Source organism: Vulpes vulpes, chromosome X (assembly GCF_048418805.1).
Source record: "Vulpes vulpes isolate BD-2025 chromosome X, VulVul3, whole genome shotgun sequence".
NCBI lineage: Eukaryota > Metazoa > Chordata > Mammalia > Carnivora > Canidae > Vulpes > Vulpes vulpes.
Window position 1 is genome coordinate 87,791,283 of NC_132796.1, and position 72,089 is coordinate 87,863,371.

At 42.7% G+C, this 72,089-nt stretch overlaps 1 protein-coding gene across 1 annotated transcript; it reads left to right on the forward strand.

Moving 5' to 3' along the window:
- The first annotated feature begins 309 nt into the window (after positions 1–309).
- IL13RA1 (interleukin 13 receptor subunit alpha 1) lies at positions 310–53,732 on the forward strand. Its single transcript, XM_025986773.2, has 11 exons — positions 310–609; positions 6,620–6,759; positions 13,625–13,763; positions 15,529–15,649; positions 24,897–25,084; positions 26,915–27,066; positions 33,285–33,332; positions 33,622–33,754; positions 36,477–36,573; positions 38,185–38,269; positions 51,237–53,732. Exons 1-11 carry the CDS (start codon positions 519–521, stop codon positions 51,327–51,329), a joined length of 1,287 nt encoding a protein of 428 aa, XP_025842558.2. The 5' UTR covers positions 310–518; the 3' UTR covers positions 51,330–53,732.
- The last annotated feature ends 18,357 nt before the right edge of the window (positions 53,733–72,089 follow it).

Consider the following 72,089-nt stretch of genomic DNA (forward strand, 5'->3'; position numbering starts at 1 on the left):
CTTCTCCGCACCGCGCCCCCCGGGGACGTGCGCTGCGAAGAGCAAGGCTGGAGGCAGGGCCTGGGGAACGGGGCTCAGGGCCGACGCCGGGGAGCCGCGCCTCCAGACTCCCGGGCCGAGGCTCCTTCCCGTCCCGGCCCTGCCCGGGGGCGCAGCGGGGTCCAGCCCCGGCGCGTCGGCCCGCCGGCCGGGGCTGGCTCGGGCGCGGAGGGCGGGACCGGCGGGCGCCCGGGCTGGGCCGCGACGTGCTCGAGGAAGTTCAGCGTAGCGGGGGCCGCGGCTCCAGAGGGGCCGGAGCGGCGCGGGGCGCGGGCGGCGCGGCGTGGTGGGGCCGGCGCCCCGCCCCCTGCGCCCGCGCCCGCGGCTCAGGTTACCTGCGGCGGGTGGGCGGGGCGGCCTTTCCGGTCTGCGCCGGCCCCCAGGCTCCAGGGCGGCGGAGCCGGGAAGTGGGAGAGGGAGCGAAGGAGGCGGAGACTGCCAAGCCCGCGGCCCGGCCGGGCTCCGAGGAGAGGGGCTGCATGGAGCGGCCGGCGCGGCTCTGCGGGCTGTGGGCGCTGCTGCTCTGCGCCGCCGCCGGCGGCCGCGGCGGCGGGGTCGCCGCACCCACCGGTGAGTGCTGTCGCGGGCCCGGGCGGCGGCGAGGGCGGGCGCTGGGGGACCACAGCCTCCGGCGCTCGGTTCGAGCTGGGGGCCCCGGGGGCCACCGGGCGTTCCCGGGTCGCGGGCGGCGGCGGAACGGGACGACGACTGGCGCCGCACTTCCCTCCCGTCGTCGGGAAGAGCCGAGGATCCGGGCGCCCGGCGCGGGGCAGAAAGGTGCCCGCGACGTCGGAGGCGGCGGGTCCGGACCCGGGACGGGCCCCGCGGAGGGGATGACAGACGGGGAACCAGCGGGCCGGCGGCCGGGGTTCCCTACCGGGTACCCCGCGGTGGAGTGCCGAGGTGGAGTGGAAGGGCGCTCCTGGAGACCCCGGGCCTCGTAAGGAAAACGACGAGAGGGCCCGGCCTCCTCTGGCGCTCGAGCTATCCGTTGGGAAACCCGGAGCAGCATCCGGGTGGATGCCTTTTTGTTTGCTTTAATAGCCCTTATATTTGGAAATACTGTTCGGTTTACGGGAAAGTTGCCAAGCTACTACCTACGGGGAGTTGGCGTGTGGATACGTACCCCTGGCCCCGAGTGGCAGCTTTTCAGTGATCAACCTGGCAGACTTCTAGCGTGAAATCCATAACAATTTTCTTATGGGCAGCTTCTGGCTTGAGTGGCCTTCTGGCAACGTTTGGGTGACCATAGTAGCTCCGAATTTGAGAGCTTTTATTACCATATTGACACAAACGCCCACAGTTTGCTTATTGCATTTTCACCAGTGTGTGGTGCTTTGAGACCCAGCCTGAAGCGGTGATTAGGAAATCTTGATGCCCTCTGTTGATTCAGTCTACAAAACGAATGCCGTCTGCTCCGTGCCAGGCGGTGTTCTAGGGGCTGAGGATGCGGGGGCGAGCAAGCCCCTGCCCGGCGTAGCCTCTGTGCTATTGGAAGAGGCCGGGGGCGGGGAGTAAAATACCAGATGGCGCCAAGTACGATGAAGAAAAACCAAGGCGAGAAGGGGGTTGCCATTATAAATAGGGTGAAGTGGGAAGCCCTTACTCAAAAGGTGGCATTTAAAGTGGAGGCCTGGGGCAGGTTTGGAGGTTTCAGTTAATAATTATTCAAGCGTCCGCCTTGTGTAGCACTGAGCCAGGCTGTGGAGGTTGACATAGGAACCTCAGGGTGTACAGCATAATCCTTGCTGCACTGCCCCCCACCGTGCACCTCCAGTTCCCGTGGGGAGATCCGATTCCCATAATCATATGAAGCTCAGTCCAGAGAAAAGAGGGGACGTGTTGAGGGTTGCCCAGCTCATTAGGCTCCTGACTTTCACCGTCCAGCCCCAACACCCACCCTCCTACAGACTCCCACACACACCTGAAACAACAGCTGGTCTTCTAGACAATTCCCGGCAACCCCCACCTTAATCAGTTTTGTCTCAGCGGTTCATTGGTAACTTGGTTACTTAGAACACAGAAAATTCTTTACTATTAGAAATACTGATAGAATTGCAAGGAGATATGACCAAGGGGAAAGAAAAGAAACAGGGAACTTAAGTTTTAGAGCTCTGACATTTCCCAGCTGTGGGGCTCTGGTCTAGTCATTTCCCCATCCTCTCGTGGCAGTTTTCTGATCAGTAAATTCTAAGGGCGCTTCCTAAGCTCTAATCTCCGTGTTCATTAAAATGATTAGGTTACCAGCTTAGTTTAGTCTCTTTAGGCTGCTAGTCCACATGGTGGCATGTCTTGATAACCACAACCAGCATACGTTTAGTGTTTAATATACTCTTGTGCCAGGCAGCGTTCTGAGTTTTTCACTTATGTTGTTTCAATGAATCTTTACACAAAACCTATCTTGAAGGTGCTGCTGTGAGTCCCACTTTGTATATGAGGTAGCTGAGGCACAGTGAGGTTAAGAGCCTTGCTCCAAGCCCTGTGGGTGGTAGAGGGGAACAAGGCTTCCAGTCCTGGCGGCCTGCCTCCAGAGGTCTTGCCCTTGAGCCCTCTGTAGAACAAGGGGAGTCCTTGGCTGGGAGAGGAGCTGGGCACCTCCCGGAGTGGCAGGGCAGGATTGGTTGGGACCCATGAACGGAGGTATAGGTCATCTCTTAAGAAGTGGTTGACCGTGTGTTGGAGACTTGCTTTATAATTGCCACAGCACGTGCTCCAAACAACAAGCGCTGGAGGCATCCAAAAGAGGGAAAGCTGTGAGGGCTGGTACTTGCGTGGAAGTGGTAAAAACTTGAGCTAGACCTTCAGGATGCGTGGAATTTGAGTGGGCAGAGAAGTTCTTTCTAGTTGGTGGAGAATAGCAGGAGCAGAGAGCCAGGAGTGAGGGGGAGAGAGTGCTCCTTTGTGAGCAGCGAGCAGCTGGGCTTGGCAGGAGGGTGCGTTGGCAGAGTCAGCCCTGGCAGAAGGGTTCCGTTTGCCCACAAAGGCCCTGAGTGGGGCGCAGCGTGAGGGGAATGACATGGGAGGAGAAGCAAGCGGGGAGACTTGAGTGGGTGACAGGCATCGCTGGAGTGTAAAGCTCCACAGGACTCCAGGATTGAAGATGTCCCCTAGACAGATGTGTTATGAATGCCTCCTGTCCAGGGCCCTGATTTACTGGTGTTGGCCTGCCTCACGGGACCCAGCAGAGTGCATTCGTGTGATTGGGATGATTAAAAGGGATGTTGCAAGAAAAAAACAGACATTGATGACTACTGAGTAGATATAAGGGAAGAAGGTGGTGACTCATATATGACTTTTGTGATTTCCTTAACTCTTCCCAGAATATGCATGCCTCTGCCAGCTCCTGGGATTGGAAAGGAGAGAGCAAAACTATTCCCTAAGCAGCATGCCTTATTAGAAAGAGCATTGACCATGTCAGTTCCTAAGTAGAACGGTATGTTGTGCCAGTTAACCATACAGACTCACTTGAGGTTTGAAGTCAAGTTGGGGGGAGCAACTTGAGTCTCCCTCTCCTTCCCATTTCCTTTTCGGAAGGCAGTGATCAACTTCTAAGAAATGGTTGAAATTAGATGTCTAACTCGTTCTGTCCATAGGCTGTGGACATGTATCCGTTTCATAGATGACCAAAGCAACTGTTTAGAGCTGTTTTGTTTCTTCGAGGAGAATGTAGATAACTAACATTTATATAGCACTTGCTCTGTGCCAGGCACTGTTCTGAGCATTTCATCTGTTAACTCATTTCATCCTCCAAATAACCCTTTTTTGTGGGTTATTATTATTATCCTTGTGTTATATGTAAGAAAACTAGAGCATAGAGAGGTTAAGTAGCTTGCCAGCTAGTAAGTAACAGATCCGGGACAGGAACTGAGGCAGTCTGGCTCCAGCGTTAAGAGTCTGGCTCTTAATCCTACACTATATTGAAATTATATTATGTCTTACATATGAGGAACTGTTAGAGATCTTTAGGAAAAGTACAGTCACCACTTATTTATGTACATATCTCAATGTGTTACATATACACACGTATTCATATACATTTAAAAGTGTGGACATTGTATTTAAAGTTTCAGGACAAGTATGCGTGTGCATGTATGTATTTTAAAGTATAGGACGTAGAAAAATCTCAAGGGAAATGGAAGGAACCATTAGGGGGGAAAAAAGGTGACAGATAGGCACAAGTAGCCTAAAATCCAAACCAATTGGAAGTTTTGACTAAAGGACACTTAAGAACAGATGGAGGAAAAATAAACCCATTCAAGAGATTGGAAATCAGGCAGGTATTGTTCTATCAAAATACTGAGGTTAAAAAATAGATTTTGTGAATTGCCTTGAAAATTGAAGTGTGATTTATGTGAACCGTAAATAGGTAATTTTTTTTATTATCAGGGCTTTAATTTTTGTGTGGGAGTTGGAAGGTAGAGTGTCAACAAGTTTGCTGGAGTGTGTTTGTGGAAAAGTACAGAATAAGGCCGATAAGGCCAAAGTAGGTTATAATCTTTAGGAAGAACAAAGTTTTTATTTTTTATTACTTATTTATTTTAAGATTTTATTTGAGAGACAGACGAGAGAGAACAAGTGTGTGCATGAGCGCGGGGCGGGGGAGAGGGGAAGGGGCAGAGGGCAAGGGATAGGCAGATTCTCTTCTGAGCAGGGAGCCTGGGGATGCATTTCTCCATCCTGGACCCCCGAGATCATGACCTGAGCCGAAGACAGATGCTTAACCGGCTGAGCCACACAGGTGCCCCTTTATTTTTTCTTTTTTTAAAGATTTATTTATTTGTTTTAGAAAGAGGGGGTGTGGGGAGGGACAGAATGAGAGGGAGAGTGAGTCTCAAGCAGATTCTGAGCTGAGCACGAGCCCAACACAGGGCTCAATTTCATTACCCCGAGATCACAACCTGAGCAGAAACCGAGTCCGACACTCAACCGATGAAGCCACTCAGGTGCCCTGGAACAAAGGTTTTACTAGAGCCTGTATAGCTGACAAATGATTAGTCTTTAAAAGTTTCATTGATGTGATGTTAGAAAGGCCTAAATGGAGTAGCTGTACTTGCCAGTAATCACTTTGAATCCTCATGTTGGCACCGTCGCCCCCAGCCATTGGTGCTTCCAGACGCCTAGCTGGGTCTTGATGCAGTGTAGTAGGCGTCTTCTGCTTGCACTGGCCCTGCTCTGGGCTGCTCTCCCCACAGCTGGGCCTTTGGTCAGCCTTGTGGCAACACTAGTGGTAGAAGAGTTGGGAGAGAGGGAATGAATATTGATGGTTCCGGGCCTTTGCAGACTACTATGAATGAAACTGACCTCTGGGGAAATGCCAACTATGTAGTGCCTATGGGGCTCCTGTTTGGGGACAAAAGGAATTTTTTGTTCTGTTAAAGGGGAAGGTAGTGGCATAAGTATTTACAGATTATGTTAGAGGCCCAGTGTACTCCAGAGGGTTGGCATAGAGTCTAAAATACAACTCTCTGGATTGATAAATTTAGACAACAGTGGCCTGTAAGCAATTAATAACTAACAATTAACTTTGCAACTTTGGACAATTTGGCGGGATTGTTCTTTTTAAATAGTTTAATCAGCTTTATTTTCGAATCATCTTCAACTTACAGAAAAGCTTCAAAGATTGGACAGTTTCTGTACACGCCTCATCCAGTTTCTGGCAGATGATTTTGGTAGTCCTGATCTCAGGAGCTGTCAGCAAAGTTTGGGATGATGTTTCCTCCCCCCACCACCCCACTCTCTGTATTTCCCTGTTTTTGCCAGAGGCATTAAAACTCCCTTCCCTGATGATAGAGCTGGGTCCAAAATAAGAGAGTCATTAAATATTTGGTAGACAGAGTGGTGAGTTTTCTCCAAATGAGACATATTTTTAAGATACTGGTTCAGTTTCTCCTCTTTCCTTCCCTCTTCAGATTAGTCAAAGCTACAGTCCCAGCTGTTTAGTGTCAGACCTCAGGGGAACAACAAGGACTATTAAATCTTTCTCAGTACTTCTTTGGAAAAGTTATAAAAAACAGTTACCAGGTCACGTTAGCAAGCACGATTAAAGGTGTGCTGCTTAAACTCACCCACAGAACTGCTGAGATGGAAGTGTCTGCATCGAGTGAGGTGTAGAATCCCAAGCATAGGGAACCCCGATTTCCTGCAGGAGGAAAACGTAAATTTAAGACCATACTCTTCCTGGGTCCAGCATCCACACCGTAGCAAGTAGTTAAAAATGAGGCTTGAAAAAAAAAATGAGGCTTGGGAAAAAAAATGAGGCTTGGAGCCACACTTTCTGGGTTTGTATCCCAGGTCTGCCTTTCATGAGTTATGGGACATGGGGAAATGACTCAGTGTCCTTGACTTCAATCACTTCATCTTTGAGATGAGGCTAATAGACTCTGTCTTGCAAGATGGTTGTGTGGAACCAATGGATTAACATGGAGAGCGCTTAGAACAGTGCCTAGCTCAGTAAATGGTAACTATTGTGAACTCAGTTTTATTATTCTTGGCCTCTAGGACCAGAAGGAATGGAGTCAATGGCCCACTAAAAACACTGACTGATGTCGATAAATGTATTTCTTGTGCTTGGTTTGAGCAGAAACTCAGCCACCTGTGACGAATTTGAGTGTTTCTGTTGAAAACCTCTGCACGGTCATATGGACATGGGATCCTCCCGAGGGAGCCAGCCCGAATTGCACCTTACGGTACTTTAGTCATTTCGACAACAAACAGGATAAGGTAAGTGTTCTGCAACGTACTGCATTGATGAGGTAAAGTGAACACTCTGAGTCAGAGCCGAGAATAAATGGAATTCTGATCTTACTTCAAAGTGGGAATTTTGTTTGGGGCCGTTTCCCAATTACACCTGGAAAATGACTGACAAGACTGTTGAAAGAAACTGAGCATTTGAACATTTGAAAATATTTGCTCATTATCTGATAATCAAATGCAGTGTGATTACTCTGTTAGGAAACACTAGATATCTTTATCTACTAGGCACTCAATAAATAATTATGTTAAATGTGTTCCTGTGTTCCCGCCTGTAGCGTCGTGTGCATGCCATACTGCCAGTTTCTCAGGGAGCTTTCGCATTTCCCGTCTTGCTGGTGACAGGCCCACAGATCAGCCAGACCCAGGCCATGCAAGAGTAAATGGCCATGTGGCAGGAGGAAAAATAAGATGTTGGGGCAGATAGGGTGGACCGGGTTTCCTAATGGCCAGGGAGAAGACAGTGGAACTCGCAGCCTTCCCAGTCAGATGTAGACAACTGGCATCAGTGCCTTTTTGTTAACAAGGTTGGATAATTTCAGATTCTTTATGATAGTCTTATTCAGCGGAGTTTTCTCTCAGGCCTTGTTGGTTTTGTAGCCCCTTCTGGTTGACAGATTCTTCAAAGCATCAGATCACCTGTCCAAAAACGTTTTCTGTCTTTATACCTTCTTTCAGTGGGGGGAGAAGGCAGGGCCATTCGGGGTTGAATTTGCCTGGGATGGTGAGGAGACTGAATAAGAAGTCGTTACTAGTGACAGTGCTGTGGATCAGTGAATCGCGAGATCATCGTGTTCACACAGCTTGGTGGCAGGGAGAGAGTCAGGAGAACTTGGTTCTAGTTTGGCGTACCACTCAGCCGTTTCCGTGGCCTGTGTGAGTTACTTTAACCTCCTGAGCCTCACTTTTCTGCTATGTCAGGTATGGCTTTGCACACTTCCCTGGCTCTCTGGGACATGACACATAATGTATGTGAAAACATAATAAAGTGAGGATGGAAAAGGTTCTTCCTCTTGAGGTAAACTTGCTAAACTGCCGACCTTGCCCATTTTCTGCTGAGGTATTAATCATGGCTTAGGTGTTCACTGATAAGGAATTGAAGCAACTTAGAAGTTTTTGCATTTTGTTTATTTTTTTGTTTTTAAATTTTTTATAAAGATTTATTTATTTATTTGAGAGAGAGAGAAAGAGAGAGAGAGATTGAGAGAGAACAGTGGGGAGGGGCAGAGGAAGACGATAGGGAGAGAGAGAGCCTCAAGCAGACTCCCCACTGAGCATGGAGCCTGACATGGGACTCAATCCCAGGACCCCGAGACCATGACCAGAACTGAAGTTGAGTCGGCCATTTAACCGACTGAGCCACCCAGGCGCCCCAGAAGTATTTGTTTTAAAAGAAGTCCTCTAAACCCGAATAGACATTTTTCCAACTAAGGTGTACAGATGGCCAGCAGACACATGTAAAGATGCTCGACATCACTCATCATCAGGGAAATGCAAATCAAAACCATAGTTAGATCTATCACCTCATATCTGTCAGGATAGCTAGTATCAAAAAGGCAAGAAATACTGGGGGACATGGCTAGCTCAGTCAGTGGAATGTGCAACTCTTGATCTTGGTTGGGGTTGTAAGTTTGAGCCCCACACTGGCTGTAGAGATTACTTAAAAACAATCATTTTTTTAAAAAAAGGACAAATATCAAGTGTTGATGGGGATGTGGAGACAAGGGAACCCTCTTGCACTGTTGGTGGGAATGCAAATTGGTACAGCCACTACAGAAAGCAATATGGAGATTCCTCAAAAAATTAAAAATAGGACTGCCCTATGATCTAGCAATTCTACTTCTGGATATTTACCTGAAGAAAATAAAAACAGTAATTCAAAAAGATACATGCACCCCTGTTTTTATTGCAGCATTATGTACAATAGCCAAGGTATAGAGTCAACAACTCAAGTTTCCATTGATACACACACACACACACACACACACACACACACATGCAAATGTAATATTACTCAGCCATAAAAAAAGGATGAAATGTAGCCATTTGTGACAACATAGATGGGCCAAAGACAAATACCATATGATTTCACTCTTATGGAATCTAAAAAACAAAAGGAACAAAACAGAAACATTCATAGATACAGCGAACAAACTGATGGTTGCAAGGGATGGGGGAATGGGTGAAGCAGGTGAAGGGAATTAAGTTGTACAGACTTGCAGTTTGTCATGGACATGAAAAGTACAGCAAAGGAAATATAGCCAATAATATTATAGTAACTCTGTGTGGTGGCAGATGGTAACTAGGCTTATCATGGGGATCACCAAGTAAGGTATAAAAACGTCAAATCACTAGGTTGTGCACTGGAAACTAATATGTTGTATGTTTACAACTCTACTTCGATTTAAAAAAAGCAAGCAACACACAAAAAAGAGCTGCTCTTCGTTCAGAAGCCTGTAATACTTTCAGGAGTCGAGTTCCCCTTTTCACACTGTTGGCTTCCTCTTGTTTCCTAAGGAGGGGCCATAGGCATTTGGATTCTTGGTGGCAACTTTCCTAGTTCAGCCTTGAGAAGTTATGGGAAAGACCTTTAAGAGCTTTGCCTAAGTATCTCATTGAAACCGAGGAGAGGTCGCCTTTTCTCCTAACAGGTCCACATTCACTAGCCAGCTAAGCACACCCAAGGATCAATCAGGTAGACATGGTGATAGTCTAGCCTAGAAATGGGACTAATTCCACAGTACAGATACAGAAATTCAGACTTGAAAGCAACTTTAGGAGGCAATGGAATTAGAATTAGGTTTCAGCATTTGTCTCTTCCCCTTTCAAGGTGTGTGACCCAAGCAAGTCACTTAACCTCTCTGAGCTTCCATTTCCTTGTTTGTAAAATGCTGGGGGAGGACCTACTTCCTGTGAATGGTGGGTATATGAAAGGAGATGATGTTGGTAATGCACCTGGCACCACATTAATGTTCAATAATCATCATCTTTTATTATCATCATCATCATTATTATTAGGTTGAATCACATGAAATTGTTGCTTCTTTAGGACATATGGTTCAACCTAATATTGCCCTCCATTTTGCCCCTGAAGGAACCATCTGGAGACCATAAAGGTGACCTTTGCTTAAGGCCTGCTCATTTATATTCCAGCCATTTGACAGTGTCGATGGCTGTCCATGCTACATTTGTGATAAACATGGATTATCCCTTCTAATCTATGATGGGAGATTTCCTGTCTAACCTTTTGAGGTTTACAATTCTGAGGCTGACAGTGAACGGCAGAAGTGATTTCCCTTTTCATCCTTTGGACAAAGCATTAACATCATCAGACAAAAACTGGGCCATATATATGCTTTGAAGCATATTGAAATAGTGGTTTTAGGATACTTTGTATATGTTAAGTGGGCTTATGGGACTGTCTAATGGTCCTAACTTGCTAAATGAGATAAACCCTTGAGGTCATTTTCAATCTTCAAATTGGAGGATCATTAACACGAGAGACCGGGATTCATAGATAATTTTTTACAAGTACAAGATTAGTTTTAAGTGGCTGCCCTCCACCATTGTTTTAGCAATATCTACTGGTTTCCCAATCTGGCAGATAGAAGAAGGATCTGGCATCAAGTTTTGTTTTTATTTTTGTTTTTTGGCTTGTTGTTAAAAGAATGTTGATTTATTTGCTTTGGCATCTGATTAAATCTCTTTCATCACCAAGAGATAGCAAGTTTCACTAGGTGAATAAATTAAAAAGCTGTTGTTCCATACAGGCATCCAGGAAGGCAAAAACTGAGGCTGACTCTCTTTTTCTACTGAGAAAGGAATCTGGAATCGGGAAAGATGTGATCCAGCCAAATGAACGTTGGTCCTGAGGGGAGGGACCAATTCAGGACTCTGGCCTTGGTTTTCAATAAATTTTCAAAGAAGCCCAGATTCCCCAAGGGGTGGAGCATAATGTCATACAGCAGCTACCAGCAAAATGAGTCACCACAGCCGAAAGTCACGTGGGAGCCATCAGACATACCTCATCAAGATCTGCTGGGATTTAGTTCCTTGTTTGATAGAGATGTGCTGGGCTGGGTGATTGTTGACAATTGAGGTTTCTACTTTTTTCAAGCCAATTTAATATCATTTGCCTTAAGCTTTGAAAGAGATTTTTTTTTTTATTTGAGAGAAAGCCAGCACAAGCAAGGGGAGTGCCAGAGGGAAAGGAAGAAGCAAGCTCCCCACTGAACAAGGAGCCCGGCATGGGGTTCAATCCCAGGACCCTGGGATCATGACCTGAGCCAAAGGCAGATGCTTAACTGACTGAACCACCCAGACACCCCAGAAAGAGATTTTAAAAATTATTTTATTTCCCCCTACTATATCTTTTCTGATTTATTATTTATATGCCCCCAGTACAAGATTCAGATTACGTACTGAAGTATTTAATTAAAAAAATTTGATTATAAAAAATTTGATTATAATGAAAATCTCTGTGTAATAAAATTCCTCAGCCCTCTCACTGGAACAATATCTAATATAATAAGAGAACTGGGATTTTTCCCATGATGATGCTAATTTATGGCATTTAACCATACATGTCCCCCCCCACACACACACACACCCCTGGTATCTTCAGGGTGCAGAGGCAGCTTCCAAATAAGAATTATCAAGGATCCTTGTATCCATGTGGCTCCTTTAGGAGTATATAGGATTAGAGCTTAGGAAAACCGGGACGTTGGTGAAATTTGCACTTGGGACTTTTGTGCCACCATTACTATGATCGCGGAGCTGGTCTTCACCTTCACAGGCTAAGAACCCTCATCCCCTCAGCACACATTCATTTCTTAAGGGCCAGTTCCTTACTTTGCCATGAGAACTATCACTGTGAAAAAATATCCTAGAAACATCCAGAAAACATCCTTTCTGTTGGCTTAACTGATGTGTTCCATCCTGGTAGGCACCAACTATATAGAAAGGCAAATGATAAGTAGGTTTCTTTTGTTTTTTTTAAGATTTTATTTATTTATTGATGAGAGACACAGAGAGAGAGGCGGAGACATAGGCAGAGGAAGAAGCAGGCTGCCTGCAGGGAGCTGGATGTGGGACTCGATCCCAGGATCCCGGGATCATGACCGGAGCCAAAGGCAGATGCCCAACCACTGAGCCATCCAGGTGCCCTGATAAGTAGGTTTCTTATGAAGGAATTAGATATTAGTTGTGAAAATGTACTTGTCTGAGAGTAGCTGGAGGTCTCACTGGAGGTGGGCATAGCTTTACAGGTGGAACAGAAGTGCTCTGTGCCCATGGGGCCAAACCCCCCCTCCTTTCCTCCCTGCCAGAGGTTTGTGCACATGCCTTTCTTTGTCCTTTCTTAAGGGCTAGTGCCTTTTTCAGAGTGCTGTCTTGTTTGGGCCTGAGAGCTATTTAGTCTCACTAATGTGATTTTTTTCATAACTTTGCTATGATTCATTAATTGTTGGTTTGCTAGCTACCTCTCGGAGAGCATCCTTAAGTCTTGATTTGGGGAGTGTCTGATGGTGGCCCTCATGCTCCTGCTGGCAGCAGGCATGGGAAGTGGCAGAGTAGTTCCTTAGGGTGGCAGACAGAGGGAACTATGACAAATAATTTTCCACTTCAGGGCCATCAGCACGTATATAGAAGGAAATGCTATCTCCAACTTGAGTCAGAAACTATTGCAAAACAGGAAACTCCTTGGAGCTCTGATTAAAAGCAGCTTCGTTCTTAATTATTCCAACTCTGTCAGCTTGGGAAATGTTAATTTCCTAAAGAGCCCTCTAATCTCATGATCCTAAGTCATAATGACCAGGTTTGTGATTTCCATCTGTATGCAGTATATAAGCTGGTTTTCTGTAGTTCCACAGAGCCCATCTACTTTTTTAGAATAAGAGGGCGGTATACTCAGGGCATAAAGCAATGCTTAAGATTTCTGTGTTTGTGTGAAGTAGTCAGAATGGTCAAACAGTACAGAACGAAGTTTAATGAAAAGTCTGTCTTTGGTCCAAGGCCCCCCTTTGCTTCCTGTCCTCAGAGGTGACCAGGATTACTGGATTCTTAAGGCAGTTTTTATCTTGATCTTGATAGTATACTGAGCCTAGTTAGGCAGTGGATTTTTTTTAAAGATATATTTATTTATTTTTTGGGAGAGAGACAATGCACAAGGAGGAGGACAGGCAGTGAGAGAGGGAGAGAGAAACCCAAGCAGACTCCGTGCTGAGCATGGAGCCCAACTCAGGGCTCCATCCCAGGACCCTGAGATCAGGACCTGAGCCGAAACCAAAAGTCAGATGTTTAACCAACTGCACCACCCAGCACCCCTAGGAATTGAATTTTGATAATCTTCCTGTGTTTCCTTTAAAAGTGCTTTTAGACAGTTGATGTGTTAGCATGGTAGGTTTATAGGTAAATGTCATGATGTTTATGCATTTAAAATGTGGGAAATTATCTTTTATCTCTACCAGGGTTTCTCACTAGTGGCACTTAGTGACATTTGGTGCAGGATAATTCTTTGCTGTAAGGGGACGGAAAACTGTCCTGTGTATTGTAGTGTGTTTCACACCATCCTTGGCCTCTGTCTTGGGGCGCCAGTGGCAGCCCCCTCCTAAGTCGTGACAAACACACATGTTCTTAGACAATGTCAAATGGCCTCCCGGGATGGTGGGGGTGGGCAGAGCAAAATCACTGCAGGTTGAGAGTCACCAGTGTATGCCATCTGATAACCTTCCTTTTTTTTTTTTTTTACATATTTGACCATGCTGATGTTTTATTACCTAAGCATATTGCTGTATGTTTGCTAGAGCAATGCCTTTGTACAATTTCCTGACTTTAGAAAATTGCTCCTGAAACTCATCGTTCAAAAGAAGTGCCCCTGAATGAGAGGATTTGTCTGCAAGTGGGGTCCCAGTGCAGCACCAATGAAAGTGACAATCCTAGCATTTTGGTGGAAAAGTGCACCCCGCCGCCTGAAGGTAACTGAAAGAGCACTGTTTGTTGGAATAAATGCACATTATCCATATGTTTATGTTCAGTGTTCATTAATTCATTCAGTTTTCAAATATGTGCTGAATCTGATAAGTTCCAGGCACTTGTATTAGGTGCTGACAGCACAATGGTAAATACGAGGATGTCTCTGCCTTCGAGGTGCTCAGTACTTGAATAACTGTGCCTTATAGTTCTATAACATTGAATAATTTGGAATGTAATATACACACATATATATCCTCCCTTAAATTGAGCCTCATAAGCTTATTTTGTGAAGTGAGCAAGGCATATATTATTACCCTGATCCACTTTATGAGGAAGAAGGGAACTGAGTGAGTTGCTATTGGTCTTCAGATGACGGGTCCAGGGTCTTAAAAATACCCCAAATACTGCCCTCCTCATTCGATAGAAAGATTAGCTTGATATGTGAAACATATTTGGGGAAAGACATTAGAAAAGGAAAATGAGCCTGCTGGCCTAGGAAAAGCTGTCCCGTAGTCAGGTTGGTCATTGGCCCTTAGTTCCCTTCCTGCCCATTACCCAGTTTCTTCTGGCACTTGGGTTGCATGCAGGGAGGAGCTTATCCTGATTAAGAGCAGGGCTACTGGGGCCCAGATGTCCAAGTTTGAGTCTCAGCTCTGCCAAGTAACAGCTGTGTGACTTTCAGCGGATCACTTAGCCCCTACCCACTTCACTCTCCTCATCTGTCAAATGGGGCTGATGACAAGTCCCTGCCTCCCAGGACCTTGACAGGATTATGGAAGTCAGTGTACATGAGGTGCTTAGCATAGGGCCCGGCAAAGAGTAAATGCTGGATATGCATCATCTATAAATATAATACTGCCCCTTATTTGGAGGGTCCCATCTCCCACTTCTGAACCTTAGCACTACATGGCCTGTTGGCCATTCTGTCTACCTGCCTTGCACAGGTCAAAAGTAGATGAAGTCCTATTTGTAAAATAAAATTCGGTATTGCCAGGAGGCTGGGAACATGGTTTAAAACATCTTACCTCCCCTACTCTCTTTTCTTTAGAAGTTTAATAAATAATCTGAAAAAGCGTAAATTGTATTAGGACAATAAAGTGGTTGATGATGCCTCCAGACAGTACCTCTTTGAGAATCCTGAGGGATAGCAAGTTTGCATTTTAAACATAGGCATTTAACTTGATGACATGATGCCTTAAACAAAAGGCTTTATAAAGGTAGAGTTTTCAGATGATAAAGATTGCAGAGCTCCTTAAGTCTTAATGCACAGTAAACAACTACCAAGAGCTATGCTCACTTTTCCCCCAAATTGCTTCAGGAGGAATATTTGTTTAGTCTTTAAAACGAGATGTGTTAGTATCAGTCAGAAGACAGGAAGGTAAATTTTAACTCAATAGACTTGTTTTCCTTTAAAGATGGGTAGATATATGGGTCGTTTGTGTTTTCATGTTCATTTAGGAATTCCATATTCATTGCCTACCATTGAAATATTATTTGACCTTTAAACTCTCTGTAGTTAGGCGTACAGAGTTAGAGTCCCTCAGTGATCATAAAGATATTTTCTTGGTATCTGGAGGTGAGAGAGAAAGTTGTAACAAGTTAGATTTGGGTTTTTTCCATCCTGGGTGCCTTCTGGGTAAAATAGGATGAGAGATTAGGGACTGGCTGTCTGGTAAAACATTCTCACCATCTCCCATGCCCCAGAGGGATTGGCAGGTTTGTATGACAGGGAGAGAAGCATCCTAAACCCTCTGCTGGATATTCTAGGTGATCCTGAGTCGGCTGTGACTGAGCTACAATGTGTTTGGCACAACCTTAGCTACATGAAGTGTACTTGGCTCCCTGGAAGGAATACAAGCCCTGACACCAACTATACTCTCTACTACTGGTGAGTGTGTATGGGATACTTGGGGAGAAGGACTGATTGTGATTATTTGGGGAGTGTTGGTCTCCAGCCTCATTAAAAACTAAAATTGAGAAAAGAACAATCTTGTTTTTTGGGCTTTATTTATCATTATTATTTTTTAATATTTTATTTATTTTAAGAGAGTGTGTACAGTGGGGTAGGGGCAGAGGGAGAGAGAGAATCTCAAGCAGACTCCCTGCTGAGCACAGAGCCCAATGCAGCACTCGATCTCTTGACCCTGAGATCATGACCTGAGCAAAGACCAAGAGTCTGACACTTAACCAACTGAGCCACCTAGGTGCCCCCTATTTATCATGATTTTTATTATTTTTTTATTTTTTAAGATTTTATTTATTTATTCATGAGAGAGAGAGAGAAAGAGAGAGGGAGGGAGAAGGAGAGGCAGAGACACAGGCAGAGGGAGAAACAGGCTCCATGCTGGGAGCTGGATGCAGGACTTGATCCCAGGTCTCCAGGATCACGCCCTGGGCTGAAGGCGGCGCTAAACCGCTGAGCCACCCAGGCTGCCTATCATGATTTTTAAATTAAAGTATAAATTGACATGTGTTATATTAGTTTTAGGTGTATAGCATAGTGATTCAACAATTCTGTACATTACTCAGTACTCGCCACAATAAATGTAGCCACCATCTGTCATCATACAGCATTATTACAGTATTACTGACTATATTCCCTATGCTGTACTTTTCATCCCCCTGCTTTAATTTATTTTATAACTGGAAGTTTGTGCCTTTGAATCCCCTTCATCTATTTCACTCAACCAACCTCACCTCTGGCAACCACCAGTTTGTTCTCTGTACTTAAGAGTCTGTTTTGTTTTGCAGATCCCACATTGAAGTGAAATCATATGGTATTTGTCTTTGTCTGACTTACTTCACTTAGCATAATACCCTCCAGGCCCATCCATGTTGTCGCAAATGGCAAGAGCTCATTTTTTTTTTATGGCTGAGTAGTATTCCCATGTGTATATATACCACAGCTTCTTTATCCCTATTCTTTTTACAAACCCAAGAAAATGGGCACTTTGCTTCAGTGGAAGATGCATCTACTTTTTTAGAAGCCTAGTTTCTAAAAGCATCTTTAAAAAGTAGTGGTAGATCCATATGATGTTGGAAAAATGTACAGGGAGATCTCAGTGTACCCATCATGCAGTTTCTCCCAAAGGTAATAGGATCTATAACTGGAATGCAGTATCAAAACCAGAAAGTTGCTGTGGTTATATCCACCCACCTTATTCAAATTTCATCAGTGTCCCATGCACTCGTGTGTGTGTGTGTGTGTGTGTGTGTGTGTGTGTGATTCTATGTAATTTTATCACATGTGTAAAAACTAGAATAGTTCCATTACCACAAGGATCCCCTGAGTTACTATTTTATACCCATACCCTCCTCCCTTCTGCCCCTTGCTCCTTGCCTTCCTCTTCCCTGAGTCTCTAACCTCTGGCAATTATTCATCTGTCCTCCATCTCTATATTTTTGTCATTTCAAGAATGTTACTAGAATAGACATAGCATGTAATTGGGGCTGACTTTTTTTTTTAAATTCTGCATTATACCCTTGAAGTCCTCCAACTCATGTGTATCAGTAATTCAAAAAAAAATTTACTACATGGTATGGATGTGCCAGTTTAAACATTTATTCATTGAAGGATATCTTGTTTCTAATTTTTTGCAATTACAAATAAAGCTGCTGTAAATACTCCTATTCAGGTTTTTATGTAAGCATAACTTTTCCTGTTTCTGGAATAAATGCTCAAGTTGCTGGGTCATATGGTAATTGCATATTTTGTGTTATAAAAAACTGCCAAACTATTTTCTAGAGTGGCTATATCATTTTATATTCCCACCAGCAATGTATGAGTGATTATTGTCTACCTTTAAAAAGGAAAATTATAACCATGCCCAGGGATAAAAAGTAAGTTGACTCAGCACCTGAAACTAATGTCACATTGTATGTCAGCCCTGCATCAATTAAAAAAAATTAAGGAACTGATGAGAAAGCAATTATTAAAAAAAAAAGTAGGTTTGCTTCCCACAAAATAACTTATATCTGAGATTTGTGAGCACATCCACAAAATTTGTTGAATTTCTAAATTAATCTTTAAGCATTTCCTTTCTTTTAGAGCCTAGGATTATTAGCAGCAGAACAAGGAAGAAAGGACCAGGTTAATCATTCAATTCAGTAAGACTTTATTTGGCACACAGTGTGGGTGAAGCACTGACTAGGCTGCAGAGATAAGAAACATGGCTCTTTGCTCGTAAAGTTTAAAATGTAGAGGGGGAGACAGCACCCGACACAATTACCTGTATAAAAATAACAGTGTATTATGAAGGCTAGCAGAGGCACCGACTTTATAGAAGCTAGGGTGGAGCTTGGGGTGGTGGTAGGGCAAGGCTGGGGGCTTGGATGAAGGGTGTGGGCTGCACAGATGGGGGGTTGTCCGAGATGGGGCCCTGGGGAAGAGCATTGAGGAACGGGCGTGTGCTGTCAGTGTGATGCCAGGCTGGGGAAGCAGGAGACCTCGGGTCAGCACTGTACCCTCCACAGGGCCTTGCTCCTCCCTCTGTCTTTCTTTCAGACTGCTTCTGAGAGGATGGGGTGTGGAGTGCCATGTCCAGGACTCCCAAAACCAATAGGAAAAATGTGGCCTTTGCTCCTACAATGTCCATTTTGCTAGATGGCTGGATGAGACATATTTTTGGTGTCTCAGAGCCCTCTGTCTGTCCTGGACTACAAGGCAGAAATCAGTAGACTATTTGGCTTTCCAGTCTGGCTCCCAGGTTTGGCCTTCACGCCCCCCCCCCCGCCCACTCCAACCCCCCAGTTGCAGGGGCACTCCTGACAGAGTTGAGAAGTGCTGTCTGTGAAGCCAGCCGGCACTGAGGTGGTGTGGTTCAGTCTTGAGGGTTGTTTTTTCTCCCGAGATAAACAATTCTCATTTGAGGTTTTGGAGTTTCACTTGCCCACTTGTGGTATTTGTTTCTCCTTTTATTAATTAGAGCCACACAGTGGCTCCCCAGTGGCTTTGGGATAGAGTCCAAACCAACCCCTCAGCACTCTGGACAAAAGCCCCTTCTGACCTGGCTCCTTCCGCCCCTCTGGCCCAACCTCCTCCTTTTCTTCCTCCTCCTCTTCCTCCTTCTACACACCTCCACCCTCTTGCATCCTACCATCCAGCCCTCGCTGAGCTCCTTTCAGTTCCTCAAACAGACCATTCAAACACTAACAGAACAGTGGAAGCATGCCACGTCCCTGTACGTCCCAGACCTGGTCCTTTCACCTGGACGCCCCTGCTTTGTCCTGATCTCAGCTCAGACATCACTTCCTTTCCAGAAAGCCCTCCTTGACCTCTCAGATCTAGATACGTGCCCGGTCATCGTGTCCCACTGTACCTTGCACTTTCCTGTGTCATAGTACTCAGCACATTGTGTTGTCACTTCCTGTTTACTTAGCGGTAGCCCTCCCCAGGCTGCCTTCTCCCTTGACAGCAGGGGCTGTGTCTTGTTATCCTCAGTGCCTGCCGCATGGTAGGTGCTCCAGAAATAAGTTTTAAAGGTTGGTGGGGTCCAAAGCTTACAGAACATTTGGGATTAGCATGAGGATTTAGGAGGGGTAAGCCACTCAGGAGCTTTATGGTTCAGGAGTAAAAAGAGAAGAGGACTGAATAGGTCGCACTCCCCAGAGAATTGCCAGTGCAGGAGCCAGGGAACTAAGTCTTACAAAGAATAGCTTTGCTCTGATGATGTTGCAGTGTAGTCTGGGGAGAGCTGTTAGTACAGGCTTTTGAGATGTTTTAGAAGTTGATAGCATCCCTGTGTTCATTATGCTGTTAACTCCTCCTGTTCTCCCTGGAGTTGTTATTGGTAAAATCACAGGGAAAACCTTTAGAGTCTGTGTCTATAGAAGGTGCAGGGGAAGGAAGGAAAAGTCTTAAAACTGTACCTCATTCCATGGCCAACTGTGTGGGAAAGTAACCCGGATATAGGAGTCAGGGTGGTGCTGGAGGTGAACAGTGGCCTGGTCCCTGGAGTTCTTACGACCCAAAGATAGGGAAATACCTTGAGGCGTGTACTAGCACAAAACAAGTCTTAGTGCAGAGTGCAAAACCTGAGCCCCCTCTGGATGAACAAATGATAAAAAATTGGACCCACCAATTTGAAAAAGCATTCTTTCTCTGGGTTGAAATATTCCTCTTCATCTGGGCTGACACAGCCAAAGTTGAGAGCAAATGGTGCTTAGGCTGGCTGTCAGTCCTCAGTTGATGCCTCTGTGCAGAGGATAATCTACAACCATTGGAGGTGGCTCATGAAGCCACCCCAGGAGAGTGGTGGTTCACTGGTGCCTGAGGGGGATGGGTGTCAGGATTACCATTTCTTGTTATACGTGGTTCCAGCATTAGTCATCAGTGTGGACTCTTTCTGTAGTGTACACGACCTGCACTAACTGGTACGAAGCCACAACTCACCCATGACTGTTTACAAATTAATTTAAATTAATTAAAATTAAGTCACGTGAAAATCAATTGCTCAGTCTTGCTAGTCAATTTCACACATGGCTAGTGGCTCCGGCGTTGGATAGCACAGGCAGTAGATAGTTCTGTAACCCCAGAAAATGTCCTTGGGTGGTGCCAGCACAGATGATGTATTCTTCTGCCCTCAGCACCCTGCAGCTTATTCTTTTAACAGATATATTCTGTTAAATGGGCAGAGTCATATTGATGCTACTTCTTAAGGTTGTTGTCAGGGTTGCTATTGGGTGAAACATGTTTGGAAACCGTGCCCAACTGCTAACATATATAGAGGAAGTGATTGACGCAGGTGAGCTATATTGGTTTATTATTATTATTATTATTATTATTATTATTCATCCCCACTCCCTTGCAGATGTCACCAGTACACATTGGGGGCTTCTTTCCCCACTTGGAAGAATTAGCAGCTAGTCCTTACCTCCTCCACTCCTGCCCTCCCCTAGAGAGATCCTTTCTAATCACAACCACAAAAGAAAAGCAGATGCTTGGCCTGTTAATTATCAAGCACTTGGAATTGGTTTAGGTACAGTTTAAATCATGTCAAATGAACTGCCAGAGAATGTTTCCCCACTCCCCAGTTAGAAACTGGAGAGTTACTTTGAAGCCCCAGGGCAGTGACTTGTGGTCCTACAGGGCAAGTCTGGCTGGCATTGAAAGAGCCTGACCTTAATAGCTGCAGACTAGCTCTGCCAATGAATTTTAGGGAATTTCTTACCACATTAATCATCTTTAGGCTTAGGGAAATGGTCTTTAAATTTGTCAATTTCCTCCTTATGTCTGTAGTGTGATTCTTCTGCAGAGGATTTCAGTGTCTGAATCTTAACAGGAAGCACCTGAATGCCTTCTGGCTCAGGTTCTTATCTAATATTTTGCAAGAAGTTCTCCAAAGTTGTCTGTTCAAAAACCGATATTTCCCCTTTTGTTATTTTGTCCAAATTACAACGACAAAAAATTTTTTTTTTAAATTTCCTATCTGGGGTCCATGAGAGTATGTGAAACACCCAAGGTACAGAAGTGAAAAATGAATAGTAAAAATTACCCATTAGAGAAGTTCCTCTCATTAGTTGAAAAAAATTAATTTTCTGCATGGTTTTTTTTTAGTTATGTAACAAAAGTGTCATAAATTTCTTCACTTTCTGGGTGTGGGTAGAAAACATTCCAGGGCTGTCTGACCTAAAAACTGGCCACGGTACTAACTTAGTTTCTAGGATTGTATTCATTCATGAACCACAAGGGGCCTGCAACTAGGAAAAAAACTTTATGTACCATTCAATAAGAGACAAGAGCATTTTCTGTATTTTTTAAAAAGATTTTATTTGTCTGAGAGAGAGAACGAGCAGGGAGAGGGAGAGGGAGAAGCAGGCTCCCAGCTGAGCAGGGAGCCTGACGCTGCTGGGCTTGATCCCAGGACGCTGGGATCATGACCTGAGCTAAAGGCAGATGCCCAAACAGCTGAGCCAACCAGGTGCCCCCCATTTTCTATATTTAAATATTTCTTCGCACAACCCTTGAAGGAGTAAATAGATTAGATCTGAATTTTGGGGTTTATTTTTTAAAGACTATTTTTGTAGGGAAATTTTAGGTTTACAACAAAATTGAGGGGAAGGTACAGAGATTTCCCATGTACGCCTGTGTCCCCACAATTCATGGCCTCCCTCATTATCTGTATCCCCCACCAGGGTGGTACATTTGTCACAATCTACGCTGATACATCTTAATCACTCAAAGTCCATACCTTACCTTCAGGCTCCCTCTTGGTGTCATCTATACTATGGGTTTGAACAAATGTATCATGACACATGTCTGTCATCATAACATCTTACAGAGTATTTTCATTGCCCTGGAACTCCTCTGTCCTCTGCCTATTCATCTTTCCCTCCGCAACCCCTGCAGCCACTGATCTTTCATTGTCTTCACAGTTTTGTCTTTTCCAGAGGTTCCTGTGGTTGGAATCATACAGCATGCAGCCATTTCAGAGTGGCTTCTTTCACTTAGTAATATGCATTTAAGTTTCCTCCGTGTCTTTTCAAGTCTTGATGCCTCTTTTGTTTTCATGCTGAATACTCCATTGTCTGGATGCACCACAGTTTAAGTGTTCACCCCCTGAAGGGCGTCTTAGTTGCTTCTGAGTCTTGGCAATTATGAATAAAGCTGCTATAAACATTTGTGTGCAGTGTTTTGCATGGAGGTAAGTTTTCAACTCCTTTAGGTAAATGCCAAGGAGCGTAATTGCTGACCCTATGGTAAGAGTATATTTAGTTTTGTAAGAAACTACCAGATTCTGTCCCAAAGTGGCTGTAGCATTTTGCATTCCGAAGAGCAATGAAGTAGCATTCCTTTCACTCTGCATCAGCCCCAGCATTTGGTGCTGTTTGTGCTCTGGATTTGGCCATTCTCATAGGTGTATGGTAACAACTTGTTTTAATTTGCATTTCCCCGATGACTATTATGTGGAACATCTTTTCAGATGCTTCTTTGCCAGCTGTATATCTTCTCTGGTGGGGTGTCTGAAAGTCTTTAGCTTATTTTTTAATTGAGTGGTTTGTTTTCTTATTATTTTAAGAACTCTGTATATTTTGAATAGCAGTCCTTTATCAGATGTGTCTTTTGCAAATATTTTCTCTGAGTCTGTGGCTTTTTTTCTTATTCTCTTACTATTGATTTTTGCAGAACCGAAGTTTTTAATTTTAATAAAGTCCAGTGGACTGATTATTTCTTTCCTACATCCTCTCTGGTATTGTATCTAAAAAGTCATCACCACGCCCCAGCTCATCTAGGTTTTTCCCAGTGTCATCTCCTAAGAGTTTTATAGTTTTGCACATTTACATTTAGGCTTGTGATCCATTCCCAGTTTAGTTTCATGAATGGCGTAAGGGCTGTGCCTAGATTCATTTCTTTTTGCATATGGACATCTAGTTGTTCCAGCACCGTTTGTTGAACTGTCTTTGCTCCCTTGTCAAAGATTAGCTGACTGAATTTATGAGAGTAGATCTGAGTTTTGTAAAACCTGATTTTCAAAAGAATCCCCTGGAGAATTGCCATCAAAATTCTGATTCCTAGGCCCCAGGCAAAATCCTGCTGAGTAGGATTCCCGGGAGAGGGCTTGAGGAATCTGCAGTGTATACAACTACAGATAATTCAGAGGTACCAGGTCAAGGGTTTGGGAATTGTCACTCTTAGTTCATTTTAAAAATTGCCTTCCTTTTCTGTAGAACCTTTGCCTGACTCCGGTTATGGCTGATGTAGGGGTTCACTCTGTCCTGCCAGCTACCACAAAACAGAATCCTTTGATAGCCTAGACAAAAAAAGCCTAGTGAGCACCTTCTGTCTGCCCGCACTGCACTAGGTGCTGATGGTCACTGGGGAAAGTTGTGCATAGAGGTGTGAAATTGGAAATAAGATGCCAGCAGGACTGGTCATGGAAGGTAGCTATAGCCACACTGTGGAGTGAAACACATAGAAAACCATTGTCTCCTGGAACATTGATCTGGCAGTGATTGGAGGGCACTAATAATGAAGGTCAGAGAGGTCATACTGGAGAGGACACAAAGCCTGAAGTGATGAGGACATTAAACAGGGTGAGGGTTCTGGGAATGTCGCAGGAGAGAATCCAAGGAGCTCTGTGAAGGAAGAAGTAATGGAATATGGTGACAGGAATATAGGGAAAGGAGAGGGGAAAGGGTGATATCAGAGGCCGTAATCAAGGAGTCCAGAGAAAGCGTGCTCTGATGGGAATGGGGAAGGTCAGAAGACAGGCTGTTTGGCAGGGGAGAGAGGGCATAAGGCCATTGACTTTGAGGCCAGAGTGGAACACTCCACTGGAGCAGTTAGAAATCTGGGACTAGCTCCAAGGAATCCCCAGTGTAGAAATTCTAGTCGAGGGATAGAAATGATCAACTGGGGGAGAATGGATGAGGGGAGTAAGCAGTAAAGAGGCATGTGCCAGAGGGCTGAGGATAAAATGTGAACCCTCAGAGAAGAGAAGAGGAGAAGAGAAGAGGGAGGAGAAGCCAAGAAAACAAAGCAGGCAGGTAGAAGAACCAGAGGAAAACCATGGAATTCAGCAGATGAGGCATTTTCAGGAAGCATAAAACTCTTGCTGGCCTTGTACATCCCTTAAACAGAAGAGGAAAAGGAGTCAGGGCTCCTATAGTTTTCATAGCTATTTAATGTACCAGTATTTGGGGCGTCTGGCTGGCGCGGTTGGTAGACCATGTGACTCTTAATGTCAGGGTCGTGAGTTCAAGCCCCACATTAGGTATAGAGCTTACTTAAGAAAGTAGTAGTGTTCATCAAAAAGGAACATTTATTTCTTCCAAGAGTATGAAATGGAGCCACACTATAAAATAAGGTTTTGGGGCACCTGGGTAGCTCAGCCTTCAGCTTGGGTCGTGATCTTGGGGTCCTGGGATCAACCCCTTCATCGGGCTCCCTGCTCAGTAGGTTGCCTACTTCTCCCTCTCCCTCTGCCACTCCCCCTACTTGTGCTCTCTCTCAAATCAATCAATCAATCAATCAATCAATCAATAATAAAATAGGGTTTTAAGCAAAGCTATTTTTCTATATTGCAAATGTTGTCTTTCATGGTCCTCTTCAGTCATTTAAAAGAAAACAAATGTCTGCCTTTGTTTCCTGAGCACCTTGTTAAAAGTAATCCAGAAGGTTGTCTCATATTTTGCAGGCACAGCAGCCTGGGAAAAATCCTTCAATGCGAAGACATCTATAGAGAAGGTCAACACATTGGTTGTTCCTTTGCTCTGACTAATTTGAAGGATTCCAGTTTTGAACAACACAGTGTCCAAGTAGTGGTCAAGGATAATGCAGGAAAAATTAGACCATCCTTCAATATAGTGCCTTTAACTTCTCATGGTAAGTTTTAGAAGTCCTGTATGACAGTGTGTCTTTTGAACAATCAGTACAGATAATAAAAAAAAAGCAATGATTTTGGTTTTAAGATTTTTCCCAGAGAAAAAGACTGTATGTATACCATTATTTGATTTTTTTGTTTTAAAGAAGCAGGCTTGGAAATTCTGATATTTATTGAGCACATCTGCCACATGCTTTGCTCTTATTTGCTTGAGTGTGATAGGACTTTGAACACTCAGTTAGCTGTAGAACCGAGACTGGAAACAGGCTGTCTGACTCTTATGATCTGTTCTCTTTTGCTTATGACCCTGGAGAGGGTGATGCTGCAGAAGAAAATAAAATATGGTTCCTGAAGAATCTTTCTCTTCGTTGGAAAAAGGCTGCGACTGAAGGAGGAGTGATCAGAGATGATATTCAAACTAGCTACTATGCTGGGTGGCATAAGTACCAACCACTCAGAACAACCAATGCAGCCAAATGTTGGTTTCTTAGAAAGAAAACAGAAGTCTGCTTGAGATCCTAGGTTTTCACTTTGGACAAAGCGTATAAACTCCTAAGTGTTTTGTCATCTGTAAAACAGGGTCCATAGTACCTCTTGACCTCAAAGGACTGTCCAGAGTTCCAAATGATGTGAGGTATAGAAGGATTTTGTAGATCTCAAAAGCAGACTACTGTAAGCATCATGTTTATTTATTTGCTGTAAGATCCCAATAGGGAGCTCAGATTATGGTTAAGTGGTATACAGAAAATTTATAGGCAAATAACCACGAATTGACAAAGGTTCCCAAGTCTGGGGGCAGAGCACTATTTGCCACCCCTTCACTTACCGTTACACAAGTGAATTCTAATTGTGGACCAAAGGCCAGAGGATTAAGGTTATGGTAACTTGCCAAGTAGGATAATCTGAAGCAGAGCCCTTTTCTGCCCTTCCCCTTGCTTGGCAGATTGTCCCCGATGGACCTTCTAAAGCTCATTTTGCTACTCTTCTTCCTAGAGATTAGTGGTGACATAAAGGGAAATCCTTCTCAGCTGGAAGATGACATCTTCAAGTTGCATTCCACTAATCTTCCGCTCTCTTCTGTTGCTTAGTCTTAAGCATAGCTGACTCCTGAAAAACTAAATAGACCAGGCTATTTTTTTTTACTTTGATTGTAGTTATAATCATGTAACATTAAATTTCCCATCATAACCATTTCTAAGTGTACAATTCAATAATGTTAAGTATATTCCCATTTTTGTGCAGTAGACCTCTAGAACTTTCTCATCTTTTAAAACTGGAACTCCATGCCCCCCTAAACACTAATTTGCCTTCCCCCAGCCCTTGCTAATCAGCTTTCTATTTTCTGTTTCTACTTTAGATATTTCGTATGGGTGGAATCCTATAGCATTTGTCCTTTTGTGTTGGGCTTATTTCACTTAGTATAATGTCCTTGAGGTTCATCCATGTTGCGGTATATGACAAACTAGGCTAATGTTTTAATTGTGGCCTTTGGCGTAAGTGAGTGGCTGCTGGGGAAACCCCTGGTGCCCCTCATCATCCATTAGGGGGATGCACATCTTGACCCAGTGCTTCTTTTCTTTATTGTTCTTCTTTATTCTCTTTTTTCACAGCCAAATGTCCTGATTATACCCTGGCCATGTTCTAACTGGATGCAGGCCAGAGCTCACGTTATCTGTCAGATGCCCCAAAAATGTTTTTTGGATCCATTTTATGAAGCAGTTTAAAATAAACTTTCTACATTAATCATGACCTTCATTATCTCTACCTATATATGAACCTCATCAAACAAAATTCTGGAAGATAATTTGGGTTCTTCTATTTCTGTCTTTCAGTGAAACCTGATCCCCCACATATTAAGCGTCTCTTCTTCCAAAACGGTAACTTGTATGTGCAATGGAAGAATCCACAGAATTTTTATAGCAGATGCTTATCTTACCAAGTAGAAGTCAATAACAGCCAAACTGAGACGAATGATATATTCTATGTAAGTTTTTATTAACTAGTTGATTTTATTTGGATATTTTTCTTTCACTTGAATTTCTTACAGGGGTACTAAATTGAAACATGAGTGAAATGTAGCTCTTCAATTTGTCACCTGATGGTGATGATGGTGGTAAAATTTTTCGTCTGAAACAGGGCATGGCGGATGGTTTGAGGGTTGATGGTAGGAGCATTGGCTGTAAGATTCATGCTGTTCATCAATTCTTTTGCTGAACAAATTTTTATTACATATCTACCACATGCCGGGCACTATTTTATGTATACATCTCCCTGATGACAAGGTCTCTTTTTCCCATGAAGCCTATCTGCTGGGAAATAAGTATGTAAATGAGAAAGCTAATTTCAGAGCATGAATGCTAGGAAGAAAATCAAATGGGTCATGCAGTAGCATGATGGGAGGGCCTTAGAGAATATGAGGTTGGATAGTCATCCAAAGTGATGACATTTGAGATAAGACCAGAATGACAAGCAGGGGCCAGCCATGTGAAAATCTGGGGAGTGGAGGGGACAAGTACAAAGACTCTGAGGCAAGAATGAGTTTGGCACATGTGAGAAACAAAAAAGAAACCAGTGTGGCTGAAATTGATAGGGAAAGATGTGTAAGCAGGAGGCTGGGGTCAGATTGGGTAGATACTTTGAGGCTCTGGTGTAGTCATTCCCTTTTCTTGGAGTTTGTGGCAACTAAAGTAGTAGAATTTGAGTAGTCAGTATTGGTTGGATTATGTACATTTACACTGTTGGGGAGTACAAAACACACTAATTAGAGGTCCCTGTGGGCCACTGGGCATAACAGGATGTGGTGTAACTTCAGGGCATCAGTCCTATTGTTCCGCTTTATAGTAGAGGTCACAAACTCAGGCCTTAAACATGTTTGTTTGAACTACAAACCGAGGGGAATTTTTTTTTTATTAAATTTGAAGATTTTGCCCAGATTTAAATACCACAGTACCCGAGGAGTGTGGTTTCCATAAGGTGGCGCCTCAGGACCACAGGGATTGTGCCACTTGCCTGGGCCCTGCGTGCGTTTAAGTTTTTCAAAGTTAGAAATCAAGGGTTTTATAATGGCTTTTAAAAGAGCCCTGCATCTCGCATGTGGGCAAATTCCTTGGTCCAGTTGCTTGAGCTCATCGTGGGAGTTTCAAAACACTAACTAAAAATAAGCCAGTGTTGACAGGCTGTAACCCCAGAGGGAGTGCCCAGGTCCACAGCTGACCAGTGCTCTTCTGGGCATTTGCAGGTGAATCTGTTTGCTGAAATCGAATAATCATTATCCATACCAGAAACCAGTGTCCCCATACAGCACTGCAAAGGGAAAAAGCAAAGGGCTTCCAAGTAGGGAGAAGGTGAGGCTTGGATTTACAACAAAGTCAGCTGTCAGAATGTAAAAGTCTACTTGACGACTCTGGCTTTTACTGCTCCCCTCTGTCTGAAATCCTGAGACACATGCTGCTTATATTACTCATTTGGCACTGAATTATGTCCTGCTGGTTACCCTGATCACATGTGTAGGCCTTTTCTCCTGACTAAAAGTAAAAGCTCCTGCAGGGAGGAGTTGAGAGGTGTTTACTTCGTGCTGCTCCTGCTAATAGCGGCTAACATGTATTTAGCGATTACTATGTGGTAGGCATTTTAATAAGCACACGATCTCAATGGTCTTGCTCAGTCCTCACAGTAACCCTAAGGATCTAGGTCCTGTTATTTTGTCCTCATTTCACAGATGGGAAACTGTAATCTCAGAGGTTACTCCTAAGTTAGTAGTGGTAGAGTCAAGATTTCAGCAAGGCTGAGTCTAAAGCCAGTGTTCTTAACCCTGGGGACCACCTCAAAGCTTCCTCTGAACAGTAACAGCCATCATTTATTAAGTGTTTGTGATGTGCTACAAAGTTACTCTTCTATGTACTTCTTATAGAGTAGTGTATAACAATCCATGAGATGGTTCTACTTTAACCTATATTTTATTGAGAATCTAAGGCTCAGAGAGGTAAAGTAACTTGCTACAGGCCACACAGCTAATAAGTTGGCCTTTATGTATTCAAAGATTGGTCTTCCTGTATTAAACTTTGATGGAGAGCATTTGGTATAACACCGTGTGCATAGTCATCACTTAAATTCTTGTTGAATTGAGTTACCTTTCTTTACAAACTTCTGCACTGAAGAGAATGTACATACTATGGAATTTGGTCTCCTAAATCAGAACTGTAGTCTATTTGGAATTAGCACTGTTTATACATTTGAGTTTAATAATGTTCTTTCTCCTAGCAGATGTTCACCAGCTGCTTCCTCTCCTAAAATGTCACCAGCTTTTTGTGTGCTCACTGATTTTGAGCTCTGCTGGTTAGGCCCTTTTTCTGCCCCTTTTTGCAAGACTTTTTGAGGAATTATTTTGCCTGGTATTGTAGTTAAGAGGGGGAAGTAGGCCAGGACATGAACTGGTGCCATCACATGGGGGCTGTGGTCAGAGGTAGCTCCTGCAGAATCACAGAGCAAGGAATGACTTGTCTTTGACCAACCCCCTTCTCCACAAAATATCTATTTGGTCCTCTGTGCCCTTGTTTTCCTTTTCTCATGGAGTTATCTGAGCAGTTGATAAACTATGCAAGGGAATTTACATTTGAACAAGAGCCCAGAACATCCAATTTGCACAGTGATTTGCCAATTTTGGAATGTACATATATCCAGGAGATGGTCCAGGAGCGGGAGACATGAACCTACAATCCTATCCCTCAAGTGGTAGTTGGTATTTGGGATTTCCCAACAGGTCTCTGATTCCAAAGTATTTTTTTCTCTGCCCTATGAGAAGTATTGATAGGATGCTCTTCATCATTCAGTTGGCCTTTCAGTTCTTCACAAACGCTACTAGCAACTGTTTAGTACATAGCATTCAAGGACAAAAATCATAATTGTGTGTTCTGGTCTTTGCCCCATGTTTAAACGTCTCTTTGATGGAAGTTGACTGTTCCAGCTTTATTGAAGTATGATTGACACGTAAAAACCATATATATTTGGGGTGTACAGTGTGATTTTCAAGGTGCACAATGTGATGATTTATGATACATAAATCTTATGAAATGATTACCACAGTCCCATTAATTAACACATCCATCACACAGTTACTTTTTTTTAAATGGTGAGGACACTTAAGATCTACTCTCTTAGCATATTTCAGGTATACAATATGATATTATTAACTATAATCACCATGCTGTACATTAGATCCCTAGAACTTATAACTACAGTTTATACCCTTTGCCCAACATCTCCCCATTTCCCCTGATCATCCAGCCCCTGGCAACCACCGTTCTACTCTCTGCCTCTATGAGCTCAATTTTTTAAGATTCCACATTTAAGTGAGGTCATACAGTTTTTGCCTTTCTCTGACTTACTTTGCTTAGCACAGTGCCCTTGATTTTCTTCCATGTTGTCACAAATGGCAGGATCTCCTTTCCCATGGCTGGATGATATTCCATTGTGTGTGTGTGTGTGTGTGTGTGTGTGTGTATATACATACATACATACCACATCTTCTTTGTTCATCTGTTGGTGCACACTTGGGTTACTTCCATATCTGAGCCACACAGGCGCCCCAGGGCTGCGTGTATCTTTTTGAATTAGTGTTTTCATTTTCTTTTTTTCCCCAAAGAATTATTTATTTATTTTAGAGAAAGAAAGCACGTGTGTGAGGGGAGGATCAGAGGGAGAGAATCTTAAGCTGACTCAAACCCGATATGGGGCTTGACTCCAAAACCCTTGAGATTATGACCTGAGCTGAAACCAAGAGTTGGATGCTTAACCAACTGAGCTGCCCAGGCACCCCCATTGTCTTCAGTTAGAGATCCAGTAGTAGAATTACTGAATCATATGGTATTTTTAAAAATTGAAGTATAATTGATATACAGTGTTAATTTCAGGTATACAACTTTTTTTTTCTCAACAATTCTATACATTTCTCAGTGCTCACCATAAGTGTCACCATCTATCACCATACAACGTTATCACAATATTGACTACTATATTCCCTATACTGGTATTTCTATTTTTAACTTTTTAAGGAAGCTCCATACTGTTTTCCATAGTGGCTTCACCAATTTACATTCCCACCAACAGGGCATGAGGGTTTTCTTTTCCCCACGCCCTTGCCAACATTTAGTATTTCTTATCTTTTTTGATGATGGCCATTCTAATAGGTGTGGGGTGATACCTCATTGTGGTTTTGATTTGCATTACCCTGATGATTAGTGATATTGAACATCTTTTCATATAACTTGTTGACCAGAAGGAGACGGACTATTTATACTAAGCAACAGATTTTCATGTGTTGATTTTCTGCTCTCATTTTGAAATATTTACATTTTAGGAACTAATCTTTCTCTTTACATCAGACAGCAAATGATTTAAATTGTGTGGAAGAGAATTTTGCATTATACTTTCTTTTCTCTAACCCAGTCATTTTTGATATATTATACTCTCAACAAGGGAGACTTTTTTAAACTTTCAATTGAGGTATAATATCCAATAGAAAAATTGCACGAGTCGTTATGTACAGCTCAGTGATTTTTCACAAGTGAGTTTTGCAAATGATTTGTCACTTAAGTAACCAGCATCCCAGAAGTCCCATTGTAACCCCCTTTGGTCTCTACCCTCCCAAAGAACAATTACTACCCTGACTCATAATCCCATAAATTAGTTTTGTTGCCTCTTTTTAAACTCTATATATGACAGAGAGAGGACAAGCAGGGGGAACAGCAGAGGGAAAGGAAGAAGCAGGCTCCCCACTGAGCAGGGAGCCCGATGTGGGGCTGGATTCCAGGACCCTGAGATCCTGGAGTCATGACCTGTGAGTCGAAGGCAGATGCTTAACTGACTGAGCAACCCAGGCACCCTCAGAACTTACTTTTTGTCTGCATCTGCCGCCTTTCACCCAATGTTATGTTTTTGAGAGTCACAGATATTGTTGCCTGTAGTTGTCAGTGTTTTGTTCTCATTGCATTTGTTCCATCATGTTGGTCTATCACATTTGACTTATCCATTCTCCCTTTGGTGGACATTTGGATAGTTTCCAGCTTGGAGTTTTATGAATAGTGTCTTTATGAACATTACATACTTGTCTCTTGGTGTGCATCTGCATACATTTCTGTTGGGCATGTATGGGTCAGAGGCTTATGTATAATTGTCCCTAATAGATAAGACTTTCCTCAAATGGCTGTGCCAATTTACACTACTAAGAGCAGAGATCAAGAGTGCTCAATGCTTCATATCCTCACCGACACTTGGTATTGTCTGGTAGTGTGTGTATTGTTGTTATTTTGTGGATTTAATTTGCATTTCCCTGATGACTAAGGAAGTTGAGCACTTTTGCACATGTTCCTTGGCAATTTGAATACCCTCTTGTAAAATGCCTATTCAAATCTTTTGCCAGGTTTTCTGTTGGGTTGTCTGTCTTTTCATTACTAATTGGTGGGATATACATATGTGAATGTATATGTATCATATATAAATATAAGTATATATTATATGATATGTGTATATGCAAGTCCTTTGTCAGGAATTGCAAATATCTTCTCTTACTCTATACATGACTTTTAAAAATTTCCTTAATAGGATATCTTTGATGAACAGAAGAAGTTTGCAATTTTAATATAGATGACTTTATAACAATTCTTCCTTTAGTGTTGATATTTTTTTGTTTTTATTTAAGAAATTGTCGGGATCCCTGGGTGGCGCAGCGGTTCGGCGCCTGCCTTTGGCCCAGGGCGCGATCCTGGAGACCCGGGATCGAATCCCACATCAGGCTTCTGGTGCCTAGAGCCTGCTTCTCCCTCTGCCTGTGTCTCTGCCTCTCTCTCTCTCTGTGACTATCATAAATTAAAAAAAAAAAAAAAAAGAAAGAAATTGTCTCCTGCTTCAAGGTCATGAAGATGTTCTACATTTTCTTCTAAAATCTTGCAGTATTTATGTATTTATTTGCTCAGTTTAACTCTCACATTTAGATCTGCAATCCATCTGGAATTGACTTCATAAATAGTGTGAGGTAGGGGTCAAGATTCTTTATTTTCCCTCGTATGGATTTGTGATTGACCCAACCTTCTTTCACTGCACCTGGTTCTTTTGATGGGATAAAAAGAAACCTCATTAGAAATGGTTAAATGATAGACTGTAGCCGTTTAAATTTTTAAAATATATTTGTTTTCTTATATCTTCAAGGTTGAAGAGGCCAAATGTCAGAATTCAGAATTTGAGGGAAACCTGGAGGTCAGTAAATTCAACTTTAGCTCTTTGGGCTTAAAGTCATAGAATAATGGGGGGTGGGGCAGAGCGGCCACAGTTAAATTTGAACTGCTTTGAGAAAAACAAACTCAAAGTGTTCTGTGGGTTATTGCTAACTTTTATTTGAGGAGTTGAAGTCAGATAGAGAATTTGGACTGCAATCCAAGTCTTAATCATATACAGAATTTGGCAGATAATTATACTTAGAATTCAGAAGCAGAGAAAGAGAATAAACTGGTAATATTCCTCATGAGTTTTTTATTTTATATCTAAGGGTACAATTTGTTTCATGGTCCCCGGCGTTCTTCCTGATACTTTGAACACAGTCAGAATAAGAGTCAGAACAAATAAGTTATGCTATGAGGATGACAAACTCTGGAGTAATTGGAGTCAAGCGATGAGTATAGGTAAGAAAACAGGATTTCATTAAAATTTAAACCATTGATGCATGGAAACTAAGCTGAAGCAGAAAATAGATTGGGGTAAAGGATTGTTCTGCATTCTTGATGTCACTCAGAGAATATTTACAACTGGACTGTATTTTCTGTCTAATTACTATCAAATCACCCAGGTTTAATTCACAATATACAGCTCTCTGAAAATCCAAAATCCAAAAGGTGTTTTTTTTCTCTTCTGTCCTGTCTCCATCTTCTTAACAACCTGAACAAAAATATCAGAAGGCAGGCATGATTAAATCTGCAGATTGTGCAATGGTAGAGGGCTATTCTGTGTGCTGGTGACAGAATCAGGAGCAGAACAGTGACCTTGATGGCCTTTAATAAAGATCAAACTGTATCTGGCTTTGAAAACAACAGTTTAATTTATTAATGGAGTAGCTGAGCAAACTGTGTGTCAGGCCCAAGTATAAGATTGGAAAGACCTTTACTTTGTGTGTGTGCGTCCGTGTGTGTGTGTGTGCGTGTGTTATGGGGGGAGGGTAGAGGGTTTTATTGAACTGTAAGCTCAAAGTGACTCAGCATTGACATAAATATCCCCCAAAGGCATAAGCAGCCATAGGCCTCAGTGACAGTACAGCACCCAGAGCAAGGGAATGCTACAGGGTGGGGCACCGTGTCCTGGCCACATCAGAAATGTGTGGTATTCTATTCTGGGTGCCATGTTGTGGGAGGTTCAGTGGCAGACTGCAGTCTATCCTCAAAAAGATCATCAGGTTGTGCAAGAATCTCAAAACTCTGGCAGGAGTAGTTAATGAAGCAAGTTTGGGGGTGAGGAGTCCTGATTGCTGAATTCTAACATTTGGGCTATTATTAGGTAGAAGAGGGAATAGGTTCTTTTCTTGTGTGGCTCCATGGGGCAAAATAGGACCAATTGAAGAACTTTCTAATAGCTGCCTAATGGTCAGAGAGACCAATTGTTGAGGTAGTCAGTTCCCTATTAGTTGAGGGACTGAACAAGCTGTGTGCCAGACATAGTTGTATTAGTTATGTATTGTTGCATAACAATGTACCTCAACCTTGGGTAGCTTAAAAGACACATATTTACCATCTCACAGTTTCTGTGGATCAGGAATCTGGACCCAGCTTAGCTCAGTACCTCTGGCCCAAGTTCTCTCATGGAGTTACAGTCAAGCTGTTTACTGGGCCTGCTGTCTCATCTGAAGGCTTGCCTGGGGCTGGAGAACCTTTGTCCAGGCTCACTTATGTGGTCATTAGAAAGCCTCCATTCCTTGCTGGCTGGCAGATGGAGGCTGTAGCAGGTTGAATCGTATCCCTCAGAAACTTACGTTCAGGTCCCAACTCCTATACCTGTGAATGTGACTTCATTTGGAAATAGTTTTGCAGATGTAATCAAGTTAAGGTGAGGTCACACTGTCTTCAAGCAGGCCCAAAGTCTGATGCTTGGAATCCTTATGAGAAGAGATGGTACACAGAAACCCCGAGAGACACACAGACATACAGGGAACAAGGCCCTGTGAAGATGGAGGCAGAGAATGGAGTGCTGCAGCTCCAGTCAAGGGGCACCACTGATGATTCCAGGGAGCCCCCAAAAGCTAAGAAACAGCAAGGAGGTATTCTTCCCTAGAGCCATCAGAGGAAGCATATCCCTGTAGATACCTTGATTTTGGACTTCTAGCCTCCAGAACTGTGAGAGAATCCATTTTTGTTTTAAGCCAACTGGTGTGTGGTGATGTGCCACAGCAGCTCTGGTGAGCTAACACAGAGGCCTCCCTCGGTTTCTTGCCACTTGGGCCTCCCCACAGGGCTGCCTCATCATGAAATAGCAGCTAGCTCGCTCAAGGAAGTGACCTGAGCAAGAGTGTGTGAGAGGACACTCATGTGGAAACCACAGACTTTTACAACCTAATCTTGGAAATGACATCACCACGGCTGTCCGGTTCTTTACAAACAAGTCAGTTAGTGCAGCCCACCCTCCAGGGGAGGAGATTACATAAAGTGTGACCGTCAGGAGGCAGAGATCATTTGGGGGTCATCTTAGGGGCTAACACGATGACATTGGGCCCTGACATTGCTTTCTAGATGGCCATGCCCTAGTGGGAAAGGTGAAGCTCTAAATAGACACGATATTCTGTGTGTGTGTGTGAGGCATGGCAAGGTGGTCAGTGAACAGCTCTGGAACCAAACAGTACCAGGTTTGAGGATCACCCACATCACTTCCTAAACCCTCCTGGATGAGCCATCAAACCTCCCTGAGCCTTATCTTTCTCATCTGTAAAAATAGGAGATGCTGTTACCTGTCTCTGTAGCACAGATGTAAACATGTACAAGTCCTTCAGATGGTATCGCATGTATGGTAGCTGCTTAGTTAAGAAGTAGTGGTAGCTAAGATTATTTTAGGTCTACTAATAGTGGTAAGTAACCAATAAGAAAAGATTGTCACTGTTAACGATATGGCCTTTTTATCAGGTATAACATTGTGAGTAGTGTCTGAAACTAGTTAAGATAGCCTGGTTTTGGAAGACCCTCAAGGTCTTTATTTATCCATGACATTTTAGACACCAGAGTAGGACTTTGCAGTTTGCCATTAAGGGAACAGAGAGGTGGAATACAGAGGTATCTGTGATCTCACTAGTTTGTTCCAACCGTTGCTTGGTGTCTTTTCCAAAAGGGGTTGATTTCTAATGTTCTGTGTTTGCTTTCCCTTTGCCAGGTGAGAATACCGACCCCACGTTCTATATAACCATGTTGCTCGCCACTCCGGTCATCGTTGCAGGTGCCATCATAGTCCTTCTGCTTTATCTCAAAAGGTGAGGCAGCTGCCCCGGTCGGCTTGGCAGTTTCTGCTAGCCTGTGTGCTCCAGTCATTCCTCTTTGTGGCTGTATTTGGCGTTTGCCCCAGGTAGCAGGAGCACTTTGGCTATAAATGGCTTTGGTACTATGGCATTGCAAAGAAGGATCATCGTGCCCATTTTCTGGTGAAGAAAGTGCTGGGTCCGTTTCCCATGGCCCCGCTCAGGTGCTGTTCCCTTTGTGTGTGCATAGGCCATGCGTTCACTCTACTCTTTCACATGCCTAATATAGCCACGGATAATTGGTAGCTCTATGGAACGAAACTCTAGAAATGGAGAACTTTACGAGTTAAATGACTCGGCTAGTATTCATGCAGAGCAGGTTGCTACTTGAAGCTGTGGGCAAGAGACCTTCACCAAGTTGTCTCTGATAGAAGGTACTCTGCGTGCCAGGAGAGAGGCGGGTGGGGCCAGATTGTGTAGGCCACAGCAAGGAACTGAGATTTCCTTTTTTTTTTCCTGAGCACAAGGGGCAGGCACTGAAGGGTTTTAAGTAGGGGAGGGACATGGCCTGATTTTACTGTCACAAAAGGTCGCCACCCTGGCTGCTGAGCAAAGAATTGGCTTGGGCAAGGATGGAAGCAAGTAGGCTAGCGAGGCGACATTGCAGCATTTGGGGGGAAGGATGCAGGGGGCCCTACCTGGAGGGTTAGCGACAGAGGTAGTAAGATGTGGTCAGAGGTGGGATGGATTTGGAAGGTAGACCTGAGAGCACCTGCTGATGGCTGCTCATCCGTGGAGGTCCCAGGGCTACTGAGGGCTCAAGGACAGCTTAGGCTTTGGGCTTCAGCAACTTGAGTGAACACCAGGGCCGTTGGCCACGATAGAGAAGATTGTGAGGAGCCCTGGCTCTAGGACAAAGGTGAGGACTTTAGGCTTGAACAGAAGTTCGAGATGCCTATTAGATAACCAAGTAGAGATGTTAAATGGGTAGTTGTGTGATGAACTGAGAGTATAAGGGAGAGGTCTTGGCAGGGGGATAGAATTGTGGGAGCCCTTGGCATATCAACAGACCCAAAGCCCTAAGACTGGAAGAGTGCTCTTATTCAGCAAGTGGGACAGAGGCCAAAAGATGGAGTCCTGGGCCACACCGACATTTAGGGCTTAGGAGATGAGGCAGGGCCACCAAAGGGTAATAGGGAACAGCGCACATGTGTGTGTGCACACACACAGAGTCATAACCATGTGAGGTGGCGGATGTGTTAATTCACTTGAAGTCGTCATTTCATAATGTATACGTATATTAAAGCATCATGTTGTTCATCTCAAATATAATTTTTATTTGTCGAGTATATCTCAGTAAAGCTGGAAAAATGTTTTAAAAATGATAGGGTTTGAGCAGTCTGCTTATCCTGATGGCCCCTCTGGTCTACCTCTATTCGGTGCTCTCAGGACATGGGTTTCTCAGCTTCTTTTGGAAATTTCTTCACAGCTGCTTCATCATTAAAGATGACTTGTGTACCATGTCTTTTGTCCAAGTCTTCTTTTAATGTGGCTTTTTTTTTAAAGTGGGGCATTCCTATTGGCTGGAAGATTGGATCCAAAAAAAAAGTCTCTTTTTTCTTAAAGGCTCAAGATCATTATATTCCCTCCAATTCCTGATCCTGGCAAGATTTTTAAAGAAATGTTTGGAGACCAGAATGATGATACGCTGGTAAGCCCTGATTTCATAAAGTTCAAAATTGGTTTTTGTTGGAAAGCTATGGGATTTGTAAAGAGGTTGGTAAAATATACACAACATGAAATTTGCCATTTTGACCATTTTTAAGCATACGGCTCAGTGACATTAGGTACCTTCATAGTGTCATGCAACCATCATCACTATTTCCAGAACTTTGTCATCATCCCAGATAGAAATCGTGCCCATTAAACAAAAACTCTCCATTCCCCCCTACCCCAGCCCCTGATAACCCCTTTTCTATTTTCTGTTTATGAATCTGCCTATTCTGGGTACCTTGTGTAAGTGGAATCCTACAGCATTTGTTCTTTTTTGTGTCTGCCTTCTTTCACTTAGCATAATATTTTCAAGGTTTATCCATGTTATAGCATGTGTCAGAACATTATTTCGAAATTGGTTGTTTTAAACTCCATTTTATCTAAAAGAGGAGAGACGATTTAACATGCAGTATCCAGGGGCACCTGGCTGGCTCAGTCAGTACAGCCTGCAATTCTTGATCTCAGGATCATGAATTTGAGCCCTTCACTGGGCATGGAGCCTACTTAAAATAAAAAAATAAGTTAAAAAATATGGCATCTCGGACAAAGCATACCATTTGCGAAGTCCTCAGAATACCTATCTTCTGTCCCTATGCTTCATTCTGTCTCTGGAGCAGGGACTCTGTTTAATCCAAACAATTCAAGGAGAGGAGCCTCCCTGATGAAACCAGTCCAGTAGGCAGGACTTCTGACTCTTGGAGATTTGGGGAAATAAAAAGATAGGGTAAACAGTCGAAATAGATTTTGTTCATGCGATTGCCTGGAAAGCTGACCTCTGAAGACAAGGGAGACCCACCCGAACTGTTAGAGTTTGTTTGCTGCAGGACAGACAAACTAGGACTCTCATGCTAGAATTTGTGGCTGGAAAACCTGAGGCCTCAGGGGAACCAAAGAGTCTTAGGTTTCTCTGATCAGTACATTCACCCAAACATAATAATACAGACACTAAATAGAATAAATATTAATATTATTACATATATCTCAAATTGGTAATATCAGGCATGGGGCAGTTAATTTAGTGAAGTAGTACAAGCATAGCTCATAATAGCCTGGGCTCTGGAGTCACATTGTCTGGATTCAAATTTCATTTTCCATGTGACCTTAGGTAACTTCTTAACCTTTCTGCTCTTCAGCGTTCTTGTTGGTGAAATGGAGGTAATGATAGCACCTGCCTTGGGGCATTGTGATATGGATTCAATTAATTTAATACATAAAAACTACTTAGCACGGAGGCATTTATAAGTGCTCAGTAAGTGTTGGTGATTAGTATTACTATTGATACTTACCATTTATCATTAATCCCCAAACAGTTCTTTTTTTTTTTTTTTAATAATCTCTATGCCCAACATTGGGCTTGAACTCATGACCCTGAGGTTAAGAGTCACATGCTCTGCCGACTGAGCCAGCCAGATGCAAGCGATTCATGATAGCAACGCTGATGTATAGCTAGGGAAGGAAGGCAGGGATGCTGATATGCTTTCAAGGAAGGATGCATCCAGGTCACTTTTTTTTTAAGATTCTATTTATTTATTCTTGAGAGACAGAGAGAGAAAGAGAGAGGCAGAGACACAGGCAGAGGGAGGAGCAGGCTCCATGCAGGGAGCCTGATGTGGGACTCAATCCCGGGTCTCCTGGATCATGCCCTGGGCCAAAGGCAGGCGCTAAACCGCTGAGCTACCTGGGCTGCCCTCCAGGTCACTTTTTTACTGAGTCATGGTCACAATGCCAGCCGCTGGGGGATAGGGCACCACCAGGCAGGTAGGTCCTGAAGTCCAGTGCCTGATGAGGAGATGATGCACTGTAACTGAGGGGAATATGACAACCCGTGGGTCTTCGACTTTAGTTGAGTCTCCACCAATCAGAACGCTTGCAAAAATAGAGAATCCCAGGCCTCACCTCCAGAAAGTCTGACCACACAAGTCTGGGATGGGCCCCAGGAATCTGCATATTTAACAGGAGGCCACAGATGATTCCTACTGTGGCAAGATCCGTTTGCAGAGCCCACTCTGAAAATCACTGTTGTGGCTGTTTTTCTTAGGATCACCCCATCTCTTTCTTCATCTCACCAGCTAATGCATTAGCTGCCAGGTGTTAGAGACAGTGAAGGTGCTCGCACACCTCTGGCCAGTCCTTGAAAGTCTACTGCCTATATACAGCATTATTAGGTGCTTGGCTTCTATTCCTTATCACATCCTCATAACCACCCCTTGGTGGAAGTGCTGTTAGCACCATTTTTTTTCTTTTTTTCACAGATGAAGAAATGAAGCCTCAGTGAGGTTAGGTGACTTTACTGCCGTCACACAGCTAGTAGGTAGTAAGGTGGGATTTGATCCAGCACTGTCTGATTCTAGAGTTCTCTCTCTCTTTCTACTAGGCTACATTACCTCTTGTAAGACAAGATAGAGTGTCCTCGAGAAGCTCACTACCTTCTTTTTTTTTTTTTTTTTTAACAATTGAGCACTGATTTTCTTTTCTTTTTTTTTTTTAATTTTTTTTTTAATTTTTCTTTATTTATGATAGTCACAGAGAGAGAGAGAGAGAGGCAGAGACATAGGCAGAGGGAGAAGCAGGCTCCATGCACCGGGAGCCTGATGTGGGATTCGATCCCGGGTCTCCAGGATCGCGCCCTGGGCCAAAGGCAAGCGCCAAACCACTGCGCCACCCAGGGATCCCAGCTCACTACCTTCTGAGAGTTCTGTTTGATAGAAGGAGAGGGTTGGAATAGAAGAGTTCTGAGAAAAAGGTTTAGAGTCACATTATGGCTGGCCTTCTGTGGGAAAGTATAGGGAATATCATTATGCCAACAGTCTGAAGGGAAGGGATTGGAGGGGGAGGCACGGTAGCAGCCTGGGAACCTAGTCCCAAATTTGCCGAGTACAGGTTTTTGTTTGGCCAGCGTAGCGTATGTAAAATTTTTCAGTTTGGAATCTTAAGCATGGCATACACTCTACCAGTTCATCCGAGGCCCTACCATGCCCAGTTTCCACCTGGTTTCACACGTTGACCTCACACCAGACCCCTGAAAGGTGTGTGCGTTTGCTAGCCCTCTCAGTGCCATGACACAACTGCCCAGTATCCGTGAAAATATGTTTGGACTCACTCATATATACAGGATAGACAGCCAAAGCATCAACTGGAGGGCAGCTTGGAAAAAATGTCACAAGAATCTTTGTTCTTATTATAATTACACTTCTAAGAATCTATTTGGAGGAATTAATCCAACAATGGCACAATGATGGGCAAGGCAGCATTTGTCTCCAACATGAAAAACTTAGAAGCCAGTGAATCATCCACAGTGTAGAATTAGTTAAATGGCAAGGTAGGTTTTCAGAGCATTTAATGTCACAGCCAAATGAGGTACAAGACCAAGAAACATCATAACTACAGAGTACATTGCAATCCTAATTTTTGTAAAAACGGGTGAATATACACATAGAACAATGAGTGGAAGGAGAGGAATCAAAATGATCATCTCTGGGCAGAAGGGCTGTGCAGATAATTGATGCTATTCTCTACCTTTCTGAAATTTTCCAAATTGACTATAATAAGCATGTATTGCTTTCATAATAAAAAGGAACCCTGTACGAGTCATTAAGGGAAAAGAGAATATTTTGGTCATCCGGGTTTGAGAGATAATAGGGACTTGAACTTAGGTGGTAGCAGAGGAGATTGACGCAACAGACATCATTAAAAGCAACTCATTACAACTTGGGGACTCTGTGGGCGATGAAAGGTACAGAGAGTAAAAATAATCTCAAGGTTTCAAGCCTGAGTGATAGAGTGAACAGCAGTAACATTGACAGCAAAATCAGATCAATTATCTTTCTCAGAGATGGGAAAATGGCTTTTTTTTTTTTCAATTTGCTGTCTAGAGGATAATACGTTGTCCCGATGAGTCAGAGAATTCTATAATTTAGCGAGGCGGATACACTGACAAGATGGACCACTAAAAGCATAAGATGTTTTTGTTTGTGGTGGTTGCAGACCATTAAATAAAATCAGAGTTTAAAACTGAAAGTATAATAAAAACACCAGACAAGGGAAAGGGTAATAGAACAAATGTTCATGTTTTCTTTTTAAGCAAATGAATAATCTTCTCTTCTCTACACAGCAGCAGTCCTCACTCAGTTGAGCTGCAAATGCAGCAGAGAGACAAGCCTTTGACTTCGAGAATTATCGAATTAGGAAAGGAACATGGCTCTAGAGGTCATCCAGTGAGGTGGATGTCTCACATGTCGAATTACTGCCCTCTAACCATGAACTCTTAAGATTCGACGATGCTAGCCCTACCCCCCCCCCCCCCCCATTTTCGAGGTAGGGACAGTGGGGGCCCCAGAGACATTTCTCAGGGACTGTCGTGGAGCAAGGTCATCACAGAACCTGAACCGGAAGCCACGGTAGCCCAAAGTTTCTGTCTCCTCATCCTGAGAAATAACCATGCCTTGTCTGAACACCCTTCTTTCCCCACTACACCATCCATGGCAGCTCTTTAAAAATACTTACTTAGGTGTGGCCACAAAGAAACAAAATCCTCTGTATAGTTTTCCTTAAGGTTTCTAGTGTTTTGACAGTGTTTTGTTCGTCACTATAGTAACATTGTGGCCAACAGCATTTCTTCCTGTGGCTTTGCTGCTTGCCTTTTCTTTGTGACTAACTGGGCTATGGGCCATGTCTGGGGGGCGGGGGGCTGTGTAGAGGGGATGGCTTCTCTGTATCTGCATTTCTGTTTCATCCATAAAAAATTATCTATTCTCCCCCCACTTCTTGTAAACCAGTTATGTTTTCAGTACCATGCCAGTTTTACATTCCTGATTGGAAAGTGGCTTTCTAACTGGGAGTTGACTTCCAGATACTGCTGAGTTGTTTCTTATCTTTTCTTTTTTTCCACTTCAGTATGTATATTGAAAAACTAGGAAAAAGGAAAAAAGAGACTAGGAAACACAGAAAAAAGAAAAGAAAAACTAGGATCCCTTTCCTACAGAAGCAAAATAACATGGCTGTACTTTAAAAATGACTCATTCCTTAATATCCTATAATACTCAGCCCATAGTACAATTTCTCCCCCTGTCCCAGGAGTCAGGAGACAGTCCAGTTGTGCCACCATTAGTGAGTTGAAGATTGAGCACTGTACTTAAGGTGATAACAGAGTGTCCCCTCCTGCCACTTTCTATTTATTTCCCCCCTTGCCACCTGAAGAGAGTCTGTGGCGCTAGGTTAGTGCCCTGTCAGCCCTTTAGCTCAGCTCTGTTAGCTAATGCTTCTGGTGCCAGTTGGTCTCCTTGACTGAATCAATAATTTCAGCAGGCATTCTGAAATGATTTTTTTCTCATCTGTCATCCAATCTACATTTATAAGCTGGCCCTTTTCTCTAAAGCACTGCTCTGACTCATTAACTCAGCTCTTTGGTGGTTCTGAAATTCTGTTTCTGCTAGGAAGGTAGATTCGTGTTTGATTCTTTCCCTTTAATTCTCAATTTTTAAAGTGAAGGGTTGGATCCATAGCCACCTTAAATGGTACCAAATTTGTCCCCTTCACACCATGTTCAGCTGGTTCTTCTTCTTCTTCTTTTTTTTTTTTTTTTTTTAACAAATAAGCACTACACCCAACACGGGGCTCGAACTCACAACCCTGAGATCAAGAGTTGCATGTGCTACTGGCTGAGCGAGCCAGGTGCCTCTCAACTGGTTCCTTTTCAAGCCACACTGATTTTAAGGCATGGCGAGCCCCAATTCATATTGTGTAACTTTCTGTTGTGGATGTTGATCTGAAGAAGACAGGGGCATGGAATCCATTGACTTGTATTCCTCCAAGAGGCCACCATTTCACACAGTGCTTAGGGGGCATGAAACCCACTCAGCTTCTATGGAAAATTCACTGTGGGAAATAACCAAATCTTGAAAGTATTCTTAAGTTGAGATTTGGTGTTCCATGAAACCTCAAAATTTTTTTATTTCTTTAAAATATAAAAGGTATAACATACTGCTTTTCTAGGATTGGATGACTAACAACTAAAAGCCAGTCATGTGAGCCTCCCAAACACTAATTTTTTTTTCTGTCATCTGTGGTGTTTTTCATCTTTGGCCATTGTTCTATTGTTGATTACCTTGTTTTAAAAAGTTGGCAGTGTGAGAACTGGATTATGGACTGATAATTTTGTGGATTTATTTTTTTTTCTGCAAGTAATTTTAAAAATAGACCGGCATATAATTCACAAAATTGAATAATAGGTCAGAGCATTTGTTCTTCTTTCTTACACAGAGATATTCATAGAAGCACCCTTCAGGAAAAGGCCACAATGCTGATGATGAGTGAAAATTAGAGTAATCCAAGTTTTAGAAATGAAAAAAGGCAATTGAAAAAATTAATATCTTCTTGGAAGCCATTTCTGCCGCAGTGTTCACCTCATTAAAATAGATTGTTTTTTTTTTCCTGTCCACCACAGCTAACCATTGGGTCTAATAACTAGAAACCAACAAAGGTATAATCTTCAGCATGCATTTTTAAAAATTAAAATAGTTTTCTTTTTAAAGCAAAGTGTATTTATTACAGAGAAGTGAGAAATACAGATCACCAAAAGAGAAAAATAAAATCACTCTTCATCCTAACACCCAGACATAACCATCTTTGATGTTATGTGAACAACATAGAGAAACGGAGCTTTTAATGGCAAAAGGAATAACAGTGACAACAATAATAATACTTTGCACTTATGGAAATTTTGCTAAGTATCAGACGCTTTTTTCAGCACTTCCTTGGTTAAGTTTTCCCCATCTTGCAGCTGGTGTTATCTCCAGGACACAGATACAGAAGGTGAGGTACCAGAGCGGGAAGTAGTGTAGCTTGCTCCAGATTATATTGTGAGGACAAAACAAAGCTAGGATCCAAACTTAACGAACAAGAGTCAGAGGTGAGCCCAGAACCCAGGCATCCTGAGTCTCCAGCCTAGACTCTGAGCTGACATATCGTATGATATGTTTTAATAAGATGGTCATATTTAATTTTATTTGAATTCAACGGGTAAGAAAGAAGCAGGTAGAACTAAAGGAATCTCTGAACTTTTGATAAATTATGAGTTTTAATGATTATTGAAAAGGGCAATTTTTTCCATATGTTCTCCCTGTCCTCTCCCCATTTTTAAAGTTGTCCAGTATCTGCATTGTCAGTGCAGGTAACTATTCCCTACCATAGTGTCTCCCTGAGAGCCCCCGTTTGGTCTTAATTCTGTGTGAGTGTATATATTTGATGCTCACCAGCAGTCTTCATGGTCATGTCTCTCCAGTCACTTGAGTTGTTTGAAGCTTTAAAGGTTTTCTCAGGGAGGATTCATGGGACCAACATTTCCTGAATTATTTACACATTGATGGAGTTTGCTGCATTAATAATTGAAAGTCATTTTAGCTAGATATAAAATCCATGGCTCACATGTTCTTGCCTTGGGTACCTTAAATATGGCATCCACTTTCTTCTGGAACAAAATGTTGTCAAAGTCTGCTGACAATATGATTTTCTCTCTGTATTAAAACACTTGGTCAAAACAAAACAAAACAAAACAAAACAAAAAACACTTGGTCTTGGGCACCTGGCTGGTCTTGGGCACCTGGCTGGCTCAGTCAGTGGAGTGTGTGACTCTTGATCTCGGGGTTGTGAGTTTGGGTCCTATGTTGGGTGTAGAGCTTACATAAAAAACAAACACTTGATGTTTTCTGTCTGATTGTCAAAAGCTTTTTTTTCTTCCAAGTCCAATAATTTTACCAGAATATGTCTTGGTGGTGTTGGTCATCCTGGCTTGATTTTCTGAGGAATGTGCTGTACCCTTTTAGTATGTAGTCTCCGGTGTTTTTCTCTTTTTAATTTCAGTACAAATGTCTTGACTTCTAGATTTTAATTATTCTGTTCTCTTGTGTGTATTTGTCACATCCTCTTGAATAATTTTTATCCACCTTCATTTTTAAAGATTGTAAAAAATGTATTTATTTTACAGAGTGTGTGTGTGTACCTTTATGCATGTGCATGAGAGGGGGTGGGGCAGAGGGAGAGAGAACTAGAGAATCTCCAGCAGACTCTCTGCTGTGTGTGGAACCCAACAGGGGGCTCGATCCCAGGACCCTGAGATCATGACCTGAGCCGAAATCAAGAGTTGACTACTCAACTGACTGAACCACCCAGGTGCCTCTTTTTTTTTTTTTTAAAGACTTTTTAAAAGTAATCTCTACACCCACCATGGGGCTCAAATTTACAACCCCGAGATCAAGAGTTGCATGCTCTACTGACTGAACCAGCCAGGTACCCCCCATTTTTTTATAAAAAAAATTATTTTCATCATCTGTTTCTCAAGGTATTATCTGTTATGTTTATTTACCCCTGTGTTGTGTTCCTTTTAGCTTAATCTTCATTTCTACAATGATTTTCTTTTACTTCTCATTCTTTCCTGAGATTTATCCTGCCATTCCTGAGGTATCATTATTCTAAATTTTTATATTCTTTCATAGGATGTACATTTTTTAAAAATATCATGTAACTTTTTCTTAATATAGTTTAGCTAGTTTTGAACTATTGGACTATAATTTTCTGTATTTCAAGGGGTCTTGTATGTTTTAATTCTGCAAGGATTTTATTCTCTTGCTTATTTTTACATGAAACTAGTTTCCCTGGGTTTTTAGAAGGAAAATCGATTTAAGATAGTTCCCCTCCCCATCCCTCCCCTCCCAATTTCATGGCTCTGGAATTCCATCTTCTATTATTTTTGACCACTATTCAAAGTGTCATGAATTTCTTACTGAAATCTCCTGGCATTGCCTGTCTGCCTCCTCTCTTTTCATCTGGCCTTTCTCTCTGATCTCTCTTGTCTCTGTCTGGGTCAGTGTGGAGTCTTTGTGCCCCAGTTGCTCCTCGGAGTGGGCCTTTGCCCTGGAAGGGAGCTTTGGATGATTTTGAGAGTTTGTGCGGCTCAGGCAGCTCCCAGACTATTCTGCGGGCTCCTCGCCCCTGGTCACTATATGGAAAGGCAAACCCCTGCCAGTCTCTGTTGTTCTTCATAAATTAGCTTGCTGAGGTTTGAGCTATTATAGAGTTCTCAGATTTCTCCTGTGCCCTGCTGGTTCCCTCGCCAGACTCCTCCATAACTAATTTCATTGTGGTCTTGTAGCTGTCTCTGATTTGTCCCACCCGTTCGTATTTCAGGGTTTGTTGGGGAATCATTGTGATCCAGTTTTGTTGTAGATTGTGTCTGTGGATTTGGGTTTTGCTTTCCTACCTACCCTAGTTACCTTTCCTACTTGTGTTTTTTATGGTGGCATTTGGGGACATTTAAAAACTGCTGCCAGCCACTACCTTCTGCCCAGGATTCCTCTGTAAACTACAGACCATGGGCCACATCTTGTCTACTGCTTGCTTGTCTACAGCCTGCAACCTAAGAATGGTTTTTATGCGTTTAAGTAGTTGAAAAGATCTAAAGAAGACTATTATGTCATGACATGTGAAAATTATTTGAAATTCAAATTTCAGTATCAAGTTTTGTTGGAACACAAGCCATGCCTGTTCATTTACATGTTATCTATGGCTGTTTTCATGCTGTAACAGCAGAATGAGTTTTGGAGACAGAGACTCAGCTGAAAATATTTATTATCTGGCCATTGACAGAAAAAGTTTGCCAACCCTGGTCCTATAGTATACTTTTTACTGGCTAACTAGTAAGTATTCCATTGTGTGAATATATCATAATGTACTGAACCAAGTCCCTATTATTGGGCATTTAGAGGAATTCTAAATTTCATTATTACAGGCATCATTTCACAGCTATATTGGCATATATATTTTATTATTTGGGAGGGATATATTGTTACAGGTAAGATTGCTGGATCAAAGGAGATTATACTTTTTAAACTCTTTGATTAATATTGACGAATTGTCATCCAGAAAGGATATACAGGCTAAATATCTATTGAGGACACTGAGCCAATAAATTACAGTGCATTCATGCAATGAAATATGCAGAGGGTAAAGAAAATGCAGTAGCTCAATTTTACTGACACATAAAAATACATAATATATGCTGTTAAACTAAACACCCTGGTTACAGATGTAGAGTATGAGTCCTTCATTTTAAGGAAAGGGGGCAATAGGATACATACTTTTAAATTTTTCACAAGCAGAGATGACAAGTAGGTTGTACCAACTTATACACCCGGCTATAGGATGTCTGAATGGTGGTTTTACCATGCTTTTGTCAGTGTGAGGGTATCTAATTTTTTTTTATTTTTTGCCAATTGACGGATGAGAAAAGGGCATCTTGTTTTCATTTTATATATCAACTTTTGTATTGTTTTGTATGTTCATGGGCTCGAATTAAATTTTTTGTGAATTTCTTGTTCATTGTCCATTTCTTTTTCCCTGCTATATGCATGTTTTGGAAACTTGGTAGTTTGTAAAGCTCTTTTTATCTATTGGTTATTAATCCTTTGGCTTGTCCATTTGCCTTGGTATAGTATTTAGGGTGATTAGTGATGGGTTTTGCTGTTTATGCATTCAGATCTTCCTGTATTTTTTGTGTGTAGGAAGACTTTTCCTGACTCAGATTTATGTACTTTTGCGCAATATATTTTTCTAGTACATATTTGATTTTGGTTTTTACATTTAGGTCTTGAGTCCATCGAGAATTTATGCATGTGGGCCATCGAGTAGGGTTTAACTTTATTTTCCAAATGGTTAGCCAGTTGTCTCAGTGCCATTTATTGAATAAGCCATTATTTCAAGGTTATGTAATTTTTTTCAGACTGCCTTTTATTAGATCATGTGCATTTCACATTTTTAAAAGTCAGGTTTGTTGATTTGATTTATGTAAAATACAGTTGAGTCTTTTTAAGTGTATAGTTGCAGCTGTAGCAAATGTGTGCAGTTGTGTAGCTACCACTCACTCTAGTCAAGATCTGGAACATTTTCACGGGATCCCTGGGTGGCGCAGCGGTTTGGCGCCTGCCTTTGGCCCAGGGCGCGATCCTGGAGACCCGGGATCGAATCCCACGTCAGGCTCCCAGTGCATGGAGCCTGCTTCTCCCTCCGCCTGTGTCTCTGCCTCTCTCTCTCTCTCTGTGACTATCATAAATAAATAAAAAAATTAAAAAAAAAAAAAAAGATCTGGAACATTTTCATCTTCCTCCAGAAAGTTCCCTCATGCCCCTTTATAGTAGTCATCCTCCTCACCTCTGACCTTATACCCTTGCAGCCACTGATCTGTATTCTAGACCTAGATTTTTGCTTTTTCCGGAATGTCACACAAATACATAGACTTTTGAGTCTGGCTTATTTCGCTTGGCATGGTACATTTAAGAGACATCTGTGTTGTTGCATATTATCAGTAGTTCATTTCTTTTCATTGCTGAGCAACATTCCCTGATACAGCCATGCCACAGTTTATTTAACCATTCACTTGTTCAAGGACAGTGGGCTTGTTTCTAGTTTGGGGCTTTTATGAAGAAAGCTACCATAAACATTCACAGAGGGGTCTTTCTGTGGACATGTTTCCATTTATCATGGGTAAATACCTGAGAGTGGGATTACTGGGTCATGGATAAGTGTATATTTCATTTTATAAGGAACCATCCAACTGTTTTCCATAGTGGCTGTAGGATTTTGCATTTCCACCAACATTATATGAGAGACCCAGTTACTCTGCATCTTTGTCAGCACTTGAAATTGTCAGAATTTTTTATTTTAGCCAATCCACTAGGAGTATGAGGTTAAATTGTTTAGAATAATTTAGCTGTTTTAAGCAGTGTTCCTCGACTCATCCCTGCACATGCTTTCTAAGACTGGATGCTCCTGACCTGCTCAGTCCAGCTTTAATCGTACAGCCCAAGGCAGCTGAAGAGTCACCATTGCTCTTGTTTCTGTTTTTCTGCTTTCTGTTTCGTTTCTGAGGCTTCGAGAACCAAAAAACATCAGAGCAGAGACGGAGCTTAGAAATAATCTAGTGGAGGGGTGGCAAACTTTTCCTGTAAAGAGCCACATTCTTGACTTCCCAAGCCATTCGATCATAGTCATGGCAACTCACCTCTGCTGTTGTAGCATGAAAGCAGCCACAGACAGCACAGAAACGGACGCGTGGCCATTTCCCAATAAAACTTTATTTACCAAAACAGGCCGCCTGCTGGATCCAGCCCTGTCACGGCAGTTTGCTGATCCTTGGTTTAGTCTAGCAACTTTATTTTACAGATGAGGAGACTGAGCTCAGGTTCCACCCTTTCTCTTGATTTATAAGTAAAGAAGGCAAAGACCAAAATATTGGCTTTCACCGTTAAGAGACATGCTTACATTGAGTTCAAGATGAGCTTACCTTTAAACTCATGATTCCGGGTTCTAGCAAATGATGTCACATGAAACTATCAATATATGATCTTTCAAAAGTTTTAACTGCAACTAAGACTTTTGGGGACATTTTATATATTGCCATTGACCTCCCTGCTGGTTGACTTTTTGAGGCTATTATATCTCTGGAGCAATGGGCAAATTTGAGTAGCAAGAAAAATAAAGGTAGTAACGTTTAAGAAAAGCACCACCACCCTTTTATTCGTCCTTAAAAGACTTTGTTTCCAGTTTTGGAGATATCCAAACTTCTCTCTTGAGATGGCTGTCAAACATCATGTAACAGTCCCATGCTTCCCGCCACCCCCCTCCCCTGCCCTGCTCTGAATGTTAATTCCTGATTGTTTTGTTTCATGAATTGCTCAAATAGATGATTCTTAAGTCAAAAAAAAAAAAAAAAGCAAACCCCAAACTGTAACAGGAAAACATACACTTATGGTTCCATGCACGCAAACCTAAAAATAAGCACTGGCTGTGATTCCTCAGGGAGAGAACATTGTTTAAAAGAGTCATCTCATGTGTGTGTGTGTTTTCCTCCCTTCCAGCACTGGAAGAAGTACGACATCTATGAGAAGCAAACGAAAGAAGAAACTGACTCAGTAGTGCTGATTGAAAACCTGAAGAAAGCCTCTCAGTGATGGGGATAACTTATTTTAGCCTTCAGCATGACCTTGTAAAGATTCATCCCATTCTGCGTTTGTGATGGGGGAACTGGTTCAATGGAAACTAAAATTACTGGGCCATTTAAAAACAGGCAGCTCAGAAGAGCCACGATTGTTATGTTGAGTCGTGCACTGAGAAACTAAACACAAGGGGCTCTTTGGTGAAGAGAGGGGAATAATTGTTGTTGAATTATAAAAGCAGACATCCCTTGCGAAGACTTCAAAGGAGGGGACAAAGCAGCCAGCAATGATGATGGCAGTAGAGTTAATCTTATCAAGAGTTAGGACAACTTCTGAGGGATCTGTGCCTGCTTTGTATTCTTTGTGTCAAACAATACCAACACATTTTATTTGTTGTGTGAAACTCATTTTGGGTGCAGTTGCTAATGCCAAACTTGAGTCACAGAGAACATCTAGCAAATGAAATTGGTAAAAATCTATTATCTGTTGTTTAGGATCTCATTGAGGAATGTTTGCGGCTCTTAAAACTTTTAGCAGTCTGGAATCATCCACCCCTTGAGCAGCAATTTTCTCTGCTTTGAAAGGCCCAGACATCAGTGTTGGCCATGAGAGATGACACTTAGGGAAACAGCAGAGGCAGCTCCTTTACCTTTCAAAGCTGAGGCAGGCTTTTCGGGGCAGTGGAGGTAGAAAGACTTGTTGGGTATGAGAGTTTGAACCCCACACCATCTCCCACAATGGGTCATGTCTTCTTAATCTCTGCCGATCAGATATTCACCAGGTGTCCCTGTGCTTGGCCCCTGGCTGTGAGGCACCACTCGAAGGGTTTGACAGTCCCATGGAGACTCCTCTGTTCTTACCATTTGATCTCCACCTGTCATTTGCCAGACCCTGGTTCCCACACCCAGTCTCGCCCCTGTCGCATTCGCCCACATTCCTGTCAATGTGTCTTTCACCCCAGTTCATCAGAAATTAGAATTTAAAGCTGCTCAGAACACCTAGAGGGGCAGGGAGTAATTTGCATCTCAGGTAAAGTGTGAGGAGACAAACAATGACTGATTTTTGCATATTTGTGACTTCTGCGTGAGTCTGCATTTCTTTGAAGGTTTTCAGCATTTACTAATTATGCATTTTCTAAACAGAAAGGAGGTATTATCATCACTTAAAACTTCGCTGTTTGCTTCAGAAAAGAATAGTTATGTCTTCCCCCTTTCCCTTACAGTCACAACTGGTTATGAATAGGTTCTGCTTCTTTATATGGATAGCATCTGCAGCTCCAACATTTGTATTCATTTTTTTTTGCATACTAAGTTAGGGTTCCATTCTCACCCAGCCCTACACCATACCCACAGAGGTGTTCCCTCCGCTCCTCTACCTTCCTCCAAATTTAAAGAAGTGTGGAAGTGAGAGGCTAACCTCCCCTGCCCCCCACTCTCTCTCCTCATGTGCACCGACTCAGATTCCTGGTAGGAACTTAAAAACTTGATACTGCAAGTTCTCCAGACACTCACCCATTGGTTGGCAATCATGCTGCCACTTGCAACTCCTGCTCTTAGGGGAAGGGAGGAGGTCAGAGATGCCTGCTATCCAGAGGTTTGGGCGGAAGTGGCCACCTGCTTGCACCGCAGTGGAGGAGTGTGCCCTGGCTTTTCTGAGGAAATTTCATGGCAAGGGAAGAGATCAACATGTTTCCTCCCGTGCCTTTTTTTTTTTTTTTAGGTCAGATTGAGACCTAAAAAAGGGAGACAGGCAGAGTAGATGTCCCAGTTTGTTCTCTGGTTCTCTAAAAAGAACGTTTGGTTTTCCTGTGTAGGGATAAGATTATTTCCTAGTCAAGTCTTTTTTAATTCTGGAAAGCAAAACACCTAAACGCCTCACCCAAAGCCAATTTTCCTGGCATCCTATTTGGATGGCAATGGGGAGAGGGGAATGCTTTGGTATTACGATTAGCCAGGGGACTGCAGATGGTGACAGTCACAGCCCGGGAGTGGGGAGATTGCATTTTGTTTCCATTCTCTGCTTTAAGCTGCAAGATAGTTGAGGGAAAAGGGCAGTGAGTTATGGGAATACCTATGGCTGTTCTATAATTGCTGAGAAGTGATCCCCAGGCTTTGGGAGCTCTTGGGAACCTGAATACATCAGTGGAATTTCCCTCCCCTGTGGGAAACTCGTAGGTTCATTTGCTATGTTACTCCTAAACTGTATGGATTTTTTTTCTCCACATACCTAAGTAAACCCACTGTAAGGATGGTCATTCTTATTCTTTCATTCAGATAAGTTTTTCCTTTATCTGGGCACTGAAGGGATACGCAAAACAATGTTAACAATATTTTTGGTAATGCCTTCAACTAGGGATCATTTTGTTTAACTTCTTATAGGAAAGCTTGAGTGAAATAAATATTGTCTTTTTGTATGTCACCCACATGTTTTCCTTTGGTCTTACTTTGGGGGGCAGAATGCTAATGAGGGGTGGGTGGTGGAAAAATTGGAGCTAAAAGAATAAATGTTGTGGGGAAAAAAAACCCAACCATCCAGGATGGCCATTTTATCTTACAGTCATTTCTCATAAGCTTCTCTGCTGTTCTTGGTCCACCTGTGTTTTCTGATAAGAGCATGCACTGGGTTTAGTATCAACACTGCCAGTGCAAGAAGGACCTAAAAGGGACGTAGGTATTTGATGAATCGTGGTTCTGATAATTAAGGGAAATGCACTACGCGGCTGGCGCTGCACCAGGGTGAGAGGCGGGGGTGGGGGGGAAGGTGGGGGTTCCCCACACTACACACACCTGCCTCCCAGGTCCCCAGGCACAGCTGAGGCCGCACCACTGGGCTGGCGGCTGTGAGGGGCTCCACCCGTCCTCCTTCAACCAAGGGCCAGAAAAGCACATCATTACCAAGGACAAGAAGGGGGGGCCAGCTCTGCCGGCTGATGCAAGTCTTCCTTCCCACATACCTGCTGGTTTGGGTGTTCCCAGTGATGGATGCGTCCCTGCAGAGCAGCACGTCGCCGGAGTCCAGGGCGTGACCTTCACCAAGAGTGGCTCTGGCACGTTGCCAACGATGTCATCCTGCCCCAGGAAGAGAATATCTGTCATCAACCTGATTGTGACCCCCAACCAGTGGCAGGAAACGTATGGGAAAAGAAAAAGAAATACAAGTGTGTGTGCATACTCTTCAGGAGGCTGTCATGGTATATACATGGCAGGGGGACCCCCGGTTAGGAGTTAATCACATGAGAAGGTTGGGTGTGAGACTGATCATCAGTTTTCAACAGCTGTCCTCTTAAGAGATGGTCATGTGGTTTCATATTTTCTATAACTACAGCAAAATGGGTTGAATGTCATGGAGGGGTTTTCTTTTCCTCATTCATGTTAAAAAGAAAACCACAGGCCCAAAATGGTGTCATTACCCAAACTTAATAAACTAGTAAACCAAGACTTAATACCTAAACTAACTGTAGTTTCAACCTCCCAGAGTGTAACCTTTAACTCGTCAACATGGAATTTCCTGGTCAGCGCTGGAAATTTTACTGATAGACCCTTTCCGTTCCTCTTAGGAGAGTGACCTTGTTTAAAACAATGGATTCCTTGCTGATAATTTCCTTTTTTCCACTCCCTTTCTTGGTTTGTTTGGTTTTTTTAGAGGGAAGGTGGGAGAGGGGAAGAATGAGAGGGAGAGGGAATCTGAAGTCTGATTATGTGGGGCTCCATCTCATAACCCTGAGATCATGACCTGAGCTGAAATCAAGAGTTCGAAGCTTAACCAACTGAGCCACTTAGGCTCCACACCCTCTCTACCTTTAAAAGCCTTTTCTTTTCTGTGGCTCTTTGGAACTCCTCTCTACTTGATAGATGAGATATTGCTCTATTCATGAGTCAAATAATAAAGCCAGTTAGATCTTTAAAATTTACTTGGTTGAATTTTTATTATTTAACAGTGTTAAGCTCTCCGAGTGGGTCTTTAGCCAGACCACAGAATTACCCTGAATCTTTACAAGAGCCAAACCCTAGGGAGTGGGTAGGGGCTGCTGATCTCAGAGAGATTATTTCTGGAACTATCTAGAATGATCCAAGAAGATTCCAGAAATCTGTTTCCAGGTAAGTATAGTTGTGTTTTTAATAAGAAAGTTTTGCTTCTTTACATCAATACACTGAGGATTATGACAGAAAACATTTGAGTACAGACACTCAAGGTTGTATATCTATATGAGATCTGTGGAAAACAAATTTTTGTAGTCATAAACATGTTCACCTTGTCTCGGAGAGAGGAGCCAGAATGAAGTATATTTGATTTCCAGAATAATTTACCACTTTGTCATTTCCATGAAGTCCTGCTCTTTTACAAGCATGACTTTGTGCTCACTGAGTAACACATTATGCTGTTAGAGTTATTAGTAGTTTTAGAAGAAAGAAAGGAAACATTTATTTCAGAGACTCTTCTTTAAAGCCATGATGATTAGATCAAAAACAAGTATTTTGTGGTGTGTGAATACTCTGGCTAAATCTTGGCATGCTTTTGCTTTAAGCAAGGGAGGAGTTTTATTGTCACTTGGATGTGCTAGATATTTTTTATATCAATCCCCAAGATCATTTCTTCCTTAAGGTTCGTTGGCCTTTAACTGTCTTTCCTAATGGTCACACTATTAGTTTACTATTAGCAACAGAAAAATATTTCATTGCTAGCTTTCAACATTTATTAAGTATAAACATTACATAAACAGAGAAAATAGTGATTAACTGGCTACCAGGTGCCAAGTTCTATGGACTATTTCACTAAATTCCCATGTGATTCCCATGAAGATAGGTGGCATTATTATATTCATTTTACATATGAAGAAACTGAGATATAAAATGATTGAGTTGGGGGTGTCCGGGTGGCTCAGCCGGTTAAGTGTCTGCCTTTGGCTTGGGTCATAGTCTCGGGGTCCTGAAATGGAGCACCATGTTGGGCTCCCTGCTCAGCGAGGAGTCTGTTTCTTCCTCTCCCTCTGCCCCTCCCCCTGCTCATGCTCTCTCCCTCTCACTCTCTCTTTCCCAAATAAATAAAATCTTAAAAAAATAAAATGGGTTGTATATGCAAGATCACACAGCTAGTAAAGGAGACAGAATTGGAAACCAAGTCAGCCTGACATTAGAGCCTGTATTAGAAGGCCAGTGATATGTTTACTTGTCATAGGAAGAAAGCTACCTAAAGAAGAAACATTTTATTTCAAATTGTTGTCAAATTGCTTATCAAACAGAAGCTATTTGAGAATTTCAACCATTTAGGTGAGCTTTTTACAGCTTTTCAGATTTATTTGTGCATTCATTCATCAGTGTGCTTTGCACAGGGCAAAGTAACCTAGATTAGAATTCAGGAGTTCCAAATGACCTTGGGCAGGCATTTCTTCCTGTTTGCATCTGCTTCCCTATCTATAAGATGAAAATGTTAGACTTAGCAATTTTTCATTACGTGCAAAGTTCATAACACTGGCCATAAGTTGTAGAACTCATTCAGAAGTGAGGATCTTTGCTACAAACACTAGCAATACCATGGGCAGGTACCTTCCTTTCTATGGGCATCAGTGTTGTCATCTGTAAAATGGGGAGATTGGACTAGATTAGCTCTATTCTGACTTCCAACAAAAACTAAGATAATGACTTGTTTTGCATATCAAGAAAATGCATTTACAGTCACCTACTGTTGCTACAGGAAGTAGCTAGCTATGAGCAGTAACTGCCAAAAATAAGCAGAGTGGCTCCTTTAATACAATGGTAAGAACAGAGGAATTGATACATTGGATGAGCCCTGTGGTCCATCCAAATCAGATTTTTCACAAGGGCCCAGCCATGATTAGGCCTAACAACTATTCCTTACCCTGCCTTGCAGATCTTAGGTCATTTTGTCTAGAAACATACACAAAAAATGGATTTTGTATAATATAGATTGCTTGTATAATGATATTTGATATATTACCTAAAATAGAGTCCTTTTGAATTCAATACTTGCACATATGGTCATTGAATTTAACCTTTTGTTTTAATTTGCTCAAAATAAAACATGTACATAATGTATAAAGTTGAAGAACACCATAGGGTTTATATAAAACAGCGGTCCCCTGCCCCACCACTCCTGACCCCTGATAACTGCTCCCAGAAAAGATGCCCTCACCCTATCCCTGGGACCTGTAAAAACGCTGTTACATGGCAAAAGGGACTTTGCAGACGGGATTAAGATTATAGACATTAAAATGGGGAGATTATCCTGCATTATCCAGGTCAGCCAATCTAATCACTTGAGTCCTTAAAAGCAGAGAAATTTCTCTGGCTGAAAATGGAAGAGGAGGACAGATTTGAAGCACCGAAAGGACTCAAAGTTCTGTTGCCAACTTGAGGATGGAAGAGGTCATTAGAAACTGTTACAAGGAACTGGATCCTGACAACAACATAAACGAGCCTGGCAGTAGATTCTCCCCCCGAGCGTCTCCGGATAGGAGCCCAGGCTGGCCAACTACATGACTTCAGCCTTATGAGACCTCCAAGCAGAAAATTCAATCATACTTTGTTGGACTTCTGACCTACAGAAGTGTGAGCTAATAAATGTGTGTTGTTTTAAACTGCTTTAACATTTTTCGCTGGTTCTTTTGGTATATAACTCTTCTGACTAACACCCTAACAATGATATTTCCTATTTTTATTTAGGTTTAGAAACTACCTATTTCTGAATTTCTGCTATGAAAGATGAGGATCTAGCTTTCTTATATGTCCCCAACACACACATACACACACATACACACACATGCACGCACACACACCTACCCCACATGCACTTACATTTCTGCAAATACAAAACATTGGGGTTAAAATATTCAATATTGGGGTGCCTGGGTGGCTCAGTGGTTGAGTATCTGCCTTTGGCTCAGATCATTATCCCAGGGCCCTGGGATTGAGTTCTGCATCAGGCTCCCTGCATGGAGCCTGCTTCTCCCTCTGCCTGTGTCTCTGCCTCTCTCTCTCTCTCTGTGTCTCTCTCATGAATAAATAAATAAAATCTTTAAAAACAAAACAAAATATTCAATATTTGCATTATATGTATAATCGTTGCACACAGTTGACCCATGTAGAGTATCATTAAGTTGTATTTCCTTTATCTTGTCTTCCCTTTATTGTCTCTTTTTTGATTCAGTTTGTTTTTCTATGTACCTGTCATGAATTCAGCCCCAAACTCGCTGACAAAAAAAACAAAACCCCATTCAGCATGGTCACATATCATATGCATAATTGACGAGTTCCATTTCTTTTTCTTGGAGACAACTCTCGTGCAGTTTGCTTGCTTCCTGATCCATTCCGTATGTTTGCCTTCAAGGCCCACCCCCCACCTGTCATCCGGGGAGCTCCCTTTGGTTCTCTTCTTTGATGGACTCTGCTCCCCACATTTCAGGTGGTCCTCTTTCTTGCTTGACACCCTGGCGTTGCTGGATTACACCCTGTGATGACTTCCTTAGAATGATTGTGAGGGATGTAATTTTGAATAAAACCCTTCTGTGTCTGAATATAGCTTTACATATAATTAAAACTAGCCTTCGGTGAAGAACTCCTAATTAGAAACAATTTCCCTTCAGAATTTTGAACACTGTATTCCACTATATTCTTGCTTCTAGTGTTGCTTTTGAAAAGTCTGATTCCTTTATTAATTTCTGGTTTTCTAGGTGTAACTCTTCTTTACCTGTAAGCCTTAAAAGTTTTCTTTGGGTCTCTAGTTTTTTAAAATTTAACAATGGCATGCCTTCTTGAGTATCTCCTTCCATTTACTGGGGCTGGGCTCTTATGAGCCCTTTCAATCTAAAAACTTGTCCTTCATGTTTGAGACTTCACCTTGGATTATTTCTCACATGATCATGATTCTATTTTTTTATTTCTATAACTATTATTTGGATATTGGGTGTCCTGGATGAATTCTTTAATTTTCAAATCTGTCTCTCCTGTTCCACTTAATTATCTTTGACTTCTACTTTTGGGAAAGAGCCTCTTTTTTTTTTTTTAATCTGCAATAGGCTGTTAAGAGAACCTATTTCAAACTTTATTGTGAGGTTTCGAAATAAACCATAGAAAGGGAACTTTAATAAACAGTAGCTTATGAAACACATACCATTATTTTGGCACTAATTCCTTCTCCATTTTTTAATTTATTTTTAATTTTTATTTATTTATGATAGTCACAGAGAGATAGAGAGAGAGGCAGAGACACAGGCAGAGGGAGAAGCAGGCTCCATGCACCGGGAGCCCGACGTGGGATTCGATCCCGGGTCTCCAGGATCGCGCCCTGGGCCAAAGGCAGGCGCCAAACCGCTGCGCCACCCAGGGATCCCTCCTTCTCCATTTTTAAAAAAGATTTTAAGTAATCTCAGGACGCCTGGGTGGCTCAGGGGTTGAGACTCTGCCTTTGGCTCAAGGCATGGTCCTAGGGTCCTGGGATTGAGTCCTGCATCAGGCTCCCTGCGTGGAGCCTGCTTCTTCCTCTGCCTATGTCTCTGCCTCTCTCTGTGTGTTTCTCATGAATAAATAAAATCTTAAAATATATATATTTTAAGTAATCTCTATATCCAATGTGGGCTCAAACTTACTTGCAGGTTCTACCAACTGAGCCAGCCAGGCGCCCCTCCTGTACCCTTATATGAAAATAATAATCCTGGTGGCAGTGATGTATCTTGCTTTTACAATACCGTGTTATGCTATTTACCTTCATTGTACTGAACTGATAGTGACATGACATTTTCCAAATGCACTGTTGTTAGAAAAAGACTTCGACGTTTGAATCTCAGGATGTTAGAATCTTAACTTTTTTATGCTTCTAAAAACACTTAAAATCAAAAGTAGTTTTTAAAAGATTTATCTGAGAGAGAGAGAGAAAAAGAGAGAGAGAGAAGTGGGGGGAGAGGCAGAGGGAGAGAATCCTCAAGTAGACTCCCCACTGAGCACTGAGCCCGACATGGGACTCGATCTCACAACCCCAAGATTATGACCTGAGCCAAAACCAAGCATTGGTTGCCTAACCGACTGAGCCACCCATGTGCCCCAGGTCAAAAGTAATTTTTCTGTCTTTCCTTCTTTCTTCCTCTCTCTCTCCTTGTCTCCCTCCATCCCTCCCTTTCCTTCCCTCCTTCCATTCCCTGGAGTAGATGAAAACTGGGGGGAAAATGCTAGATAGCTGTTCCTGGCAGTACAATAGGTTGTTTGGAGCCCACACTATTTTCTCAAGATGAGAGTGCAGGGTAAACCTCTAATATTTGAGGATTAATGTGTACCCTGACACACAGCCCAAAATAAGGCTGGTCAGAACCTAGGGCCACTGAGGAAGCTAGCAATTGACAAACCTCAGCCCCAAGGGGAGGCCTGGGTTTGCTGTGAGCTTCACACCCAAGAGCTGCCTTGCCTGCACATAGGGGCCCCTTGGAGACCTGAACTAGAATTATAGAGGAAGGGATCCCTGGGTGGTGCAGCAGTTTGGCGCTTGCCTTTGGCCCAGGGCGCGATCCTGGAGACCCGGGATCAAATCCCACATCGGGCTCCCGGTGCATGGAGCCTGCTTCTCCCTCTGCCTGTGTCTCTGCCTCTCTCTCTCTCTCGGTGACTATCATAAGTAAATAAAAATTAAAAAAAAAAGAATTATAGAGGAAGAAGGCACATAAGCCAGGAACAATCTAAGCTTGCCTTATTTATTTTTTTAAAAAAATATTTTATTTATTTCAGAGAGAGAGAGAGAGAACGGCACAGAAGTTAGGGGGAAGGGCAGAGGAAAAGGGAGAAGCAGACTCCCCGCTGAGCAGGGAGCCCGAAGTGGGGCTCCATCCCAGGACCTTGGGATCACGACCTGAGCCAAAGGCAGATGCCTAATCTACTGAGCCACCCAGGTGCCCATTGCCTTCTCTGTTGATGTGATCGTTTTCCTTTGACTGAGAGTGATATTAAAACCATATGACATGGGCACAAAACAGTCAGGTCTGACACCAGCTGTAATCTCTTGGTAGTCAGATTAGTATGTAACGATACCGAACTCAGCAGCTATGTATTGAGCACCCACCATGTGCCTGTGCTTTCTGTCTCATTGTTTCTTAGAGTTTACAGTAGGGATGGATATTTATTTCATCTGGCGAACCAGTTCTGCCTGGAGACACCGTTTTAAGGACAATTTTGAGATTGAGTTTGGGCTCAGTAGAAAGACCGCTGAAATCTACTAGTGATGCCTCTCATTAGAGTACTGATGGGGGAATGACTTGAAGAATTTGTGCCACATGGTTGCATCCTGGACTAAGGAATGGAGGGAGATCGATCTATCATCTATCTATCATATAATGCATAATCTTCTAGGCAGAGTGTGAAAAATCAGAGCTGTAAACGGACGCCCAAAAGAAATGCTGTAGATAAGCAGGGGAAAGAATCATGTGCACCTTGGAGGGTGAGTACAATCTGAACAGATTAGAAAAAGGGGGCATTCTTGTCCTGGGAGCAGTGTGAGCAAAGTCACTGATGGTGGTGGCAAGAATGGATTGTGGGAGGAAGATGATAGAAATAAACAGATGAGCTAGGAGCTTATTTGAGAGGTGGTGAGGCTCTCCTGTGCCAAGGAAAATTCGAGAAGACAGCTCAGATGTGAAATATTTTAGCGGTGGACTCACCAGGACTTGACGAATGGACGGGAGAGATCCAAGATGCTATAGAGAAGCAAAGGCTTGAGCAGGGGCGAGGGACGGGGTGGACGGGAAATGTGAATTCTGTGTTGGACATGTGGACTATGGCTTGTTGGAGAAAACCATTGGGTCATGATTTCCACCAGGTCGGAGGGCACTCGGGTGGCAATGAGAGGAAAGCAACTTCAAGGGTCAGGGCTGCAGGAGCCAGCACCCAAGGAAAGACCAATGGGGTCACTCCCAGAAGACACATTGCAAGCCTCTTGGCACAGGTGAAGAGACTCCAAATCTGAGCCTGCCACAGGGCAGTCACGCGATGGCAGCAAGAAGGTGAGGCAGAGCACTTGCCAGCAACTCACCGCTCAAGAGTAACACGCTGCTGCCATCTGGGGGCTGCGTGGAGAAATGGTAATGGCAGCTCTGTGATTGCCCCTTGGTGAGAGGGGACATGATTTTGGAGCCACCAAGACCCCTCCTCTCAAACACTTTTTAGAGTTCTTCCCTGAAGTCTTTTTAGGCTGGCTCAATTTCTCTGTCCCCAGTGAAGCACACTATGGGGGCGCGTGTTCTGTAGTATCCTTTCTTTCCAGAAGGGTTTAACCCTTGACAGCAGACTACTTCCGGTCAGCTATGGCATACTAGCGCCGAATTGAGAGCTTTCCTGCTGCTGCTGCTGCTGCTGCTGCTGCATGTACCTACTGACCGAAGTTCTCTGACTGGGACCACAGCTCTCTGCTGGACCCACCGAATCCCTTGTTTTGATCGAGTCGCACTGGTTCGCTTTGACTTTTGATACTAGAACATCCTCCTTTGTGCCTCCAGGGGCACCACTTACTCATTGATGTTTTCTTTTGCCAGCCTCCGTTTCAGGAGTGGAACTGGGTCTTCATCTTTTTGTTCATTCATTTGACATTTATTGAGTGGCTACCGTGCTAAGCTGAAGCTACATTGGGGAAAAAAAGAGATGCAGCCTCTCAAAAAGTTGTATGACAGTCTAACCGTAAGGACAGGAAACAATCATATGGAATGTGACTGTTCCTCTGAGTGAAAGATTGTAATGATGCAGTGAGAGCAGTTAACGGGAATCCGACCATATCTTGAAGGGTAGCAAAAACTTTTCTGAGGATGTGGGAGTTAAGTTGAAATTTGAAGAGTTAGTAGGAATTAGCCAGGAGGTAACTATGCTGAAAAATATGAAATCCACCAGGCTTGGGAAAGGAGCCATTGTCCTGGTTCCTTTGCCTTCTGGGATGGTAGTGCAACAGGGAGCTTCAACAGCTTTATACAGACGGTCTCTAGGAGAATCTGGAATCAGCATGTCAATTACAGTGAAAAGTTTGTGTCTAAAATGAAAATAATAATTACAACAATAACAATCAGAAAATCAGGAAACAGTAATATAGAACCAGGGGTGCCTGGGTGGTGTGGTCAGTTAAGCATCTGACTCTTGGTTTTGGCTTAGGTTGTGATCTCAGGGTTGTGAGATTGAGCCCCTCATTGGGCTCTCTTCTCAGTGCAGTCCGCTTAAGACTCTTTCTTGGGATCCCTGGGTGGCGCAGTGGTTTGGCGCCTGCCTTTGGCCCAGGGCGCGATCCTGGAGACCTGGGATCGAATCCCACGTCGGGCTCCTGGTGCATGGAGCCTACTTCTCCCTCTGCCTGTGTCTCTGCCTCTCTCTCTCTCTCTGTGTGGCTATCATAAATAAATTTTTCAAAAAAAAAGACTCTTTCTCCCTCTCCCTCTGGCTCTCTCCGGTGCACGATCTCTCTCTTTCAAATAAATAAATAAAATCTTTAAAGAAAGAAATATAGAACAACAACAACAAAATTAACCCCCCAAACTCTGAATTAGCTTGCCCTATTTTAGAAAAGAATACATATTAAGTAGATAAAGGAATACTAATATTCTCAAAGTCTTGAAGTATTATGTTTCATTTTCTTTCATTTATTTTTCTTTTCTAAGAATTGATCTAATTTAAAAAATCTTTACATATACTTATTTGAACTGGAACATACTGCCTTAAATATTCTAGCGCATTGGATCTGAACCAATGCAAGATATCAAAAATCCACTTGAACTTCAGATTCCTCATCAGTAAATCAGGGATAATAATAGGAGCTGCATCCTGGGGTTCTTTAGAGGCATAATGATTTAACACTTGATGAAGCACTTTAAACCAGTGCCTGGCCCATCGTAAGCACATACTACGTGTTAGTATTATTATTTCGGCGCTGACCTGTTTGTAGAACATGTCAGAGGAAAGACTATCAGGCTGATAGAACATCGAGGTTGTTTTGACACCACGTCATGGAAAACACTGGCTACTCTAGCTGCACAAAGGGCCAACCCTGACACTAGAAATGCTCAGTGGAAAAAAAAGAAGCTGATAATGTTGTATGTAAATCACCTCCTTTGCAGAGATGCACACAGAGAGCTTCCATTGTAGCTCATGGTCATAAGGGCTCCTCTCTTCCCTCGTTTCTGACAGGTGATCTAGTCTCCACCTAAATACCTCCAGCAACAGGGAGTTCTCTGCTGTTGGAGAGAGACCATTTCGTCCTCTGAGAGTCCGGTCTAATTTTTTAGATCAATCTTCACATTCTATAATCAAAAATCATCTTCCTTGTATATCTATCTACCTGTTCGTCCTTCTACCCTGGGGAACCAAACAGAACAAAAAAGTTTCCTGCAAAACTGGCAAAATTGGAAAAAGGACTGTAGATTGCTCTTGGGTATCATTGTTAAAAGTCCTGAATTTGATAACTGTGCTGTGGTTATCTATGACACTGTCCTTGTCCTTGGAAATTGCCCACTGAAAGATGAAGGAGAAAAGTGGAGTGATGTATACAATGGTTCTGCAAATGGTGCAGAGAGAAGAACATTAATATATAAGTAGTGAGAGTCCCAAAATATTCAAAATTGGTGGGACCAGGATAGATGGTCTAGGAAGATTCTTTGTAGTGGTCTTTTTAAAAAAAAGATTGTATTTATTTATTTATTTATTTATTCATTTATTTAGAGATTAGAGAGAGGGTGAGCAGGGGGAGGGACAGAGGGAGAGAGAGATAATCTCTAGCAGACTCTGCCCTGAGCACAGAGGCCACCTCGGGGCTCCACCCCAAGGCCCTGACATCATGACCTGAGCCAAAATTAAGAGCTGGATGCTTAACCGACTGAGCCACCCAGGCCCCCCTCTTTGTAGTATTCTTGCAACTGTTCTGTCACTTTGAAATTATTTCAAAAGATAAAGTTAATAAAATATCCTCCCTCTTCCATATGATAGCTCTTCAAAGGTTTGAGAACAATTACCACATTTATTTGATTCTACTTTGCTCTCTCACTCACTTTTTGGTTGGTTCGTTCGTTCATTCTTGGACAAACACTGATGAAGCATCTGCTTTGGGCCAGGCCCAGTGCTGGGCACTGTAGGTAGAGCAGAGAAGATAGTCCATTCCATCTACTGTCATGGAGCGTAGGGACACAGGGAAGCCCCAAGGTAATCAACAAGCAGTTCTATTCTTTCTACTTGTGAAAGAATTACAAAGGAAGAATGGAGGTGGTGGTATGAGGGTGCCTGCCAGAAGGTTCTGAACCTAGCAAATGGCCCCAGCATCTAGGGTTGTAGAGATGCGGAGGGCAGGAAGCCAGAGAGATTAGCGCTCCTTTATGAAAAATCTGTTGGCTGAGGGGAAGGATTTCTGGGTCCAGGTGAGCAGCTTCGGACAAGCATTTGACAAGTTGTCCCATCTGCTCCCTTAAATGTCACAGAGCATTGAAAAGAGATGACCTGGATTTGAGTGACAGCTGCTGTGTCCCAGCGATGTAACCGTGGAAGAAATAGAATAGCCTTGGTGCCTTGGCTCAGGTTGCAACCAATCAACAGTAGGGGGTCTTTAGCGGGCTCATTACAACACGAGGACCACCAGGAATCAGGACCCCAGCGGCTCGCCCCCTGCCCCAGCCCCTGCCCCCGGCGATCACAGCTGATGGCGCAGCTATGGCAGCTGGGCCCCTTGCCACATACAATCGAGCTTGGGGTTGGGTTGTGCCTGGAAGAGCCCTGAGAACAGAAACTCCGACGGGAACCAAGCCAGTTTCTGTAGTAGGATTTGTCTTAACAGCTTAGATGAGAAAACTCAAGCTTTAGAGCCATTAACATGTATTTTTCCCCTCAAGGGAAAAAAAGTCATTAAATGTGGGGCTAGATTGGAAGATGAAGCTGAGGATGTGCATGCAAAGCCTAGTGCCGAGAACACAATAAGCTCTTGATGAATGGCAGCTATTGCTCTTTTCATGATGGGTACTAAGTGGGCTGGGTGAAGGAAGGCTGGTAGCATGAGGACACTGAATATTTATACCTCCAGGGCATCTTCCTGTCAAAGGGACAGAGGACAGGGCTCCAAGGGGAAGGGAGCAGAAACTTCTGCCCGTCTCTTAGTTTTGCTTCTCACAAGCACCTCGTCTTCTCAATAGTCAGTACTCATCGTCTAGTACATGTTTGCTTCATTCATTCAACAGATGTTTGAGAACTTGCTTGCGTGCCAGACTCTGTCCCAGGTGCCAGAGATGCACAGGTAAAGAAATCAAGCGAGCACATCACCTCATCATTCTGTATACCACAGTACTTCTATAGCATGATTTTATTTGATCCTTGTGACAATCTAATAAAAGAGATACTTTCATTATTGTGTCTGTCTTAAAGAAGAGGAAAGGGTCACACACAGAGACCGATGAATTGTCCCAAGGGTGGCCCCACTGGTGTTTGAAGCCAGGCCCCCAGGTCATAGTTCAGCACTTTTTTCATCACACACTCTTGGAATGGCCACCAGCCTGATCTGTTGCTCACCTGCCAGCCCCCCTCTGCCAGGGGGGGGCACCCAGGCCTTTCTGGCCTGCCTTCCGCCTCTGCACGCCACCCTCCTTCCTCTCTTGCTCTAGATCTGCTCCGTGGGAAAGACACACACCATAGGATGTCACTTCTGTGTGGAATCTAAACAGAACCAAACAAACAAAAACCCAAACAGACTCTTAAACACGGGAAACAAACTGGTGGCTGCCAGAGGGGAGGTGGAGGGAGGGAAATTGATGAAGGGAATTAAGTCATACAAGCTTCCAGTTGTAAAATAAAGAAGTCACGGAGATGAAAAGTGCAGCACAGGAAATTTAGTTGACAATATTGTAATAACCTCCGTATGGTGACAGATGGAGGCCGTTCTCGCGGTGAGCACTGAGTAATGTGTGGAACTGTCAACTCACTGTGTTGTACACCTGAAACCAATATAACACTGCATGCCAACTATACCTCAATAATAAAAGAAAATGTAAGCCGCTTAAACGTTTTGAAAACACAAACGTTAAAGCAATCTGAAAAGAAGAAATAAAAATGTAGGGGCACCCGGCTGGCTCAATCGCTAGAGCAGTCGACTCCTGATCTCAAGGTCATGAGTTCGAGCCCCCACACTGGGTGTGGAGCCTAGTTGAAAAAAAAGGAAATAAATAAAGATGAAAAAATGAAAAAGCCAGCTTTATCATCATACAGTGTACACTCATCCAATTCATCCTTTGAAGGTATACAATTCAATGGTTTTTAAAATATATTCAGAGCTGTACAGTCATGACGACAAGCGATTTTTACATTTCCACCACCTCGAAATGAAACCCTGTACCCATTAACAGTGTCCCCCCTTTTCTCTCCTTTCCATACCCCCTGGCAACCATTAGTCTACTTTCTGTCTCTTTGGATTTGGCTGTTTTGAACATTTCATATAAATGGAACTATACAATCTATGGCCTTTGGCGACTGACTTCTTTCACTTAGCATCATGTCTCCAAGGTTCATTGGTGTGGTAGCATGGATCAGTACTTCATTTCTTTTATGCATCCATCAATTGATGGACATTCGAGGTGTTTCCATCTTTTGGCTATTACTTATAATGCTGCTATGAATATTTGTGTATAAGTTTTGTTATGGATGTATGTTTTCATTTCCCTTGGGTATTCACCTAGGTGTGGAATTGTTGCATGGTATGGTAATTCTGTATTTAACCTTTTGGAGAAATTCCAGACTGTTTTTCCGAAGTGGCTGAATCATTCTACATTCCCGCCAGCAAACTGTGAGGATTCCAATTTCTCCATATCCTTGCCAGCACTTGTTACTGTCTGTCTTCTTTATTATAGACACCTTGGTAGGTATAAAGTGGTCTCTCATTAAGGTTTTCATTCACATTTCGCTGATAACTAATGATGTTTGTGTCTTTTCATGTGCTTTTTGGCCATTTCTGTATCTTCCCTGGAGAAGTGTTTATTCAGATCCTTTGCCCATTTTTAATTAGATTATTTGTATTTTTAAAAAGATTTATTTATTTATTTGAGAGAGAGAAAACATGAGTGGGAGAGGGGCAGAGGGAGAGGGAGAAGCAGACTCCCTGCTGAGCAGGGAGCCCGATGCAGGGCTCAATCTAGGACCCTGAGATCATGACCTGAGCCGAGGCAGATGCTTAACCGACCGAACCACCCAGGCGCCTGGATTATTTGTCTTTTTATTATTGAGTTATAAAAGTAGTTTTATATAGTCTAGATATAAGTCCCTTATCAGATACATGATTTTCACATATTTTCTATCTTCTGTAGATTGTCTTTTCCCTTTCCTGATAGTGTCCTTTGATGCACAAAATTTTACACTTTGATGAAGTCTATATATCCACATTTTCTTTTGCTGCCTGTGCTTTGATGTCATAGAAGGTTCTGCCTAATTCAAGGTCACAAACATATACCTCTACTGTGATTTCTTCTAAGAGTTTTATAATTTTAGCTCTTATATCTATGATCTATTTTATATTAAGTTGTGTACATGGTGTGAGGTGGGGGTTCCTCCCCATGTTGGAATTGGGTCTACAAACCTCATTATTTTGTATGTGGATATATACCTGTCACTGTGTCATTTGTTGCACAGACTATTTTTCCCCCACTGAATGATCTGGCACTCTTGTCGAAAATCAATTGACCATAAATGTATGGATTTAATTTTGGATGCTCAGTTCTAGTCTGTTCTGATCTATACATCTATTTTCATGTAAGTACCACAGAATATTGATTCTGTAGCTTTTTATAAGTTTTGAAACTGTGAAGTGTGAATCTTTAAGCTTTGCTCTTCTTTTCAAGATTGTTTTGGCTATTGTGGGTCCCCTGCATTTCCACATGAACTTTACCATCAGCTTGTCAATTTCTACCAAGAAGCCAACTGGAATTATGATAGGGATCACAGTGAATTTGTAGATCAATCTGTAGATCACCATCTTAGCAATATTAAGTCTTCTAAATCATGAAGATGGCACATCTTTCCATTTATTCAGATCTTTATTTTTTTTAAATTTTAAGTAGGCTCCATGCCCAATGTGGGGCTCGAACTTGCTCGAACTCGATCTCTTGTGAGATCAAGAGTCATGTGGTCTACTATCTGAGCTAGCCAGGTGCCCCTAGATCTTTATTTTCAGCAATGATTTGTAGTTCTTAGGGTAGGAGTCTCACACTTTTAAAATTTATTCATAAATATTTTATTTTTTGATGTATCTGTAAATTGGATTACTTTCTTAATTTCATTTTTTGGGTTGTTCATTGCTGGTATTAGAAATACAATCGAGTTTTGGGTATCAATATTGTATCTTACAATCATGCTGAACCAATTTATTTGTTCTAGTGGTTTTTCAGTGGTTTCCTTAGGCTTTTCTATGTACAAAGTCATACCATCTACAAATAGAGATCATTTTGCTTCTTTCCAATCTGGATGTTGTGTATTTCTGTTTAGGGCCTAATTTCCCTGGCTAGAACCCTCATCTTCTGGGTTTGTAGACCCAATTCCAACATGGGGAGGTGATTCCCCAGCCAACACCAAGCAATTCTCAAACACCACCAGGGTGTCTGAGAATTCAACTTGATTCTGACACTGTCTACACAGAGGTAGCATCAGATTCCATGGGTTAAGGGCTCAGTCCTACCAGAGGGCCCCCTACCCCCACCTCAGATTTCAGTCTCAAGTTCAGGCTGTTCCTTATGTTTCTGACTGTCTGGCGGTTCCAACGACCTCCTTAGGTTTGATTAGTTTGCTAGAGTGGCTCATAAGAGCTTATGAAATGCTTATGTCCACCAGTTTATTAAAGGATATGATAAAGGATATGAATTAATAGCCAGATGATGGGCAGCCCAGGTGGCTCAGCGGTTTAGCGCTGCCTTTGGCCCAGGGTGTGATCCTGGAGACCCGGGATCCAGTCCCACGTCAGGCTCCCTGCATGGAGTTTGCTTCTCTCTCTGCCTGTGTCTCTACGCCTCTCTCTCTGTGTGTCTCTCATGAATAAATAAATAAAAATAAAATCTTAAAAAAATAGCCAGATGAAGAGATACAGAGGGTGAGGTCCCATACAAAGGAGTTTCTGTCCTCATAGAGCTCGGGGCCTGCCTTGTTGGCATGCCAAAGCATTCTGGTTTCCCAAGCAGGGAAGCTCTCCAAAAAGCTGTCCTTTGGGGTTTTTATGGAAGCTTTATTACATAGTCTTGATTGACTATGCCATTGGACATTGGCTGATTCAACCTCCAGCCCCTCTCCCTTCTCCAGAAAGGATGGCACTAAAAGTTCCAACACTTTAATCACTTGGTTGGCCCTCCCAGCAACCAGCTCCTGCCCTTGTGTGGGGTCCAAAAGTAGCCTGCATTATGACAAGACACTCGCGTCCCCTTTATGGCTCTGAAGCATTTACAGAAATGGTGGATGAAGACTCAATATATTTGAGAAATATATTTTGGTCACTTGAATGACAAAATATATATTTCTCATAAATCATTATATCGTACCCCAGTACATTGTTGAATAGAAGTGATAAGAGAAGATATTGAATTGTAGGTTTTGGGGAGCTTTTTGCTATTTCATTAAGTTCTGTTCTTTATAATTTCATGTTTTCTTAATCTTGTTGGGATTATCTTGTTTGCTTTTCTAAACCTTGCAACGGATACTTAACTCATCAGCTTTTGGCCTTCCATCATTGCTAACAGATACTTTCCTTCTAAGCATTGCTTTAGCTGCATCCCACAAGTTTTTGTTTTGTTTTGTTTTGTTTTTATGATAGTCACAGAGAGAGAGAGAGAGGCAGAGACACAGGCAGAGGGAGAAGCAGGCTCCATGCACCGGGAGCCCGATGTGGGATTCGATCCCGGGTCTCCAGGATCGCGCCCTGGGCCAAAGGCAGGCGCCAAACCGCTGCGCCACCCAGGGATCCCCATCCCACAAGTTTTGATGTACTTGTATTATTGTCCAACTATAGATGTTTTGTAGCTCCACTATCATTCTTCTTTGACCCACCAGCTATTTCAGAATGTGTATTATTTTAATTTCCAGACATACAGAGATCTTCCAGTTGTCTTTTATAGTTATCAATTTGTAACTCATCTGTGTTATGACCAGATTCCAAATTTTTGAAATGTGTTGAGACTTGCTTTCTGGCAAGTCAAATTTTATGGATGTTCTGTATATATATTCTGTAGTTGTTGGTTGCAGTGTTCTTTTCTTTTTTAAAGATTTTATTTATTTATTCATGAGAGACACAGAGAAAGAGGCACACAGGCAGAGGGAGATGCAGGCTCCTTGCAAGGAGCCCGATGTGGGACTCAATCCCAGGACCCCGGGATCATGACCTGAGCCAAAGGCAGATGCTCAACCACTGGGCCACCCAAGTGCCCCTGGTTGCAGTGTTCTACACATTGGCTATAAGCTCAAGTTACTAATTATGTTGTTCAAAAATTATATATCCTTAGAGACATGTTTTTTGTCTCTTTGATGAACTATTGAGAGAGATAGGGAAAGACCTCCCCTATCTGATTGTATATTTGTCTATTTCTCCTACTACTAAGTTAACTTTTCCTTTATATATTTTTGAGGTTTGGTTATAAATGCATGATCATTCTTGGTGAATTGAATCTCTTATTGTTATGAAATGACCTTTTATATCTCTAATAATTTTTTTTGCTTTTTTTTTAAAGATTTTATTTATTCATTCATGAGAGACACACAGAGAGAGGCAGAGGCACAGGCAGAGGGAGGAGAAGCAGGCTCAAGGCAGGGA

Bases quoted from the DNA above. Each gene is read 5' to 3' on its own strand.
- IL13RA1 (XM_025986773.2), top strand. From the start codon at position 519: ATGGAGCGGCCGGCGCGGCTCTGCGGGCTGTGGGCGCTGCTGCTCTGC. The intron at 27,067-33,284 runs GTAAGTTTTTAT...TATATCTTCAAG, and splicing joins AGACGAATGATATATTCTAT to GTTGAAGAGGCCAAATGTCA. The intron at 33,755-36,476 runs GTAAGAAAACAG...TCCCTTTGCCAG, and splicing joins GAGTCAAGCGATGAGTATAG to GTGAGAATACCGACCCCACG.